This window comes from Scyliorhinus canicula, chromosome 18 (genome assembly GCF_902713615.1).
Source record: "Scyliorhinus canicula chromosome 18, sScyCan1.1, whole genome shotgun sequence".
In the NCBI taxonomy this organism is placed as follows: Eukaryota; Metazoa; Chordata; class Chondrichthyes; order Carcharhiniformes; family Scyliorhinidae; genus Scyliorhinus; species Scyliorhinus canicula.
Genome location: NC_052163.1, coordinates 58,217,848 through 58,289,936, shown reverse-complemented (window position 1 = coordinate 58,289,936; position 72,089 = coordinate 58,217,848).

Below are 72,089 nucleotides of genomic sequence, written 5' to 3'. Positions count from 1 at the left end.
TAAGTCCCAAGAACCGCCCAGTGATCGAGGTACTGCCCCGTTATTGGGGAATTGAAACCAATCGATTGGGAAGAGACCCAATCGATTGTGAGTGTACAGAGAGTCCGCCCAGGTGGGCGCGAGACCCTGAGAGAGGTATAAGACAGAGACCGCGACCCCAGCTCTCTCTCTCTGCCAGCCTCTCCTTGACCAACCAGCCCTCCCAGCAGAACACCGTTGCAGCAGAAGAACCTTGAGGAGGAGAGGTCTGGACAGTAGCCGCCAGCAAGTAAGTGTCACAACGCACACTACGAGAGTAGACACTCCTGACCCCCTTTAGTCTATAACTACTGGAAGCCTGCAGACCCAGGACAAAGCTAGAGGCCGTTGTTCCCTGATCCGGCAGTCCCCTTATCCAGATAAGTATTTGGCCTATTAGTGGTAGGATTAGCCTAGTCTTATAGTTTTATATGTATGATTAGTAGATTATTGTAATATAATAAACGTGTCTTGTTTGAACTTACTAACTGGTGTATGGATTTATTGCTTTGAACTTGAACTTGAAACTTTTGGGGGTACCTTAACGATACCTGACGACTCCAAAGCTAAGGAACGAAACAGAGCCAAATTGAATGTTAAGCACACTCACCCAGAACGAGCAACATGTGGCAGCAGCTGGTAGGGATGGATTGAGAGGCAAGTCCATTTTTATAGGAACTTTAAGGACAGACAAAGGTATTTAGTTTGGTAGAGGCTTCTGCTCCCGAACAGTTATGATCTTCACATCCTGTGCCGAGCAGTGATCTTCAACCACTTTGCGCCACTGTTTGCTTTTCCATCCAAGTTCGTTCGATCAGAAGTGAATGAGGTAACTAACCCAGAGTATCAGTCTCACATTGTGTGCCTTTTTATTGGTTGGAAAGTGCACATTGAGTCTGTGGGACGATGGACGAAACCAGTGGGAATATTTCAAGCTGCCAGATTGGGTGGGTGTCAATCATAGAATCATAGAATTTACAGTGCAGAGGAGGCCATTCGGCCCATTGAGTCTGCATCGGCCCTTGGAAAGAGCACCCTACCTAAGCCCATACGCCCACCCTATCCCCGTAAACCCATCTAACCTTTTTGGGCACTAAGGGCAATTTAGCATGGCCAATCCACCTAACCTGCACATCTTTGAACTGTGGGAGGAAACCGGAACACCCGGAGGAAACCCACGCAAACACAGGGAAAACGTGCAGACTCCACAAAGACAGTGACCCAAGCTGGGAAACGAACCTGGAACCGTGAAGCAACTCTGCTAACCACTATGCTACCGTGCTGCCGTCAATGCATGAGGTTAAAAGAAAGTAACAGTTTACTAAATGTGTTAAAGCTATCTCCAAGTCTGAACCTTCCTTTGTCAGAGTTCACATCAAGGAAGCAGCTTATGCTACGTCAAGAGCATAACAAAACATGGTACCCACGGAGTGACCTGTTAAATCCATATAGTTACAACTCAGTAAACAGTGACAACCAGCAACAGCACCCAGGCAAGGTGATGTTCGGGATTCCAGTTCCACAGAAGCTCAGGTACCGAGGCAATTTCAGTGAAATCTGGCGTTGGTTCAGGCAGAGATTCGAGATCTACCTGGTACCGTCCGACTTAGATGGCGTGGCGGATGCAGAGAAAATAAAGCTTCACTTACCATCGCGGGTCCAGAAGCAGCTGAAATCTTCCAGACTTTCAAATACTCAAAGGGACAAAACAAGAGCGACTTCCAGGCAGTCCTGGACAAATTCCAAGAATTCTGCGAGGAACATACAGAAGAAAACAGTAAAAGAGGCACCAAAACTCACCACGAGGTAGGCTTGCAGCAGAAATCTGCAGTTTTGAATTGCAGCCATCTTGGTAAAGGTGCTGCACATGCGGAGTTGAGAAAAAGCCCCAAGTAAAGGAACAGCGATATGCGCAGGCGCAATTGCTTCCTACGACCTACGTTACACGCTTCGTGACATCAGAAGCCCCGGACCACGCCCACTTAAAGGTGAAATGTCCCAAAACGCGAAAAAAGGTTTTAAAGCCGTAAAACCCGATTCTTTCACCTGGAATGACAGCACAATGCCTGAAATTTGACCAGCAGCTGAAAGTAACCTCTGCAGAACCCTGCAACAAGCAGTTAGCACTGCCCAAAGTGATGATACAGTCCTTGATGACTATGATTCAGAGCTTGGATTCTTCTTTGGACATAGCGAGCCCAATGCCAGCTCCGACACAAAACGTGATGATATGGTCCTAGAAGACAACGACTCAGACGAAGATTTCACCTTGGGAGGTGGCTACCCCAGTACAAAATCCAAACCGCAACTAGACGTGTTGTACATTGAAGACCCCGACGACGAGTTCTTCGGATTGGGGAATCTTCAGCCCAGCATATATGACATCCCGACTCAGGAGTGCAGGATTATGCTGCGGCCTGTTGCCAAGAGACACAGAGCAGTACAAGCCCACAGAGAGCGGCCTGCTGCCACACAGAGAGTGGTCCACACACCGCGAAGAGTCCCCGACTCCACACAGAGAGTGGTCTACACACCACAAAGGTCCCAGCCTCCACAGAGAAAGCGATGAAAGTCTCCACAGCGAGACCAATGCACGATTCCACACAGGGAACTCTGCAAGACTCCACAGAGGGAGTGACACAGGCCTCCACAGCGAGCTCGTGGACAGCCTCCACAATAGAAGCAACGCAAGACTCCAAAGCGCAGTCCTTGCATGAACAAGACCATGAGGGTCTAGCAACCTCCTCTGTGCAACCAGCAGCAGAATATGCAAGTCTACCTCGCTGCAGTGAATAACAAAACAACTATGACAGTCCACCCAGATTGTTTGAGCCACCAGAAGAAGACTCTGACAGTCTACCCAGCTCAAGTGAACGACAAGAACACACTGAAGCTCTACCCACTGTATGTGTGACAAGTGACGACGGCATCCCACTTGCCATACCAGAGGTGCAACGTGACAGACCTCAGCTAGAATGTACAGAGGTACTCGAAAATCACAGTGAGACGACTGGTGACTCCAGTGACACCACGTTACTTCAAACCTCATTTGCTCGAACCTCTCCACAAGCAAATGCATTCCTGAATGTTTTGACTCCAGACGTGGAGCATCAAGAAATCTCAGCCGCCTCCAATGAACCTGAAATGACTCCAGACTGGGAGCATCGACAAACCAACACTGACTCAGGTGAAACAGACCAGACTCCAGACGGGGAGCACCGACAAGCCAAAGCTAATTCATGTAAGCCGGACATGACTCCAGACGGGGAGTGCCGCAAACTCAGTGACGACACGCTCAAGGAAACAGCAGATGCCACAAAGCATGCTGACACGAGTAACTGTGTGAAGGACTCGTATTATCCACAGAGTGTAGTCCTTGAGTGCAGCAAACATGGTAACAAAACCAACCAACACAACTACAACATCAAAGACAACAACAAGAAGCAAAGTACCAAAGGCAACATCGTCGACAGCAAGCACGACAAAGGCTACACCAATGGAACTACGACTGGTACGACATGGTACAACTCTGCCCATGAGGGACACTGTTACTGCTCAGCTCAGTACAATGACATACCATGGCAGGACGATGCATCTTCCCAATTCACGTTAGCTGTAGTACCAACAGGCAACCTGGCTTTCAGGACAGATGCCATCCAACATCGCTCCCAATCGCTATCACAAGCATCGAAAAAATAAAGACTCCAAATCAGACAATGAAGTGATTTGACCACTTCTTAGTTCCTTACGCACAGGGACATTGATGGCGTTCACAAGGACATGCCACCATCAAAATTACCAACTCACCAACCAAACAAGAAAGACACTCGACCATAATAATTAATGGATTTTGGACTCATGCATATGATTTAGACTTATTGTTTAATGATCACTGTTATCATGATTTGTACATATCGTCACTTATCTACCTAGTTTGTTCAGTTTTCTTTAACACTGTACAGAAAATATGTAACACGGAAAAAGGGGGGATGTGGTGATATGCATCACTGTAAATACACAAGGAGTTAATGTAAATATACATAGACTGGATCGACACTAGAGGGAGCACCAGAGACATGACACAGACATTCAACCAATAGGCCAGTAAGATAGGACACGACCAATGGGCATTCACGATACACACAGAGGTGACACTACCACAGGGGAGCATTACACCAACCCATATAAAAGGACACAGCACACATGATCTTCCTCTTTCCAGTGGAGACACTCAGTGTGTACACAGGGTTGATTTGCAGCACATCATACCCACCACTTGGATTGTAGCATACTAGTTCGTCAGTCTGAGTAGCTATAGCAGGATTAACAGGAGAGTCGAATCCAAGTAGGAGAATTGTTAACAGTTTAATAAATGTGTTAAAGCTATCTCCAAGTCTGAACCATCCTTTGTCAGAGTTCACATCAAGGAAGCAACTTATGCTACGTCAAGAGCATAACAAAACAGCCCCTACTCACTGCCCTGCACATCCCCACCCTTCAACCCCCCCACCCACCCTCCTTTCATGGGTATGGCCCCTCTCGGGCCCTGACCCTTGATAGTGCCACCCTGGCAACCCAACCGGGCACCCTTGCACAGTGCTCCAGTCAGCTTGGCAATGCCATATGGGCATCTTGGCAGTGCCAAGGTGGCAGTGCCAAGGTGTCCAGATTCCAGTGGGAGGGCCAGGGAGCCATTCTGCACTGACCCTGACCACCCAGGAGTCTAAGTCAGTTTAATACCTACTTTCGGGAGCGCTGTTTGGTCACGCCCTTTTTGGGCAGAGTTCCGACTCCGATGGCTCACAGGACATGGGTGAATCCTGCGAGGCGCAGAGGCTGCTGGCTCTCCAGGGATTCTCGGGCTGCAACGCAATGTGGCCAGAGAAGCGTGCCCTCTGAGGGGGTTTGATAGGGTGGATGCTGAGAGGATTTAGAGAGGAACTGTACGGCACAGTTTAAAAACAAGGGGCAGGATCCACCGTTCCGGCAGCCAGAAATGGGTTTCCCATTATTGCCATCCCACGGCGTCGGGAAACCCGCGGGTGTGGGTGTGCAGCCAGCGAAGTGGAGGATCCCGCAGATGGAGTATCCCATTTGAGACTTAGCTATGGAGGAATTCTGTCTCTCAGACGATGATTAGTCTTTAGGATTCTTCTCCCTAACGAGCAGTGGAGTCTGGGTCACTGAATGGATTCAAGGCTGTTAGATTTTTCATCTATAAGAGAGTCATGCCTTATGGAGGCAAGTCGGAAAGTAGAGTTGAGGCTATAATTGGATCAGTTATTATCCTTTTCTTTACAAATTTAGAGTACCCAATTATTTTTTCACCGATTAAGAGGCAATTTAGCGTAGCCAATCCACCTACCCTGCACATCTTTGGGTTGTGGGGGTGAAACCCACGCAGACACGGGGAGAATGTGCAAACCACACACGGACAGTGACCCAGGGCTGGGATTCGAACCTGGGTCCTCAGCGCCGTGCTACCAGTGCTAATCACTGCGCCACATGCCGCCCTGGATCAGTCATTATCCGAATGAATGGTGGAGTAGATTTGATTAAGCCAATGGCCTACCCCTGGTCTTAGTTCTTATGAGCATTAAATACCGAGCTATGACGCTCCTTCATTCTGATGAAAGGTCGTCAAGCTGAAACTTGGGACTGGATTCTCCGGTCGCCGACGCCAAAATCGCGTTCGTCGACCGACCGGAGAATCCAATTTTCCGACCAAATCGGGGGCGGCGCTGCAATCACAATACTCCGTCCACTCCAAAAGGGCATTGCCTGAGGCCCGCCCCCCCCCCCCCCGATGCTCCGCCCCCGACTGGCCAAGTTCCCGACTGCATGGGACACTTGTGGTCTCACCCATCGGGAACTCGGCGCGGCGGTTGCAGACTTAGTCCAGCGCTGCCACTGTCAGGGGAGGATCGATCCTTGGGCAGGGAACATTATTCAGGGCTGGGGGCATTGTGGCGGTTGGTCCGGTGCGCATGAGCCAGCCGAACAGGGGGACTATTTAGTGGGCCAGGTCCACGAGCGACCGCTGCCATGAAGCATGGTGCGGCCGCTGCAGGCCGCTGCTGTGCGTATGTATGGCCATGGACCCGGCAGTTCTCCGGGGCATACCGGCAGCTAGAGTCGGGTGCTCTATGCTGCTGGCGTACTAGCCCCCAGCGAAAAGAGGAATCGGTGTCAGTTTCGCGGCAGTTTTTCTGGCGTAAAATGCCACCATTTCCACCCTGGCGTGGGCACATAGCCCCAGAATCGGAGAATCTGACCCATGAACTCTGTTTCTCTCTCCTGCCTGACTAGGTAAATATTTCCAACATTTATTTCAGAAGTCCAGCATCTGCAATGTTTTGCCTTTGTGTTCCAACAGCTAAGTGCCTTTCCAGTACTACTGGTGGACAAGAGAGTTTTCCCCTCAGCTCCCGAGCCTGCTCATCTCCTTACCTCTCTGATCACCGCTCTTCTGTCCCTAACCCTCTCCAAGTCTACCTCATAGATGATTTTACCTGGACTGCCCCCTCTCAATGTCAGCTCCTCACCAGCAGCCATCCAAACCCAACCTTTCCAACCCTCCTCTGCTCTTCAACATTCTGTCCTGGTATCCACGTTCTACCCGTTGGAAATCCAGCCAGCCTCTCATTCTGGCTGGCACTGGCTGACAGATAGATGAAAAAAGATGTTAATTAGGTCCCACTGTTTTGGTAGGGCCCGAACACCCCAGCCTTGCCTGGATTCCCCTGTACTATCACCTTCTCCCAATTATCGCTCTCTCTCCAGCCGCAATTGCCTCCCTCGCTCCCGCCACAATGACCTCCCTCTCCCCATCTCCCTCCCAAATGACGTCTCTCTCTCTCTCTCTTTCTCTCTCTCTCCAAATCCAGTAGACTTCTCTCTACAGCCCCAATGACCTCTCTCCAGCCCACTTGACCTTACTTTCGCCAGCCATAATGACCTCTCTCTCTCTCTCTCTCCAGCCCAATCATCCCTCTCTTCAGCCCCAGTGATCTTGCTCCCTCCAGATCCAATGATCACTCTCTCTCTTTCCAGCCACAATAACCTCTCTCTCTATCTCAAGCTCCAATGACCTTTCTCTCTTTCCTTCTAGCTTGATTGACCTCGCTCTCTTCAGCCCCAATGACCTCTCTCTTCCTCTCTCCCGGCCTACTAACCTACCCCTCTCTCTCTCTAATCCCAATGATCTCTCTCACTCCAACCTCAATGATCTCTCTCTTTCCAGCCCCAGTGACGTCTTTCCCTCTCTCCAACCCGAATGATCTTTCTCCTGCTCCACCTACCTCTCTATCTCTCTCTCTTTCTCTCACCTACCCCAACGGCATCTCTCCAGCCTCAATGTCTGCTACCTCGCTCTCGCCAGGCCCACCTACCTCTCTATCTCTCTCTCTGTCTCTCACCAACACCAACGGCATCTCTCCAGCCTCAATGACTGCTACCTCTCTCTCGCCAGGCCCACCTACCTCTCTATCTATCTCTCTGTCTCTCACCAACACCAACGGCATCTCGCCTGCCCCAATGTCTGCTACCTCGCTCTCGCCAGGCCCAACTACCTCTCTATCTCTCTCTCTCTCTCTGTCTCTCACCAACCCCAACGGCATCTCTCCAGCCTCAATGACTGCTACCTCGCTCTCGCCAGGCCCAACTACCTCTCTATCTCTCTCTCTCTGTCTCTCACCAACCCCAATGGCATCTCTCCAGCCCCAATGACTACTACCTCGCTCTTGCCAGGCCCAACTACCTCTCTATCTCTCTCTCTCTCGCTCCCTCTCACCAACCCCAATGGCATCTCTCCAGCCCCAATGACTGCTACCTCTCCCTCGCCAGGCCCAATTACCTCTCTCTCTTTCCAACCCCAATGACCACTCTCTACATCCTCAATGACCATTCTCACTTTCTCAAGTCCTGATGGCCCTTCACTCCCTTTAACCCCAAAGGCTGCTCTCTCCATCTCCACCCAATAACTTCTCTCTAACTCCGAGCCCTCAACAGCTAACCCCCTTCCACAAGTTGACACTTACCTCTCCTGATACCCAGAGGGTCTCCAGGTGTGATCACTTGGTTTCCCTCCTGATTCTTCGGTGGGAAACAGATCAAAAAATTGATATGAGTTTGTACCATTAATTTGGCAGGTTCTTCGCTTTTATGGATTTGACAGGCTCCGCACACTTCATCTCAATGTAAATATCAGGGCCATTGGATTTCCTAGTCTGTGGTGCAGGGCATTAACACCTTGCATGACAACGTGCCAATTCAATGCTAAAATTTATCAGCTGGAGATGTGACATCGAGGAATTAGCATCATGTCCGTGTCAGACATTAAAAGTTCAAACTACTTTCTTGTGGTATAGAAACAGAGCGTAAAGATACAACTGCACCACATAGATACAAAGCAACAAAACAACTTGTGTGGCTTTTATTGCAGTAAAATATTTCAGTGTGCATCACTGAATTGATAATCAGTCGATAACGTCTATCAAGACAGGCAATTAAAGATTTGTCCAAAATGGTGGATTCTAAGGAGCATCTTCAAGAGGGAACAACAGGTGAGACTCAACTGTGCCTCTGTTGACCTGACAAAGGCTTTTGTTACTGAGGTCTTGTGTAGGAAGTCGGAATCAACAATGGGTGTGCAGGTAAAACTGTAAATCTGATACAGCAGTTTCACGATGGATTGGCGCTCAGAGTCGCTGACTGTGATAATAAACTGACCCCTTTGACATAAGTCGTGTGAAGCAGAGGTATGTCATGGTCCCTATGCTCTTCAGTACATTCTTTGCTGTGGTGCTCTCTGAGGCATTTGATGGAAATGTGGATGGAATACACATGCAATTCAGAATAGATGGCAATCTTCTCAATCTGAGATGACCAAATCCTCAACAGAAGATACAGAGCTGATGATACTGGAATTGCTGTTTGTCGATGTCTGTGTTCTCGTGCCACACAGTCAGCACGCCTTCAAAGGATCATGGACTGCTTTTCAAAAGTGACTAATGATGATGGACTAACCATCCGTTTAAGGAAGGCAGAGCTACACCACCAAATTCTGATGACAACCCACCTCTTATAGCTAACTATCAATGAAGGCTGTAGATAACGTCACCAATCTCAGAAGCCCAATCTCCAGAAATGTCATTATTGACAGTGAGGTGGCGAACAGAAGTGCCAGAGCAAGCTCGGTATTTGCCCATTTGTGTAAGAGACTGTGGAGGAATCGAAGTATTCAGCTTACAGCAACATTTGTTGTCTACAAGCTGTGTTAATGTGTACCCTCTTGTGAGACATGGATTATCTACTCCAGGCATATGAAGCAGTTGGACAGGTTTTTCATGAGATGCATTGGGAACATCATGGGCGACAAATGGGAGGACCAACACTGGGCTACTTCAAAGAGCAGAAATATCAGGAATTAAAACACTCATCAGAACGCAGATTAGGTGGCGCGGAGCGTGTATGACAGACAATGAAATCCCAAAGGCATTGTGCATTCACAACTTAAACTCGGGCACAATCTGCGGAATAGGCCAAGGATAAGCTTCAAAGACTCCTTGAAGGCAGACCTAAGGACATACCTAAAGCGGACATGCCCAACACAGATTGGGAGAAAAATGCAAAAGAGAGAACAAGTTCGGGAGCAGTCTTAGGTTCTGGTGTTTCCTTCAAACAGCAAAGAATACAGGCAGCAATGGAAACAAGGCAAGCTAGGAAGTATGGGCAGTCCTGACAAAATCAGACAATTCATTCGTGCCCATACTATGGAAAGTCATGCAGGTCTGAAATTGGGCTTCATCGCCACATTAGAACATACAACAGATAATTCTGTGCACACAAGAAAACGGCCATCTTCGATAATGAAAGACAACTGATACGGTATTCAGGAATACACAAGAGGCCAGTGTTGGAGAAATGCAGAGGACAAGTTTATGGAGTAATTTGAAAAATGAAATGAAATGAAAATCGCTTATTGTCACGAGCAGGCTTCAATGAAGTTACTGTGAAAAGCCCCTAGTCGCCACATTCCGGCGCCTGTCCGGGGAGGCTGGTACGGGAATGCTAGATTGAGAATTTTAAAGTGGAAACTGAAAGACTATGTCAGCTATTGGCACAGATATGATGAGGGAATTGGATTTGATTCGAGTTAGGAAATGGGCAAAACAATTTTGGTTGGGCTGAAGTTTGTGGAGGGTAAAAACTATCTGACTCCAGATGAGCTTTGGAATGTTGAATCTGGAGCTAACCAAACCATGGATGAGGGAGCCCAGCAGTAGATGGACTGAAAGCTGTAGGGCAAATGTTATTAAAGAGTTGGTGATGGAGCGAATGTGGGCTTGGAAGCACAGTTCAGGGTCCAATAGGCATCAGGGTTGTGAAGAGTCTGGTTCAGATTCAACCAGTGGCCCTGGGAAGAGGGTTTGTCATGGGGATGGACAAAAATGGCTTCAGTCCTCCCAGCTTTTAACTAGGACAACATTCCTCTGCATCAGGACCGGATGTCGATAGAGCAGTTTGACAACGCGGGGCAGTGGGAGGGTTGAGAGAGATATAGAGCTGGGTGTTGTCAGTGTACATGTGGAACGCAATGTTGTGTTTTTGAATGATTTTGCTGCGCTGTACCGGTCAGTGTACATAGTGCATTGTAAATAAAACTACTTTTCTACACGCTGTGGACTCCTTATCAAACTGGTGACGAGGAGTAAACGGGTTTGTTGTCGACGCTGCAACCAACTCGACTGAGCCACCTCCCGATTTTCTGGACCCAAGTTTGGATTTACTTAATTAACCATGCCTCTGTTTGGGCAGTCAGATGCATTTGATGCTGATGTTGAAGACTGGAACCAGTACACAAAGAGGATGCGTTACTTCTTTCAGGCCAACAGCATCATGGAGAATGAATGCCAACGGTTATACTGTGCTGGCCTGCGGAGCGCGCACGTTCAGGGTGATCTGGAGTCTCATTTACCCAGCGACGCCTGAGATTTAATCGTTCGACCAGCTCGTGACATTTGTGGCGCAACACTTTAATGTGACCTCATTGGTAATCGTTCAATGGTATTGGTTTAATACAGTGGAGAGGACCCACATTGAGTCTGTCACCGAGTTCATATCGAGGCTACGCAAGATAACCAAGTTTTGTGAGTGTGGAACGGCTTTATCCGAAATGCTCCACAACTGTTTGGTCTGCAGTATAAATAATACGGAAACAGAGAAGAAGCTTTTGGCTGAAATATCCCTGACTTTCCAGCCAGCACTGCAGATCTCCTAGTCCCGGGAAAGCACAGAACACAGCTTCCAAGAGATGCAAGGGATGGAAGAGAACGTTTTGGGGCATCGCCTCTAATGTGGTGCCCCTGCGGTCCAGACCGAACGCTGCTGCGACTTCAGCCTCTGTGTGAAGAGCTGGCCGCCGAGATGTGCAATGTCACCAGACTTGGTCTGTGTGGAACATGTGGGCGCCGGTCTAGGTGTACTCGCAGGCAACAGGAAAACCAGCGCTCCAGATGTCCCGGTCGCGGTAGGTGTCAGCCCCGGGGCCCAATTTTGCACCTGGATAACCAGAGAGGCCGAGGATGAGGCTGAGATGCAGCTGAACTATTTGGCATCGTCTTGTATGGCCCCTATTCATGTTATGATACAGGTGAATGACCATATGCTTCAAATAGGGTCTGCCATTTCTGTGGTAGCACAGAACACCTTTGATCTTATAAAATAAGGTGTGTATACTTTATCTTTGGCTGACATGGTGGATCAGTTAGCCACTTAGATTAGCCAATTATTTTTTCCAATTAAGGGGCAATTTAGCGTGGCCAATCCACCTACTCTGCACATTTTTGGGTTGTGGGGGCGAAACCCACGCAGACACGGGGAGAACGTGCAAACTCCACACGGACAGTGACCCAGAGCCGGGATCGAACCTGGGACCTCAGCGCCGTGAGGCGGTTGTGCTAACCACTAGGCCACCGTGCTGCCCTTAGTTAGCCACTTATACAGGGAGCGGCTGAATATTGTGGGGTCCACTCTTACTCTGATAGTTTATGGGCGCCAATCAGTTCATCTTCCACTCATTGTTGTGCAAGGAAGCGGCCCTAACCTGTTGGGTCATGATTAGCTACACTAGCTGCAGTTGGATTGGTGGCCTTGACATTGATCATTATTAAGTGCTTTCAGAGGTTGGTCATGAGACACATCAACTCCATACTCCCAAAATGCTGAGATCCACTGCAATTCACTTACCGCCACAACCAGTACACAGCAGACGCCATCTCCCTGGAGCATCTTGGCAACAAGGGCTCCCACGTCAGATACCTATTCATTGCTCCTCTTTCAACACCCTAATCCCAGCCAAACTCATATCAAAACTCCAAAATCTAGGATTTGGCTCCCCCCCTTTCAACTGGATCCTCGACTTCCAGACCCATAGACCATAATTAGTAAGGATAAACAATAGCACCTCCTCCATGATAGTCCTCAGCACCGGGCCTCGAGAGTCTGTGTACGTAGCTCTCTACTATACTCCCTGTACATACACGAATGTGTGGCAAAATCTGGCTCCAACTCCATCTGCAAGTTTGCTGATGACACCACTGTAGTGGGTCGGATCTCAAACAACAATGAGTCAGAGTACAGGAGGGAGATAGAGAACCTAGTGGCATGGTGTAACGACAACAATCTCTCCCTCAACATCAGCAAAACTAAAGAGCTGGTTATTGAATTCAGGAAGCAAAGTATCGTACACACCTGTCAGCATCAATGGTGCCGAGTTGGAGGTTCAAAATCCTAGGTGTCCACATCACCAACAATCTTTCCTGGTGCACCCTCGTCGACGCTACAACCAAGAAAGCACAACAGGTCTATACTTCCTCAGGAAACTTCCTAAGGCAATTCGGCATGTCCACATTGACTCTGACCAATTTTTACAATGGCACTATAGAAAGCATCCTAACTGTCTGCATTAACAGCCTGGTATGGCAACTGCTCAATCCAAGACTGAAAGAGACTATAGAGTCATGAACACAGCGCAGTCTATCACACGAGTCTGCCTCCAATCCATTGACTCTGTCTGCACCTCCCGCTGTCTTGGGAAAGTGGGCAGCATAATCAAAGACCCCGCCCACCTGGGTTATTCTCTCTTCCAACCTCTCCCATCGGGCAGGAGATGCAAAAGTCTGAAAACACGCACTAATAGGTTCAAAAACAGCTTCTTACCCGCTGTTACCAGACTCCCGAATGACCCTCTAATAGAAGAACTGATCTCTCAATGCATCTTCTCTACTGAGCAGTACTACATTCCGTATGCTTCACTCGATGCCTGTATCTATGTATGTACATTGTGTCTTTATATTATGCCCTATGTTTTTTCATGTATGGAACGATCTGTATTGTCTGTACGCAGAACAATACTTTTCACTGTACCTCAATACATGTGACAATAAATCAAATCCAAATCCAACATATCGTCTAAGTGGGATCTGTGCTCTGTGTGTGGTGTCGAACAAGTTCCCTGATGTTTTCCAATCCGGATTGGGTACAGTTAATAGAACATAGAACATAGAACAGTACAGCACAGAACAGGCCCTTCAGCCCTCGATGTTGTGCCGAGCCATGATCACCCTACTCAAACCCACGTATCCACCCCATACCCGTAACCCAACAACCCCCCCCTTAAACTTACTTTTTTAGGACACTACGGGCAATTTAGCATGGCCAATCCACCTAACCCGCACATCTTTGGACTGTGGGAGGAAACCGGAGCACCCGGAGGAAACCCACGCACACACGGGGAGGACGTGCAGACTCCACACAGACAGTGACCCAGCCGTGAATCGAACCTGGGACCCTGGAGCTGTGAAGCATTTATGCTAACTACCATGCTACCGTGCTGCCCCCATTAAAGAGTTAAAGAGGCCATGGCCAAGATCCAGGTGGACCTAGAGGCCCAGTCCCGATATTTTTGTGCCTGCCCGGTTCCCTGTGCTTTGTAGGAGAAAGTCTATACCAAACTTCATTGTTTGGAGAATTTGTGAGACCATTCGCCATGTGCGCTTTGCTGATTGGTGCCGGTAGTCCCCATAATGAAGCCAAGAAGACAGTCCGCCTCTGCGGCGAGTATAAAGTGACGGTGATCATGGCTTCACGGTTGGACTATTATCCTTTACCGCACATTGAGGATCTGTATGCAACATTGGCCTGTGGCTGTACATTTACGAAATTGGACATGCGCAATGCTTATCTACAGCTGGAGCTTGATAAATCGTCACGGAAATACGTCACGATCAAGACACACAAGGAACTCTATGTGTACACCCGGCTCCCATTTGGAGTATCCAAGTTGTGCGCATCAATGGAGAACATCCTGAGAGGATTACAGGGTGTTACGGTTTACTTAGATGACATGCTAGTCACAGGGGCCACGGACCAAGAACATTTTCAGAACCTCAAGTGGTGTTGAAACTTTTTCAGAGTATGGGGTCCGCCTACAGCGTGTGATGTGCATCTTACATGCAAAAGAAGTGCTATATTTGGACTGAGACGGCCTGCACCTGGTCGACGAGAAAGTGAAGGCCATCAAAATGGCCCCCGCCCCGCGAGACACCACTGAGCTTCGTGCCTTTCTAGGACTGATGAATTACCATGGGTGAGTTATTCCAAATCTGGCCACCATCTTGGCCTCCCTTTACTTGCTCCACAAAAGCACCAGCCTTGGGAATGCAGCAAGGCCCAGGCTGACGCATTTAAGAAGGCAAAACAGCAGTTGTCCTCTACAGGGGTGTTGATGGATGTCAACCCTTCAGAACCATTGCACGTCACATGCGATGCTTTGTCATATGGAATTAAGATGGTCCTGTCTCATTGGATGAGTGATGGTCGTGAACGGCCAATCACATTTTCCTCCTGGACGCTGGCTGCGGCTCAAATGAAATATTCCCAAATAGAAAAAGAAGGTCTGGCAATTGTATACATGTAAAGTGGCTTCATCAGTATATCTATGGCCGCCATTCCTATGTCGTCACGGATTCAAGCCATTGCTGGCTCTCTTCTGTGAAGACAAGGCAATCCCGCCAATTGCTTCTGCACGGATTCAGTGCTGGGCCTTATTATTGTATGCTTACAAATACTCTTTCAGGCACCGCCCAGGGACCCAGATTACGCATGCTGTCGTGTTGACCCACCTTCCTCTGCAGTGTTGATCCAACCACTGTATATATGTGTGCTTGCAGTAGGGAGATGTATGGCCGTACCTGTATTACAGGTTTCTCCTGTAAGCCCCTGCCTGCTAGATCCGCCCACAGGGAGCTGTATAAATATTCGTAAGTTTCACTGAGATGCCATTCTACAGCTGCCGCCGGAGGAATAGCATCTCACTGTAATAAAGCCTCTCTTGTACTTCACTCAAGTCTTTGTGTACAATTGTTAGCGCCACAATTTATTACAGTGAGATTTTCCTTACACCATGGACATCAGGATCAAACCTGACCGCCTGCAGCTGGATCCGCAGTCGCCACATGCCAGGAAAGACTTTGTTCACTGGCTTGCAGTTTTCGAGGCCTACATCTCTTCAGCGGACCCTCCACCTTTGGAGGCTCAAAAACGACATCTTCTTTACTCAAGACTCAGCTCCAGCGTCTTTCCGCTAATTTGAGATGCGCCTGACTACGCCCAGGCCATGGAACTGCTCAAAGAGAACTACGCACAATTGACGAACACCCTGTTTGCGAGACATCTACTCTCTACTCGCGTCCAACAGCCGGGTGAGTCGATTGAGGACTTTTGGAGGGCCATTATACCTTTAGTATGAGACTGCGACTGCATTCCGACTTACTCATGCGGGATGCCTTTGTTACGGGTATTGCACGGACCCCTTCAGGCAACGACTGCTGGAAGGGGCCGCTCTCGATCTCGCGGCTACAAAGACTCTGGCGCTATCAATGACGGCCACCTCCCGTGGTGCGCGATCCTACCCCGCCAGCCACTCGGCCCACCCGTCCTACCCCTCATGGACCCTGCAACCGGCCCCCCCCGGCCCACCCATTCTACCCTCGTGGACTCCGCAACCCCGCTGCTACTTCTGTGGTCAGCAGAAGCATCCCCGCCAGCGCTGCCCAGCCCGCACCGCGACCTGCAAAGATTGTGGCAAGAAAGGCCACTTTGCAGCGGTGTGCCAGTCCTGGATGGTTGCCGCTATCGTGCCCGAATCCCCCCCCCTCGCCTCAGCTGATCGCGCAATGGGCCCTGCCGTCCGCTTCCCCCGATCCCACGTGCGATCAGTGTGCGACGCCAATTTTCGCCGCCCCCGCCATGTGCGCACCATGGGCGCCGCCATCTTCACCCTCCACCTCCATGTGCGTTCTATGGGTGCCGCCATCTTGCCCGCTGCCATCTTGTCCCGCCCCCACAACGTGCCCTCCATGGGCGCCGCCACCTTGTCCGACGCCATCTTCTTCCTCACAGGTACTCCAGACGCCGCCATTTTGACCTCCCCTCGGGACAGAACCACAGGACCCGGGTCGCTGCCGCTGCTCGTCGGACTCGTCAGGCTCGTCGGCCGATCGCCCGCTACTCGCCTCCGTGACGCTTGACCAGTCCCGTCCTCGCAACCTGGCACCCTCTTCCACGACGGTGCTCGTCGACGGCCACATGAACTCCTGCCGGAGCAAATCGGGTGGAAAACGAGAGCTTTATTCACCCGGACACGGTAAGGCGCTACTCCCTTGCGGTCCATCCCACCAACCGGCAGATCTCCCTACCCTCCGGTTCCCACGCTGTCCCGATCCGGGGCTTCTGCCTGGTTAAACTCACTGTACAGGGCGTGGAATCCGACCGTTTCCACCTGTACATTCTCCCCAACCTCTGCGCGTCACTCTAGGCCTGGATTTTCAATGCAACCTCCAGAGCCTCACCCTCAAATTCGGCGGACTCCTACCTCCCCTCACCGTTTGCGGCCTCGCAACCCTCAATGTTTGGCCTCCCTCCCTCTTTGCCAATCTGACCGCAGTTTGCAAGCCCGTCGCTACCAGGAGCAGACAGTACAGCACCCAGGACGAGGCCTACATCAGGTCCGAAGTCCAGCGGCTGCTTCGGGAGGGTATTATCGAGGCCAGCAACAGTCCCTGGCGAGCCCAGGTGGTAGTGGTTAAAACTGGGGAGAAACACAGGATGGTCGTGGACCACAGTCAGAACATCAATCGGCACACGCAGCTCGACGCGTACCCCTTCCCTCGCATTTCTGATATGGTCAATCAGATTGCACAGTACCGAGTCTTCTCGACAATTGACCTGAAATCCGCTTACCACCAGCTCCCCATTCGTAAATCTGACCGTCCCTACACTGCCTTCGAGGCGGACGGTCGCCTGTATCAATTTCTTAGGGTTCCCTTCGGCGTCACTAACGGGGTCTCGGTATTTCAACGAGAAATAGACCGAATGGTTGACCGGTACGAACTGCGGGCCACGTTTCCGTACTTAGACAATGTCACTATCTGCGGCCATGACCAGCAGGACCATGACGCCAACCTTGCTAAGTTTCGCCACACCGCATCTCTCCTTAACCTCACGTATAACAACGAGAAGTGCGTGTTCCGCACAGGCCGTTTGGCCATCCTCGGCTACGTTGTACAAAACGGACTACTGGGGCCCGATCCCGACCGCATGCCCCCCCTCATGGAGCTTCCCCTCCCCCACTGCCCCAAGGCTCTCAAACGATGCCTGGAGTTCTTTTCTTACTACGACCAGTGGGTCCCACAATAGCGCGGACAAGGCCCGCCCACTAATCCAGTCCACACAATTTCCCCTTACGGCCGAGGCACAACAGGCCTTCGCCCGTATTCACTCAGACATAGCCAAGGCCAGAATGCACGCAGTAGATGAGACACTGCCCTTCCAAGTAGAGAACGACGCTTCAGATGTCGCCCTCGCCGCCACGCTGAACAAGGCAGGCAGACCCGTGGCATTCTTTTCCCGCACCCTCCATGCCTCCGAAATTCGACATTCGTCTGTTGAAAAGGAGGCCCAGGCAATCGTTGAAGTGGTGCGGCACTGGAGGCATTACCTGGCCGGCAGGAGATTCACTCTCCTCACTGACCAATGGTCAGTAGCCTTCATGTTCAACAACAAGCAGCGGGGCAACATCAAAAATGATACAATCATGCGGTGGAGGATCGAGCTCCCCACCTATAATTACGAGATCTTGTATCGCCCCGGCAAGCTCAACGAGCCCCCAGATGCCCTCTCCCGAGGTACATGTGCCAGCGCACGAGAGCCTTTGCCATTCAGGGGTCACTCGTTTGTACCACCTAATCAAAGCCCGCAATCTGCCCTACTCCGTCGAGGAAGTACAGACAGTCACCAGAGACTGCCAGGTCTGTGCGGAGTGCAAGCCGCACTTCTACCGGCCAGACCGCGTGCGCCTGGTGAAAGCGTCCCACCCCTTTGAACGCCTCAGCGTAGATTTAAAAGGGCTCCTCCCCTCCACCGACCGCAACACCTACATCCTTAGTGTGGTCGATGAATTCTCTTGGTTCCCCTTCGCCATCCCATGCCCAGATATGATGTCTGCCACCGTCATCAAGGCCCTTGATTCCATATTCGCTCTGTTCGGTTTCTCCGACTATATCCACAGTGACAGGGGATCCTCATTAATGAGCGATGAGCTGCGTCATTTCCTGCTCAGCAGGGGTATCGCCTCCAGCAGGACGACCAGCTACAACCCCCGGGGAAATGGGCAGGAAGAAAGGGAGAATGGGACGGTATGGAGGGCCGTCAAGTTGGCCCTACGGTCCAGGAACCTCCCAGCTGCTCGCTGGCAGCAGGTCCTCCCTGACGCGCTCCATTCCATTTGGTCACTGCTGTGCACCGCAACTAACCACACACCCCATGAACGTGTTTTTGCCTTCCCTAGGAAGTCTACATCCGGGGTGTCGCTCCCGACGTGGCTCACGACTCCGGGCCCAGTCCTTCTTCGTAGGCATGTCCGGCACCATAAGGCGGAACCCCTGGTGGACAAAGTACGCCTGCTCCACACGAACCCCCAGTATGCCTACGTGGAGTTCCCCGACGGCTGCCAGGACACAGTCTCGCTCCGGGAACTGGCTCCCTCAGGTGCTGATCCCATGCCCACGCCCCTCCCCCCCCCCGCGCCACCCTCCTTTTTCCTGGCGCACGTATTCGTCCCCACCAGGTCCATCCCTCGTTCCCCTGCCCACGCTGGACATGGAAGATTTTGGTTCGCTCCCGGAGTCATCCCGCCACTGGCCAGCACCAACACCGCCAGCACCTGCACCGTCGTCACCAAAGCCGCCTGTGCCGACGTCGCCACCACAGCTACATAACCACCACATAGGCCGCCAGGTCCGACCCCTCCAGCCCCTCCGTGAGGCCCAGGATCCGCAAATTCTTCCTCCTCGACCGGTTGTCCAGCTCCTCGAACCGCTCCTGCCATCTTTTGTGGAGCGCCTCGTGCATCTCCACCTTCCCCGCGACGGCCACGGCCTCATCCTCCCTTTCGGAGGCCTGCTTCTGCAGCTCCCGGATTGCAGCCCCATGGGCTGTCTGGGTCTCCATCAGCTCCCTGGTGGTTACCTTCAACGACTCCAGCAGCTCCAACTTAAGCTCCTGGAAGCAGCGCAGCAGAGTCGCCTGCTGCTCCTGAGCCCACTGCCTCCAGTCCTCCGTGTCTCCGCCGGCCGCCATTTTGTCTTCCTTCCCCCGCTTTTTCAGGGGTGCTTTCTCCGTTTTTCTCCTTACCCCACTCCTGGTCCGAACCATAGGACCGTAGGGGTTGACTCCTGTCCTCTTCCCACGTCGGGATTTGCCGATACAGCTCCGTTGGCGGCCCTGAAAAGAGCCCCAAAGTCCGTTTTCAGCGGAAGCTGTCGAATGTGCGGCTTAGCTCCGCATTGCCGCCACCAGAAGCCGCCACCACAGCTACGTCGCTCGCAACGGAATGTTCGACCGCCGATCCGGCTCAACCTGTGACCGGATTGCCTGATGGACACTTGGTTTTCTTTTGTTTTGCCCTTTTGTAAATAGATCACTTTATGTATTATAGTTCCACGTCACCCCCGCCGGACTTATTTTTTACAGGGGGTGAATGTGGTGATCCAACCACTGTATATATGTGTGCTTGCAGTAGGGGGATGTATGGCCGTACCTGTATTACAGGTTTCACCGGTAAGCCCCTGCCTGCTAGCTCCGCCCACAGGGAGCTGTATAAATATTCGTAAGTTTCACTGAGATGCCATTCTACAGCTGCCGCCGGAGGAATAGCATCTTACTGTAATAAAGCCTCTCTTGTACTTCACTCGAGTCTTTGTGTACAATTGTTAGCGCCACATGAAGTCGTCACTGTCCTGAATTTTATGGACTCCTTGCCCTTCACTGCATCATGTGCTCGTGACTGGACGCAAACCGACCCTGTCCTTGCCAAGGTGTGGCATCTGGTGCAGCTACCTGGGGAAATTAAGGCTTTCTCCTCTAAGTTCTCGAAACTGACTTTGGAAGATGTATCCTCCTGTTGGACACTAGAGTACTTATTCCAATGAAGGGCAAGGCAAACGTGTTGAAGTACCTTCGCAAAATGAAGGTGATGGTAAGAAACTCCATCTGGTAGCCAGTTTTTGACACAGGCATCGAGACGTTGGCCCAGCAGTTCACCATCTGTCAAGAGCACCAGAAGCTCCCCAAGGTGGCATCCCTACATGCTTAGGAGTGGCCGGGATGCCCTTGGGCTCACATACACGCCGATTACGCAAGCACATTCCTGCGTTCCGATGTCTCTAATCCTGGTGGATACCCACTCAAAGTGGCTGGAGGTCCACAAGATGGCGATAATCACCTCCCGGGCGACCGTAGAGTGATTGTGCATTTTGTTTTCCACCTTTGGAATCCCTGAGGTGGTCATGAAGGCAACATGGCCTTTTTCACCAGTGAAGGGCTCGCCGCCTTTGTAAAGAGCAATAGGATTCGCCATGTCCGCACTGCCCCATACCATGTGACATCGAATGGCTTGGCAGAGAGTGCCATGCAGACGGGTTTAACGGGGGGCTAAAGCTCCATGGACATCAGGCTGGCAGGGTTTTTATTCTCGTACAGGATCACTCTATACTGGGGTGGCCCCCGCTGAAATGCTAAATGGTCATAGGCTTCGTACATGACTGAGTTTGATTATTCTGAACATCAGTGATGTGTTGGGTACTCTGGATCCGTGGAGACTGCGTTTACCTCAGCAGTAACACACACAGGCTACCAACACTTGAAATAGTACAACACTATTTTATTAAACTAGGAACTGTTGAACATACTTTCACCGTGGGTCGACACTATGTTAGGTTAAACTAAAGACCTATGCCTATCCTAACCAGTCTATACTATCAGCACATGGTGAAGATCTGTGCTGCAACCTGTGAGCTCTGTCCTTCTGAGAGGCTGCATCCCGAATGAGCGGGAAAACTGATGCCCTCTTTCTTTATAGTGAGCGTGCTCTAACTGGTAATTGGCTGCAGTGTTGTGTGTGTTGATTGGTCTTGCTGTGTGTCAATCAGTGTGTGTATCTGCACCATGATATACTAGTGTATATTATGACAATCGGCACAAAGGTGTGCTGTAACCAAGATTTGCAAGAGGGTTGCCCAGTTCAACCTCGACCTCTTCGACACTTCGTACCTGACAACGCGGTGTTCATTCATAACTGTACGGCGGTGCTCTCTGGGATCATCGTCTGCCAGACAGGACTGGGGCAACTGATGCGATGGCAGTTGGACCACCTTCACTCATGGAGGATCCACCCAGGTGAGGTTACTTGAAAGAAAGTAGTGCTGGGTCCTCTGGCTCCATTGCCGAACCATACTGCTGCAACACCTCCAGTCCCTCTAGACGCTGATATGCTCAACATCGTATCGTCAGTCTCTGAAATGGAGACGCGGATCTCTGAGGTTTCGGATGCCGATCAGCTGGCTCCTGCCAATGGTCCCCCACGTTGTTTCTGCCGCAGGCGCCGTGCTCCAGAATGGTAAATGCTGAACAATCTGGTGCATCCGGCTGCATGGTGAAATGCCCAGGCCAAAAAGAGTTCGAAGTCCACCGCCTGCTCCTCCTTCTCCACCTCAACAGTCCTCAAAGGGGTCTTTGGATATTGGAGGGGGAGGGGGGGGGGGGGGGGTAGGAATGTAATAGGCCGCATGAGACCTACTGGGTGTGAATGATTGTCTTCCCCATCGGAGTACGAGCTCCCCCGCTAGGAACTGGAGTTCTCTATTAACCTCTGTATAAAAGGCCAGCCAGTGAGACACCGACCAGAGCACGATACCGCTAGAGAGCTACTGAGTAATGTACTGTGTGTAATACCATGTGTAAATAAAACTATGTTTCTTTATTTTACTTGGGGTGGACTCCTGTGTTCTTACTGAAATAACCTTTGAAGGACTCCAGAGCAAGTTTGTTGAGGCGGAAAGAGAGGCCATTTCATGAGATGTAATAAATACTTCCTTCTGTTCCCAAGTTCAGATGTGGGAGACCCCCTTCCCCAAGCTGCCTTCACAGTCCATTTGCGTTTTCCCTGCAACTACATGTTTGAATGACTCCAATCAGATTTCTGCCTCTTAACGTTGTATTGACGCTAATCAAAGTAGCAAATGATATCTTCTGTAATGGTAACTGGAGTGTATTAAAGAGACAGTAACGGATAGACACAACACAGGATAAGTCATTCAAAGGGAGGGGAGACACAATTTGAAAGAAAATTAGGCTCCACCTCCCATTTACTTATGAAGGAGACGTGAAAATTGATTCCGGTAAATTTATTTGAAGTACAACCATATTACTGGTATCATGCACAATTAGCTGACCCCTGAAATTAAATAACTGGACATGAGCAACAATGTTGCTTAATATTCAATCCGTGTTTTCATGCCCTTTTAAATCCCTCATTTCTTTTGTAGATCGGGAATCACCTGTAGGTAAGGATGGCAGATTTTGTTACCTGAAGGACAATTGTGAACCTGATGGGAGTTTACGACAATCGACAATGCTTTCATGGTCATCATTAAATTTGAATTCAAATTTCACCATCTGCCAAGGTGGGATTTAAACCCAGGTCTCCAGATCTTCCCAGGGTCTCTGGGTTACCATTGCGCCCTTTCGAAAAGGTGGGGAGGTGGGGGAGTGGTATTGTCACCAGAATTTTAAATCTGAATGAAAGGTAGTGGGCTGAATTCTCTGCCGTTGGGATTCTCCATTTTGCCAGCAGCCCGGGGGTTTCCTGCCGGCGTGGGGCTGCCCCACCATGGGAATCCACATTGACCAGCCGGCGAAATGGAGAATCTCAACTGTGGGACGGAGAAACCCGCCCAGTGTTCCCATTCCAATGCAATTGAATCATTCCTTTATTTCAAAGAATTGTACAGGTCCATAGATCTTTCCAAACTCATAAATTCATCCAGTCCCGGTTTGTACCTTGACTGATGAATCCCCACAGACTAAAACCTCTCCTGGAGAGGAAATGGTCACGGTTTCTGGTTAGGATGAAGAAAGAGATTGTGAAAAACTCTGAGGAAGCAGAGAGCACTGATTCAGAAAGCTCAGTGTCCCAGGAGTACACAGCACTGTCAAAGACATGTTAGGAAGGATAGTGTCTCCAGGGGCAACCATCGCATGCATGGCTATCACCCGCCTATAAACATCCTGGGATGAATTACTGCCAACAGAAATAAATCAGTCCAGAGAATATTGTTGGAAAAAGACAAATTGAATAACCGGCATCATCAAAGTATGATTTAGTAGGAATGTGAAGCATTTGCATTAAGCTATATTTTCACTGTGTAAAAATGCAGTATTTTACCCTCTTTTATTTTAGACTTGTTAAACATTGATTTTCATCACTATTGTATCCTGTTAATTTGAGCCAGTCTTCAGTAATAATTGATTAAAGTGCAGTAAAAGTCAAGACACATAAATACCCTCGTCCCAGGGTTGGGTACTTTTGAGTTCTTGAACTGTTTGCGCCCCCCTGTAATTGCCTTTCATTGCTGCATTGCCCTAGTTTAGCATGTGGTTAGCACAGTTGCTTCACAGCTCCAGGGTCCCAGGTTCAATTCCTGGCTTGGGTCACTGTCTGTGCGGAGTCTGCACGTTCTCCATGTGTCTGCGTGGGTTTCCCCCGGGTGCTCCAGTTTCCTCCAACAGTCCAAAGATGTGCAGGTTAGGTGGATTGGCCATGCTAAATTGCCCTTCCAGCACAAAAAGGTTAGTTGGGGTTACTGGGTTGCGGGCATAGGGTGGAGTTGTGGGCTTTGGTAGGGTGCTCTTTCCAAGGGCCAGTGCGGACTCGATGGGCTGAATGGCCTCCTTCTGCACTGTAAATTCTATGATTCTATGTGTCGAAGGTAGGTCTTGCCGATTCTGTTATTCATGTTCGAGATAGAACACATAAAATGATTAACACAGGTTTGAGATCAAGTGATTCAGCCTGGATTGAAATTGTCACATCAGCTCCTTGGACAATGATCCAATCAGTTCCTGATTCTGTGAAATGCCCTGCTGCTGGATGAACTATTGTCTATTTGGGGATTCAGTAGTCCAGTAGACAATGGGAGCTGGTTTAGCTCAGTTAGCTGGACGGCTGGTTTATGATGCGAAGCAAGGCCAGCATCGTGGGTTCAATTCTCGCACTGGCTGAGGTGATCCATGAAGGTCCTACCTTAGCAACCGTACCCTTGTCTGAGATGTGGTGACCCTAGTCATCTGGGTCTATGGTGACTTTACATTATCCACAGTGAATTCCAGGGCTGTTGAAGAGTTGCAATAATACATGATAATTGTGACAAATCTCAAGTTAAACTACAATAATGCCTATACATTTGATGCCACTTAAGGCATATAACATTGTCTACTAGGACATCTCCCGTGGTATTGCTCCTGATGCATACACACTAAAGTGCGATATTGATGGGAAGTAGATATGATGCTTACAGGAAGAGAACAATATATGATACAGCAACACTATTCACTATAAATGTGATTACAGGTAACTTGCTCTCCCCATGATTCAGCGGATATACATTGCTGTCTGGTAAATGACACTTCAAAGTCATTATTCCTGTGCAAATATGCTTTGATCGCAAAGCAATTAGAAAACACTTAACACTGGCTTTACCTTGGCATCAATCAAATGAAGGCGCTTGGTAACCTTTGCCAAGTGAGCTGGGGGTCTTTCATCTGGGAGGTTCTCTGGAGATAATTGTATTCAACTGTAGCAGACACTTTTTATGTTTCAGTTTCAATGTTGAAGGGTGTACGAGGCCGTGTGTTCCCTTTAGTCACTCTTGTGTTAATTGCAATAAGAGACAAATACCTCAAATGGGGCGAACCATGTGCATTGATTTACTGTGCTTTAATCCTGTTTTAGAAATAGCACTGCCTAGTCTCGCAGGACATTGTGTCCCTTGTTAATTTTTTGATCATGAATCTTTAAGGTAGATATCCTGTAACAACTTCTGTGTTCACTTTATGCTGTTATTTCGCTTTCACCTTTTAATAAACCTGATTCTCTCAGGACAGGTGGGCATCACTGGCTGGGCCAACATTTGTTGCTCATCCCTAATCGCCCTTGAGCTGGCTGGTTTGTTTGGCCATTTCAGAGGGCATTTAAGAGTCAACGACTTTGATGTCGGTCTGGAATCACATGTAGACCAGACTGGATAAGAAAAGCAGATTTCCTTGCCTAAAGAGCATTTGTGAACCAGATGGGTTTTTACAACAATCAATTATTATCTTTTTATGGTCACCATTACTGAGGACAGCTTTGTATTTTTAGCTAGCTTTATGTTAGAAATCTGATTAGTGGGGCTTCCGGTGTGCACCATGGAGTGAGTGGTCACACACAAGGCAGCTCCTGCCTAAGGTTACAGAAAAGAGCTCTTTTTTAATCAATACGGGATGGAATTTTGATGAAAAGGCGTAGGTGAATGTTGGAGGAGAACTTTCCCCCAGGAATGGTATGTTTCTTGGTTACCAGACCCGCAGAAACAGTGAAAGATTTGGCTGAAGCTGCAGCAAAGATAAAAGCCTCTGCAAGCATGCAGGCGGGGGAAGGGTGGGCTTAGAGGCTTCAAGCTGACTTGAGGGCCTTTATCAAAGCTGAATTCTAGCAGCAGAGGGAACAACTGTGAAAATATCTCAACAAGGCCATTGAAGAAGCGGGGACGGGACTTCCAGTTGCGGCGATGCGGAGCTAAGCCGCACGTTCGGTAGCTCCCGCTATTTTTGGACTTTCGGGCTCTTTTAAGGGCCCGCAACGGCGCTGATTCGGCTTTTCCCCAGGTGGGAACGCAGCCACTGTGCTCAGCAGCTGGTGGATGGGCTGGACTAGAAGTGGAGCAGTCAAAAAGTAGACTTTGCAACAGAAGAAGGTGCGAGGCAGAAAAAATAAGATGGCAACGGGCGGGGATCCGGCAGCATGGCAGCAGTGGGCGCGGGAGCAGCAGGAGCTGCTTCAGCGCTCCTTCAGGGAGCTAAAAGCTGAGATCCTGGAGCCATGTAAGGCCTCGCTGGATAAGCTCATGGCGACTCAGACGGCTCAGGCCGCGGAGATTCGAAAGCTGCAGCAAAAGGCTTCGGAGAACGAGGACGAGCTCCTGGGCCTGGCAGTGAAGGTGGAGTTGCACGAGGCACTTCACAAGAAATGGTTGGCATGGATGGAGGAGATGGAGAACTGCTCCCGCCGGAAGAACCTGCGGATTTTGTGCCTCCCGGAGGGGCTGGAAGGTTCGGATTTGGGGGCCTACGTGGTCCTGATGCTGAACTCGTTGATGGGTGTGGGGTCGTTCCGGGGACCCCTGGAGCTGGAGGGTGCCCATCGAGTGCTGCTGCGGAAGCCCAGTCCGAACGATCCGCCCAGGGCGGTGCTGGTCCGCTTTCACCGCTTGGTCGACCGTGAGTGCGTATTGAGATGGGCGAAGAAGGAAAGGAGCAGCAGGTGGGAGAATGTGGACATTAGGATTTATCAGGACTGGAGCGCGGAAGTGGCGAAGAGAAGGGCTGGCTTCAATCGAGCGAAAGGAGTGCTTCATAAGAAGTGGGTGAAGTTTGGCCTGTTACAACCGACTCGCCTCTGGGTCACTTACAAGGACCGCCAGCTCTACTTTGACTCTCCAGAGGAGGCTGGGCTTTTTTCCAGGCAGAGAAATTGGACTCGAACTGAGGACTGGGGGGCTGGGGAAAGATGTACATTGTTTGGAGGCTCTGTCCTCCTTGGTATCCTTTTGCTTATATTGGCTGTGTTTAATGTTGCCTTTTCGTTGCTCTGAGTTTTCGTCTTTTGGGGCTGTTATTTATTTACCGTGGTGCTTTTTTTTTTCCACTGATGGAGGGTTGGGGAGCAGTTTGAGGTCTCGCTGGGTCATGTGCCCGTCTTTTTCCCGCGTGTTGGGTTGGGGGCAGGGATGGAAGCACTGGCTTTCTTCCTGCGCCAGAGGAGTTGGGGCGGGGCCGGCACTGGGAGGGGGGATTGGTGGTTGTGTTGCATTGGGGGTGGGGGGGTCATTGGTACGGCGGGAGTAGCCGGGGTCAGCAGGAGTCGGCTGACTTACGGAAGTACAATGTTAGGGGTAACGCAGCTAGGGGGGGCCCTAGCTTGGGGGGGGGCTCGGGGGGGGAGGAAGAAGAGGGGGGTACCGGGTTGCTGCTGTTGGGGCTGTAAGGATACGGCTGGTGAAGGGGGGGGATTGGGAGGGGGGTCTGCCACCGTGGGGTACGGGCTTGGGGGGTTCCCTCGGCACCTGGTGGGTTGAGGGAGAGCAATGGCTGATCGGCGCGGAGGGAGGGGGAGGACTCCCCAGATTCGGCTGGTCACATGGAACATGAGGGGGCTGACTGGTCCGGTGAAGCGGTCCCGGGTCTTGGCAAACGTGAGGGGGCTGGGAGCGGATGTGGCTATGTTCCAGGAGACACACCTCAAGGTTACGGATCAGGTGAGGCGAAGAAAAGGCTGGGTGGGACAGGTGTTTCACTCGGGGCTCGATGCGAAGAACTGAGGGGTGGCAATCTTGGTAGGTAAGAGCTTGTCGTTCGTTGCGTCCAATGTGGTGGTGGACAGTGCAGGTAGATATGTAATGGTGAGTGGTAGACTTCAGGGGGAGCGGGTGGTCCTGGTCAATGTGCACGCCCCCAACTGGGACGATGGGGGCTTCATGCGGCGAATGCTGGGCCTGATCCCGGATCTGGAGACGGGGGGTTTGATCCTGGGTGGGGACTTTAATACGGTGCTGGATCCGGCTCTGGATCGCTCGAAGTCCAGGACGGGCAAGAAGCCGCCGGTGGCCTCGGTGCTGAGGGGGTTCATGGATCAGATGGGAGGGGTAGACCCTTGGAGTTTCTTGAAGCCGGGGAGTAGGGAGTTCTCCTTTTTCTCCCAGAAATCTGATTAGTAACTCAGGATCAAAGTCAAAACATGATTTTAGTCATCTCCCCTCTCCACCACGCCCAAATCTTCTGAATATTGGGAGAGGGATTAAAATACGAGGCAGGATTAAGAGACTGTGATGGACCCAGTGCAGATCAGGTTTGCGCATGGTGAATAGTGGGAGAGGGCATAATCGAGATACACGCTGGGCACGAACCCCGGCCGGCTCCCGATGGCAAGTTCCGCATCACGCCCAAAAATTGTGAGAATATCATTAAACCTTGTTTGCATTCATTTCAATCTCATTGACGAGATAGAAGTCGAATGCAACAGCCTCCCAGGAATTACCCATCTCCCTTGCGGGAAGTCATGGGGGGTGTCGTTAAGTACTCCTTTTCAAAAACCGTAACCTGGCGCAATGGCTACTGAGGGAAGTGAAGAGGTGAGTATCCATTTCTATTTTCCAGCATACAGCTCAAGGACACCGGAGCTGCTGCCCCAGTGCGTGGGGGTGCAGGGGGACCCCTCATGGAAGTTAAACATGGTCAGGAAGCTGAGACGTTCCAGACTGATAGCACTCATGTTGCCCTGTGAGCATCAGGGAATCAGGTAGTGCCCTATATTAACAGGAAAGGATTTCACTCCCTGAATTTTCAGATCGTGTGTGACAACTTCCTCAAGATCATCCACGTGTGTGCACACTACCCAGGGAGCGTGCATGACAGCTACATCCTCGGACATTCAGAGACCCTGGTGTCTACGAGGACCACCTTGGATGATAGGTTGGTTTGTGGGGGTCAATGGATACCCACTGAGGTCATGGCTAATAACCCTGGTGCGGGGGCCTGGTACAGAGGCAGAGGCCCAATGCAATGAGGCCCACATTGCCACCCGTGCTGTTGTTGAGCAGTGCATCAGGTTGCTCAAGATGCAGTTTCGATTCCTGGACCACTCTGGCGGTGTGTTGCAGAACCTCCCGCCCCCAGACGGTCACCCGCTTTGTAGTTATCTGAAGGTGGAGGAGCAGGAGGAGGTGGAGGGACATGCCTCATCTGAGGATGAGGATCAGGATGTCCAGGTGTGGGGCTGGAGGACAAGCTTGAAGAGAAACAGGAGGATATAGGACACACAGCTGCAAGGATCCAACCTGCCAGGAGTACCAGGGAGGCCCTCATTGTCTCCAGATTCTCCCAGGATGAGGCTGTATCTGTTAGCTCATCACCTCACCCCCCCATTTCCCTCCGTCGCCTCCAAACACCCTCCCCCGATTTCCATTCCTCCATCCATTTCCCTCCATCTCCCCATACCCCCTCCCCCTATTTCCGTCCCTCACCCCACCCCTATTTGTCTCCCTCACTGCTCTTTCCCCTCCCCCATCATTTTCATCCCCATTCCCCTACCCCTCCCAATCCTGTCTTCCTCCAATTCCCCTCTCCCCTTCCCCAAGCCCCTCCATCACACCACCCCCTCCCTGACCTCCCCATTCCCCCCTCCAAGGGTCAGTGTAACATCCCTCCAGGGCGATGGGCCTATGTTTTGTACTGTCGGCTGATCACCATACAAGGCAGGACAGCGATGATAACTCTGTGAAGAAAGCTCTGGTGCTTCCCAAGACCTGATAGAGTCTGACTCCTGTATTTCTGCTGGCAGCATGCTTACATCCATCCTCTGAATAGGTTCTGCATTCGGGGGCCTTTGATTTTGAACCAGTATGCACAGAGGGTGGAATGAAACAGGGGGTTTGGGTGCGGGCACACCCACTGTGAAGATTAACGTGACAGAGGCACATGTATGAGGTGTGACATGTTTTAAGAGTGAACATTTAACTGTGACTGATTTCCATTCCCCCTAGTGACAGATAGCGACCCCCTAGTGCTCACTCACTCTTCTTGATCTTTTGAGGTCTGGCACTACATCTAGGTGTGTCTTCAGGATGTACATCAGAGGTGGAGGCAGCCTGCTGCTTTCTATGGCCTTTGATGCCCTTGGGAGATATCCTCTGGAGGGCCTGGAGGCAGTGGGCTCCCGCCGACTTACGGTTGTAGCTGGCGTCATGCCACCCTGTTCTGAACGCTGCCCTTGAGATGCACCGGTGTCAGGAGGGGAGATTCGTAAGAAATGGAGACTGGTTTAGCACAAGGCTAAAGAGTTGGCTTTTAAAGCACCCAGGGCAGGCCAGCAGCACGGTTCAGTTCCCGTACCAGCATCCCCGAACAGGCGCCAAAATGTGACAACTAGGGGCTTTTCACAGTAACTTCATTTGAAGCCTACTTGTGACAATCAGCGACTTTTATTTCATTTCATTTTTTCATTCCTTGGTGGCAGGTCCTGGGTTGGCCTCCAAACGGTGCCCGTGGGGCCTTGGGGCCTCCATGGGACAGAGAGGCAGCTGCAGTGAGCTCCAGAGGCCTCTGAGTCATTTGGCTGTGTCAGTCCTGGAGGCTCCCCATTGTCTGCCCCAGAGTGTCGACACCCTCAGTGATGGTCCTTAGCGACTAGGCCATGCTCATGCCTCGGCAATGTCCACCTGCATCTGGGACATACCTTCAGTGACTGGGATGTGATTTCAAAGCCCTCAGCCATGGTCATCGCAGACTGAGCCATGCCTTGGGCACCATCATTCACGGCAGCACGGTAGCATAGTGGTTAGCACAATTGCTTCACAGTTCCAAGGTCCCAGGTTCGATTCCCGGCTTGGGTCACTGTCTGTGCGGAGTCTGTACATCCTCCCCGTGTGTGCGTTGGGTTCCTCCGGGTGCTCCAGTTTCCTCCCACAGTCCTAAGATGTGCAGGTTAGGTGGATTGGCCAGGCTAAATTGCCCTTAGTGTCCAAAATTGCCTTTAGTGTTGGGTGGGGTTACTGGGTTATTGGGATAGAGGGAGGTGTTGACCTTGGGTAAGGTGCTCTTTCCAAGAGCCGGTGCAGACTCGATGGGCCAAATGGCCTCCTTCTGCACTGTAAATTCTATGATCTAAGACGCGGTCACTACCCAACAGTGTTAGTCTCAGTGCTACGCATTGTCGGCACCATCTCCTGTGTCTGCAGCCTTTGAGACTCCTCCAGTCAGCCTTTTAGTTCCTGGAATGTCACTGACACCCCCTCCTGAATATCACAGTTGTGTCCCATCATCCATATCAGACCTGGGACCCAGCTGGTCCTGGTATCCAGCAGATCTCTGACTACTGTCTATGCTGGATGTTCCTGCCTCTACCTGATGTGCAGCAGCAACTGTGTGGTGCTCAACAGATTGTGCCCAAGAAGTCTGTCCACTAATGACATCCACTGATGTGTGTGCCTCTGCGCTGAAGGAAGGTGCGGGTGACAGCTGGAACATCTCGCCAGTGGTCTACTCCGAGTTGTTTCTTGGGAGCAGGGCGAGTACGACTCCAGGTGGCCCTGTCTCATCAGATGGTGATCCTGCGAGACAATTCACATGTGGTCGGTGAGAGGGAAGTATCATTTTGTCCGACATGAACAACTCACTTGAGACAGGTCATCTGGATGAAGGGCATTGGATCCTCACCACTCTGGCGCAGCCCAACCTCGCTGTCGGTGACTGCTCTTTCGTCGGGCAACCCCGCGATTTCCAGCGCCCATTCTTCATAGTCAGTGAGGACTCTAATCTCTGGGATTCCTCCCCCCTGCTTGGTCCTTTCCCGTTTATTATGGGCTATCTTCAACCTGCAGGGAAGGAGAGAGGGCATTGTGAGCCTAACGCTTGATATGTCATAAGGGTCTATAGCTGGTGGCATGTATGTGCATCACATCTGGACATGAAAGGATTATGCTAGTAATATAAAGGAAGATATAAGGAGTTTTTTTCAATATATTAAAGGTAAGAGAGGCAAAAATAGACATTGGACCACTGGAAAATGTGGCTGTAGAAGTAATAATAGGAAACAAAGAAATGCAGACGAACTGAAGAGTTACTTTGCATCAGTCTTCATGGTGGAAGACACCAGTGGGATGCCAGAGCTCCAGGAGAACCAGGGGGCAGAGGTGAGTGCAGTGACCATTACTAAGGAGAAGGTTCTGGGGAAACTGATAGGTCTGAAGGTGGATAAGTCACCAGGACCGGATGGACTACACCCCAGGTTCCAAAAAGAGATAGCTGAGGAAATTGTGGAGGCATTAGTGATGATCTTTCAGGAATCACTGGAGGCAGGAAGGGTCCCAGAGGACTGTAAAGTGGCCAATGTAACACCAAGTTTAAGAAGGGAGGAAGGCAGAAGATGGGAAATTATAGGACAGTTAGCCTGACTTTGGTCATTGAACAAACAAAGAACAAAGAAAGTACAGCACGGGATCAGGCCCTTCAGCCTCCCAAGCCTGTGCCGACCATGCTGTCCGTCTAAACTAAAATCTTCTGCACTTCCGGGGTCCATATCCCTCTATCCCATCCCATTCATGTATTTGTCAAGATGCCTCTTAAACGTCACTATTGTCCCTGCTTCCACCACCTCATCCGGCAGCGAGTTCCAGGCGCCCACTACCCTTTGTGTAAAAAACTTGCCTCATACATCTCCTCTAAAACTTGCCCCTCGCACTTTAAACCTATGCCCCATAGTAATTGACCCCTCTACCCTAGGAAAAAAAGCCTCTGACTATCCACTCTGTTTATGCCCCTCATAATTCTGTACACCTCATAACTAGTGAGAAAAAACTGAGTTCTCCTCATAACTAATGCCCTCCATACTAGGCAACATCCTGGTAAATCTCTTCTGCACCCTCTCTAAAGTCTCCACATCCTTCTGGTAGTGTGGCGACCAGAATTGAACACAATACTCCAAGTGTGGCCTAACTAAGATTCTATACAGCTGCAACATGACTTGCCAATTTTTATACTCAATGCCCCGGCCAATGAAGGCAAGCATGCGGTATGCCTTCTTGACTACTTTCTTCACCTGTGTTGCCGTTTTCACCATTCACTGTATATTCCCTACCTGTATTAGACCTTCCAAAATGCATTACCTCACATTTGTCTGGATTAAACTCCATCTACCATCTCTCCGTCCAAGTCTCCAAACAATCTAAATCCTGCTGTATCCTCTGACAGTCGCATTGCTATCCATAATTCCACCAAACGTTGTGTCGTCTGCAAACCTACTAATCAGGCCAGTTACATTTTCGTCCAAATCATTTATATATATTACCAACAGCAAAGGTCGCAGCACCGATCCCTGCGGAACACCACTAGTCACAGCCCTCCAATCAGAAAAGCACCCTTCCATTGCTAATCTCTACCTTCTATGACCTAGCCAGTTCTGTATCCATCTTGCCAGCTCACCCCTGATCCCATGTGACTTCACTTTTTGTACCAGTCTGCCATGAGGGATCTAGTCAAAGGCCTTACTGAAGTCCATATAGACAACATTCACTGCCATACCTGCATCAATCATCTTTGTGACCTCCTCGAAAAACTCTGTCAAGTGAGACACGACCTCCCCTTCACAAAACCATGCTGCCTCTCGCTAATATGTCCATATGGGAGTAGATCCTGTCTCGAAGAATTCTCACCAGCAATTTCCCTACCACTGACGTAAGGCTCGCCGGCCTGTAGTTCCCTGGATTATCCTTGCTACCCTTCTTAAACAAAGGAGCAACATTGGCTATTCTCCAGTCCTCCGGGACATCACCTGGAGAAAGTGAGGATCCAAAGATTTCTGTCAAGGCCTCAGCAATTTCCTCTCTAGCCTCCTTCACTATTCTGGGGTAGATCCCATCAGGCCCTGGGGACTTATCTACCTTAATATTTTTCAAGACACCCACACCTCGTCTTTTTGGATCTCAATGTGACCCAGGCTATCTACACACCCTTCTCCAGACTCAACATCCACTAATTCCTTCTCTTTGGTGAATACTGATGCAAAGTGTTCATTTAGTACCTCACCCATTTCCTCTGGCTCCACACATAGATTCTCTTGCCTGTCCTTCAGTGGGCCCACCCTTTCCCTGGCTACCCTCTTGCTTTTTATGTACGTGTAAAAAGTCTTGGGATTTTCCTTAACCCTATTTGCCAATGACCTTTCATGACCCCTTTTAGCCCTCCTGACTCCTCGCTTAAGTTCCTTCCTACTTTCCTTATATTCCACATAGGCTTTGTCTGTTCCCAGCCTTCTAGCCCTGACAAATGCCTCCTTTTTCCTTTTGACGAGACCTACAATATCTCTTGTCATCCAAGGTTCCCGAAATTTGTTGTATTTATCCTTCTTCCGCACAGGAACATGCCGGCCCTTAATTCCTTTCAACTAACATTTGAAAGCGTTCCATATGTCAGATGTTGATATACCCTCAAACATCCACCCCCAATCTAGGTTCTTCAGTTCCTGCCTAATATTGTTATAATTAGCCTTCCCCCAATTTAGCACATTCACCCTAGGACCACTCTTATCCTTGCCCAGCAGCACTTTAAAACTTAATGAATTGTGGTCACTGTTCTCGAAATGCTCCCCTACTGGAACTTCTTCCACCTGGGCGGGCCCATTCCCCAATACCAGGTCTAGTGCAGCCCCTTCCCTAGTTGGTAAGATTTTAGACTCTGTTATTAAAGATTAGATCGCAAAGTACTTGGAAGTGCATGGTAAAATAGGACTGAGTCAGCACGGCTTTCTCAAAGGGCGGTTGTGTCTGACAAATCTGTTAGAGTTCTTTGAGGAGGTAACAAGGAAGTTAGACAAAGGAGAACCAGTGGACGTGATTTATTTAGATTTCCAGAAGGCCTTTGACAAGGTGCCGCATAGGAGACTGTTCAGTAAGTTAAAAGCCCATGATGTTAAGGGTAAGATCCTGGCGTGGATAGAGGATTGGCTGACTGACAGAAGGCAGAGAGCGGGTATAAAGGGGTCTTTTTCAGGATGGCAGCCAGTGACTAGTGGTGTGCCTCAGGAGTCTGTGCTGGGACCACAACTTTTCACAGCATACATTAATGATCTGGAGAAGGAACTGAAGGCACTGTTGCTAAGTTTGCAGATGATACAAAGATCTGTAGTGGGACAGATAGTATTGAGGCAGCAAGGGCGCTGCAGAAGGACTTGGACAAGCTAGGAGAGTGGGCAATGAAATGGCAAATGAAATACAATGTGGAAAAGGGTGAGGTTATGCACTTTGGAAGGAGGAATGTAGGCATAGACTATTTTCTAAATGGGGAAATGCTTCAGAAAGCAGAAGCAGAAAGAGACTTGGGAGTCCTTGTTCATGATTCTCTTAAGGTTAATGTGCAGGTTCAGTCGGCAGTTAAGAAGGCAAATGCAATAGCAAGAGGGCTGGTATATAAGACCAGGGATATACTTCTGAGCCTGTATAAGGCTCTGGTCAGACCTCATTTGGAGTAGTTTTGGTCCCTGTATCTAAGGAAGGATGTGCTAGCCTTGGAAAGGGTCCAGAAGGTGTTCAAAAGAATGATCCCTGGAATGAAGAACTTGTCGTATGAGGAACGTTTGAGGACTCTGGGTCTGTACACATTGGAGTTTAGAAGGATGAGTGGGGATCTTATTGAACTTACAGGATACTGTGAGGCCTGGATAGAGTTGAAGTGGAGAGAATGTTTCCACTTGTCGGAGAAACTGGAACCAGAAGACGCCATCTCAGACTAAAGGGATGATACTTTAAAACAGAGATGAGGAGGAATTTCTTCAGCCAGAGGGTGGTGAATCTGTGAAACTCTTTGCCGCAGAAGGTTGTGGAGGCCAAATCACTGTGTCTTTAAGACAGAGATAGATAGGTTCATGATTAATAAGGGGATCAGGAGATACGGGAAGAAGGCAGAAGAATGGGAATGAGAAAATATCAGCCATGATTTTAATGTTGGAGCAGGCTCGATGGGCCGAGTGGCCTAATTCTGCTCCTATATCTTATGGATGCCAGGGGGTTCTGAGGAACACGCACAAAGATTGGATGTGGGGAAGATGCAAGGTGTCAGCCAGTTGATTGGGGGTAGGAGGTGTTTTTAGGAATTTGAGGGGTGGCAGGTGGAACTGATGCCAGGAGAGATGTGGTAACTTACTGCAGCTCTTTGGAGGTTGTGGTCTACTTACTACATTGTACGGAGGTTCTTCTGGTCATGCTGCCTGAACCGACAGCCTCTGCCACTGCCTCCCAAGTGGCATTACTGACCCTGCTGCTGATCCTCCTACACCCTTGGGGGAAACAGGGTGCTCCACTTCTTACCCAGAGTGCCAAGAGCCTAGCCAGTTCGGAATTGCTGAAACAAGGAACAGATCTGTGCACTGTCATGCTTATGTGTTGACTGTGAGTGAGTGGTGAGGGAGCGCTTAAAAGCAGCTGCCCCTTGCTAGCAATGAGACCCTGAGGTACTTGTAATGATATGTATATAGTCAGGTTCATGAAGGGTTACTATTACATCTCTGTGTAATTCAACCACTGGAGGACACCACCACTTCTCTGTATATAACTCCGATCTGAGGGAATTCTGGGTAGTGTTGTGTAGGAAAAAGCATGAGAACAGAATTAGGAGAAGATGAGAAAAGGAAAGAGTTAAGACAAGGTTAGATCATATAGTTAGTGACTATTTAGATAATTGAGTATTGCGAAACAGATTCAATACTCCTTTACTATTAACTGTAGCTCAGTAGAGTGTGCCAACATCATTTAATTCATAGTTTTACAATAAATTATTTTTGTTTCAATCTTATGATTGGTGTTTTCTTTGGCAATAACACATTGTCAGAACACAACATATTACCATGAAGGGTGCTAGTCAGGTGAATCAGACACAGAGGGAGCCAGTAATGTCGACAATCTCGTGGGAGCTCATTTTTGGCACTAAGTGCTGTTGAATATGATCTCACCAAGTGAAACTCCCCGCCAAACGTGCCCAAAACTGGACATTAACTTGAGTCCTCTGAATCGCGCCCACAGTCTGAGGATTGGGTAAAAACTGACTCTAATTTGACCCCATTCCTCCCCCTTTAGCTTTTAACATGCTGAAGTTAGGAAGCTCAAAGGAAAACAGGTGGGAAAAGGCTGAATGAACTACCCTTGGACTGAGCACAAACTTGGCTCAGAATTCTGATCTGCTTTGTCTGGTCTTCGATCTGCTCCGCACTATGATTTATTCCTAAAAATGTAAATAAAATAGCCAGAAACAGGGACAACCAGGGTGGGAAAAAGGGCCAGTAACGAATTGAGGGCAGTATTGCAGTCTCGCGATTCAGATGGCAAATGCAAACTGTGTTCAATGGCGATTAATATTTCTGAATGTTCAGCTATTGATCTTTACATAGGAAACTTGCAGTAACCAATATTGTGTGAATTCTGAAAGGTTCTTTTCCCTAGTGTTGAGTTGGGCATGATTTTTTCACCGTGTTGTGCCCGATGCCGATCTTGTTGCATCGGGTGCATCGCAAGAGAGGCCCAAATTAGGCCTCGTGCCAGGCACAAAACCATGCATGAGTTACCCGACCCATGGCGCCTGGGAGAATCTGGATCATTCCTTCGCTGGGCGTAATTATATTTAAGTAAGCCATTAGGCCAGGTTGAGGCCGCATTTGCATGGCTCCTAGGAGTCCCTGGCTGCATTACCCTGCTCCAGGAAGTCATCAGCCGCACCAGCAAGGCCTTACCCAGACACCGATTGCCACTTCAGGAATCTGAGGCTATTGGAGCCCCCTGGGTAGTTGGGGACAGGGAAGGGCGGTAAGCTGGCTCTCCCTTTGGCACTGTCAGGGTGGCAGTGGGATCCTGAAAAGGGAGTGCCTGAAAGGGGAGGGCCCTCAGCAACCCTAAAGGGGAGTGTTCTCTCTTGGTGAAGGGGGGGGGGGTGAGTGGGCAATGTCTGTGAGGGATGGCATTGACCATGGTTACTGGTGTGGGGGAGTGGGGGATCCTCAAGCTCACTTAGAAGTCAGGACACCCTTACAAAATGTTGGCCCAATCTCTGAGGAGCCGGTCTCACTAGCGAGTTCCCCACTGTTGAAAGCTTTTCAAACTGTGGACTAGGCCGGGGTAGGGTGGGGGTAGAACTCTCCAAGGCACAAAAGAAATGAACAAGTGAAGGCAAATACACCCAAAAATCCGACGGGAATCATCCCGCCAAACTTACCCAAAATGCCACTTATGGTACGATTCAACTTCTTCGTTGTGCCCAACCTGGAGTTGGGGATCGACGGTTTAATCCCGGGAGAGGCCAAAATCGACGTTCAGACCTGGCAGAAATCCTTGCGAGAGTTACCGGATGTCATAATATACATCCACGTATTTGATGGAGCGCAGAGAGGCAGTGATTGACACACAGGATGACCAATGAACACACAGAACACAGCAGCCAATCACCAGACATGACACGACCACTATAAAGCCAGAGGGCACCAGTTTTCCCGTTCTCTAGGGATCCAGCTTCTGAGACAGTCAGAGCTCGTGAGCAGCAACTAGAACATACACCATGTGGTAGTAAGATAGTCTGGTCAGGTTAGCCCCAGGTCTCCAGTCAAGTCAGCATAGTTAACACACAGTCAACACACAGTTAAAGCATGTATTATAGTTGAGTGTTCAATAAAATCGAATTGCATTTCTTCAAGTGTTGGAAGCCTGTCTCTCTCACCACTGCAGTAAACACAGTCCTCGCAGACCCAGCATATCCAACACATCACCGGACTCATGAGACCCAGCGCGATCTGGATCTCTCCCTCGCCGGGAGATGCTCATCTAAATATGTGTTCGCTGGATTGACTGCCCAGGGTTCAAAGGTCGCACCTGCGAGGCCTCAACAGGGCACCATTCACGACTGGTTCATACAAACGTGAACCAGGCATGATGACACCTGGCACTGACAGGGTGCCCATGTGGCACTGCAAGGCTGGCAGCGCCAATGTGTGTGTGCCAGGTTGGCAGGGCCAGAGCCCGAGGGACCTAACTTATAAGAGCATGGGTGAAGGGGGGTTTTGGGGCCCCAGAAAGGCTTGTTCGGGGGGGGGGGGGGGGGGGGGGGAGTGGTGTGAAGGGGTGGTTCCTGAAATGAGAGGGTAGGTTGAAAGGGGGGGGGGGGGAGAGGCTTGGAGATTGGGGCAGCCTTCCAAATTTGCGATCTATGAGGAGCCAGTCCTACTGTAGGATGGCTGTCTAAGTGTGACCTCGATGGGGAGAAACTCCAAGGCCAAAGTAAAATGGCAAAGTGCCGTTGAACAGCAGGGTTATTCCCAGCACTGTAGCTGCCGAGACACAACCTGCCTAAAACAACACGATTTAACATTTTTTGTTGAATCGCGCCATTAATCATTTGTTGGGTGAATTGCTCCTAGAGAGTGAAATGGACAATCTTTTCTCTCAGAGGGTGTAATTCTCTTCCCAAAGGTGAGTGAAAGCTGGAATATTGAACATATTCAAGGCTGAGTTGGATAGATTGTCGATCGACAAGGGAGTCAAGGGTTGTGGGGGCCGGACACGGAATAAGGAGATGAGGTCACAATCAGATCAGCCATGATATGATGAAATAGTGGAGGTGATCCGGGGAGCCAAATGGCCTACTCCTGCTCCTAATTCTTGTGTTAACTCCTCAAGGTGTTGTGCCAGCAGACAACAGCAATATGGCGAGTATTTTGGTGCCAAACATGTGCCAAAACAGGCATCGCCCCAGGACAGAATTAGAAACAACCCTTGGATTCAAAGGCACATTAAAAATGAGGTAGAGACCCTGGAGAGATGTGAAAACTGTAATCTCAGCTCATGGGTCAAACAGTGGCTCTTAACCCACTTCAGCTTTTTCTCGGTTATCTTTTCTAAATTTGATGGGATTACTTGTCTTGTAAATGTACTCTCAGCTCTCCATGAGGGAAATAATTGACACAAGTCAGTAGATAATGGAGCTTTAGTTATTGAGTTAACTTGGTCATCAGCATTCTTTGACTTAAGTATGATGATGGACATGGAACAAATCCACTGGGATGGTGCACCTATGAATGAAGTTAAACTACTGAAAATGTACAAACAGAATCAAATAAAGGACCACCAAATTTCCAAGTCCTTTCACTAATTGTGGGACAATATTTTCAGGTCACGTTTACATCGTCCACGGGTATGATTTATTGGAGACTGTTTTCCTTATTTTAAAAGAATAACTTAGGCGCCATTTAACCACCGTGCTGTGCCTGGCGCAGATCAGGGCATGCCAGGTGAATAACGGGAAAGGTCAAAATTGAGATTCCTGCCGGACGCGAACCAGTTTGCAATTCGCCCATCCTGCTCCCTATGTTTTTTCCGGATCTCGTCCAAAATGCCGAGAATATCATTAACCCTCATTTGCATTCATTTCAGTCTCATTAGCAAGAATGAAGTTGAATGCTGCGGCCTCCTGGGAATTAGGTGACTCCCCCGGGTAACATCATGCGGGTGTCATTTAGTACTCCTTTGTAAAAATGGGAAGCTTTCATGATGGCTTCTGAGGGGAAGTGAGGAGGTGTGTTGCCATTTACATTTTCTGACAGGCAGCTCAAGGGCACCGGAGCTGCTGCCCCTGTGCTCGTGGAGGGGGAGAGGTTGATATCAGGCAGATTGAATTGAATTGGCTGAAAACTGGCATCTATGATGGCAGGGCCCTAAAGAGGAGGTTCAGATAGATCATCCACTCGGCGCTTCTGACTTAAGGCTGTTGCAAATGCTTCAGCCTTGTCTCTTGCAATCTTCTCCTGGGATCTACTGTCATTGAGGATGGGGTGGACCATGGAATCTTCTCCTATTACTTGTTTAATTGTTCACTGCCATTCACATCTGGATGTGACAGGATTGCTGAGCTTTAATCTGATCTGGTTGTGGGGTCGCTTTTACACTGTCTATCGTACGTTTGCTCCCACTGTTTCGTATGCATGTAGTCCTGTGTATGGCTTTTCCAGGCTAACTATTGCTGATACAATGTTATGTTAAGAAAATCTCAATAAGAACAAGGACATAATTGTTTTAACAGTTATTTATTCTCCATATTACAGGTAGAAATAGAGGAGGAAGCCACATTACTTATCTGGGTCAACGAATGCCTCATTATGAAAGGGATCCCTCCCACTCGCATATGACAGGCAGAAATAGCCTAAGACTGATGACCCCTGCTTCATATCCAGTCCCCAGAGGTGTTACCTCATTGTTCCCAGTCAGGGGCTGATCAACTCATGGCTAGTCAGCTGAATCAATACCGCTCTCATTTCTTTTTCGTGGCTCATTATAATGAGGAGTGTTAAGGGGATTTGCTACAGCCTTAACCATCACATTTGCACAACAATATTCTGGGATATTCCAGATATAATATTCTACGATATAAACTTTTTGAGCAACTTAATTTTAGTCTTCCTTTATTTAACCAATCTTTTTCTCCTGCAAGGTGAGACGGGTTATGCAGTCGCTTTTTGTTTCCTGTGGCATAATTTATTTTAAGGATTAGGGGTTATCCCCCAATCGGGAAAGGAATATCAACCACAAGCTTCCTACATAGTGCCCAATATAATAGCTACACCTCACAGGGAGTTCACATTGAAGATTAAATCCTATATTCATGGGCCCTGATGGTACGGTATGGGACAAGAATGTACAAAGACTCAATATTTGGCTTTACTCATTCTCTCCTTTACTTGGTGGAGGGAGGAATCACTATAAAGATCTTGTCTGTTTGTTTACTCATCGCTTTCAGGTATGGTTGTCAATTCTAGTTTAACTTATTCCTGCAGGTTTCATCGTTTGATCTTGCGTCTCTGAATGACAAGAAAAATCAGATTTAAATGATATTGGTTGAGGGATGAATATTGACCAAGATACCGAAGAGAACCTCCCTGCCCTTCACTGATTTGTGCCAAAGGACCTTTTACATCTGTTCTAGAGGGTGGAAGGGGTCTGGGTTTTAAGTGCGCTGATCCCTTGCACAGGATTCAAAATGTCCCATAGTGCAGCATTCCCTTGGTACTGCGCTGGAGAATCAGCCTAAATTTGTTGTGCTCAAATTGCCGGGGGACACTCCAAGCTTTTTTTGTTGTTAATTTTAAGAATGTGTTCAATGTTCACTGGTAATTTTAATTTACGCCCCACTCCCAGCTCGCCACTGTCAGTTCTGACAAGCAGGCTCTTCATTTCCATTTCACTGCATCACTCATGGACTGGTATCTGAAAATGAGCCAAATGTTTGCTGTATGCCAGAATAACCTGGATTCCCTCAGCACATCATCTACATTTTAAAGCTCTGCATTATTTATGCTTTTTTTTTTGTAAATGCATGAGTTACTATAAATGTTTTTTAGGGCAGAGGCTGGTGAATTTTTTATGGAGTGCGGAATTAGTGCACAGTGCTTGGTCCATAATTCCAGCTGACACCAGACAACAGAGTCTTATAGCAACACTGTAAGGCTGGATGCTTCCTGCCCTCACCCCCCACCCCCACCAACCCAATAAACCCTGTGTATTTTAAAAATACGCAAATTCCAAACAATATCATCCCCAGCTTGGCACTGGATATAAAACATCAATGTGACGTAGGAGCATCGGGTCTGTTCTGCCATTCAATGAGATCATGACTGATTTGATATAATCTTCAATTCCACTTTCCAGCTTTATCCTTATTGATTCCCTTACTGATTAAAAATCTGTCTATCTCAGCATTGAACATACAGCCTCTACGGCCATCTGTGGCAAAGAATTCCACAGATTCACCACGCTCCGAGAGAATAAATTCCTCCCCATCTGTGTCTTAAATGGGCGACCCCTCTAGCTTGTGCTCTTTGATCCTAGACTCTCCCATAAAGGGAAACAATGGAGCATAGCAGCATGAAGAGATTGCCAGAAATCTCGTACATCACCTTTTTTAACTCATCATCTTAAACAGGTTGACGCCTCCTCGGAGGTCCTCATAATGTCAGCTGATTACCAGCAGCTCACTGCATAATATCTGAGCCAGTAACTTTCAAATAAATAAGTTAGACTTCAAACAAGAGATGTAGACACTAGGAAATAAAAATGATTAGCATCTGAATTGGAATCAAGAAAGTGTGGCCAAGAATCAACCAATTAGCCCCTGGAGTCCACTTCATCATTCAATGCAGATGCCAGCGGGGCAGTGATCTTTCAGTCACCTCTGCTCTTTGTACAGCAAAGGTAGCATAAGATAAGGATATAAAAACATTTAAAAAGAGAGAAGGAGTAATCATATGGCTCATTCAATGGGGTCACGGCTGGACCTTTACATTGACTCCGCTTTCTAATCTTACCCCCATTCCGCTTTCTTATCTTACTCCCATAACCCTTGAAACTCTTTATTGTACTCAAGTGACTGAACATCCATAGCGTGCAATGGCTGACCTCTTATTCTGAGTCGATGATGCCTGGTTCTTGACTCCTCAACCAGGGGAAACAGCCTTCACCTTTTCCAGCACCCCTTAGAATGTTGTACATGTCAATGAGATCATGTCTTACTCTCCTAAACTCCAGAGGTTTTGATGACATTTGACTCAATGTCTCCTCATTGGACTGTCTTCTCATCCAGGAATCCAATCAATGAACTTACATTGCACCTTCTTCTGAGATAAGTCTATCCGTCCTCAGGCAAGGAATCCAAAACTGCAAACAGAAGTCCTGTCTGGTTTCGCTTAAGCAGCAAAACCTCCTTACCCTTGTACTCCATACCTCTTGCAATACATGCTAAAGTGCAAGTTATCTTCTTAATTGCTTGCTATATTTTGTAAGGGCAACAACAGGTCTACACCTGAGTTTTGTTGAAACAAAAACTTAAAACTATTATGTAGATCCCCACTGGGTCTTCTGTAGTCGATGTCTTACTGGCCAACTCTATTTGTACAAAGCCAAGTATTGTTCAGGGTTCCCAAGCCCCTTATGTGGGGAGCTCACACTCTGCAAGAACCAAGGGGTAGTTAGCTAATTATCCCCATCCCATACGACCCATGTGGGTTACAACACTGCACATGCATGTTAACCTTCTGTGACTCATCTACATCCCTCCCTGTCCCTCCAATTACCACATTCTCACTCTTCAATAAATATTCTTAATTTCCTTTCATCCTTCCAAAGTGGATAATTTCACACTTCTCCATTTTATCTTCATCTGCCACCCTCTCAACGTTGGTGTTGCTGACCAGGCCTAGCATTTATTGCTCATCCCTAATTGCCCTTCAGAAGGTGGTGGTGAGCCAACTTCTTGAGCAATTGCAGTCCATAGGTGCACCAACAGTGCTGTGGTCTCAGTGTTAGAAAGGGAGCACCGATCGCTTTACGCAGTGTGGCTGTGCATGCGGTTACTGCCCACCTGTGCATGATGCTGTCGCATTATGTTACTGCCTTTTGGTTCAAAAAAATTAAAGGGTATTTAAATAAATTGGCTTGGAGTAAAATAATGTTTTTCCAGTGAGTGTAAGCATCTGACGCAGTGATAATGATCGGGGAATTAATCATTTCCAAGTCAGGATGGTGTGTAGCTTGGAAGGGAACTTGTCAGTGGCGGTGTTTCCATGCATTCTCTATGGGTGGTAGAGGCCGTGGGTTTGGAATGTGCTGCTGAAGATGGCTTGGTGAGATGCTGCTGTGTATCATGTAGATGGTACATACGACTGCTACTGTGTGTCGTTGGTGGAGCGAGAAATGTTTCAGGGTGCTGATCAAATGGGCTCCTTTGCTTTGGATAGTGTCAATATTCTTGTCTGTGTGGAGTTTGCACATTCTCGCCATGCATGTGAGTGTTTCCTCCGAATGTTCCAATTTCTTCTCATGGTCCAAAGACGTACAGGTTAGGTGGATTGGCCATGCCAATTGTCCCTTGGTATACAGGGATGTGCAAGTTAGGTTACGGGTATAAGGCAGGATGGGCATGGGAGTAGACCGAGGTAGAGTGCTCTTTCAGAGGGTCGGTGCAGCCTTGATGGGCCGAATGGCACTGTAGAGATTCTATGATTCTTGAATGATGTCAAAGTTGTACTCATCCAGGTGAGAGGAAACTTTTCCATAATTTTTCAAAGGCTTTCTGCACAGTAAAGGGTTGTAGCACGGTGGTTAGCATTGTTGCTTCTCAGAGCCGGGGTCTCAGGTTCGATTCCGGCTTGGGTCACCATATGTGCAGAGTCTACACGTTCTTCCCGTGTCTGCGTCAGTTTCTTCCGTATGTTCCAGTTTCTTCCCATAAGCCCCGAATGATGTGCTGTTAGGTAACTTTGACATTCTGAATTCTGAATTTTGCCTCTGTGTACCCGGACAGGTGCTGGAATGTGGCAACTAGGGGCTTTTCACAGTAACTTCATTGCAATGTTAATGTAAGCCTACTTGTGACAGTAAAGATTATTATTATCATTACAACAGGATCACCCAATACTGACGAACAATGATGCAATGTCATGTGATTAAGTAACTATGATCTGGTGGGAAGCAGAAGGACAACCTCGTGTAGAGCAACAAGGGGCAGAACGGTAGCGCAGTGGTTAGCACAGTTGCTTCACAGTTCCAGGGTCCCAGGTTCAATTCACGGCTTGGGTCACTGTCTGTGCGGAGTCTGCACGTTCTCCCTGTGTCTGCGTGGGTTTCCTCCGGGTGCTCCAGTTTCCTCCCACAGTCCAAAGATGTGCAGGTTAGGTGGATTGGCCACGCTAAATTGCCCTTAGTCCCCAAAAAGGGTTATGTGGGATCTCTGGGTTATGGGGATAGGTTGGAGATATGGGGTGTTCTTTCCAAGGGTTGGTGCAGATTCGATGGGCTGAATTGCCTCCTTCTGCACTGTAAATTCTATGCCAAAGGTTAGGTGGGATTGCTGGGTTATGGAGATAGGGTGGAGATGTGGGGTGTTCTTTCCAAGGGCGGGAAAGACTCGATGGACCGAATGGCCTCCTTCTGCACTGTAAATTCTATGCCTAGGGTGGTCGGGGGGAAACTGTACAGGGTATAGAACTAGAATCAATCCTAGAGATCCATGAGTCCCCAGAAATTAAAAAGGAAAACAACAGTCACCAGGACAACAAGGCCAAGAAGAACGACACTCTCCAGTCCAAGCACATCATCCAGAAGAACAGTCAATGTTAACGGGTTAATGGGTTCCATTAAAAGACTTGCACGATTTGAAGACTGTGTTCAATTCATGTGCAGAGACTGACTAGGAGACCAAAATAGTTATCATTGCATGAGAACAGTGGGTATATGGCGGGTAACTCGGGCTACTCACAGGGGATGTTTGTATGTTTTTATATGAAAAAGGGAATGTTTGTATCTTGTTTTAGATGAAAGAGGGGATGTTTGGGTTTTGGAAATGCAATAATGTGCTAAATAACTGGCTTGCCACATTCATGTGACTCTATCTTGACGACCCTGCCTCTGGAGGCATATCAGTTCAATAAAAGCCTCTCAGAGAAACTGTAGTAAGTTCAGAGGCAGAAGTCCCTTCACCAGAATTCTTTTATTTACAAAACTAACAGCCGAACAACCAAGTGCATTCAGCTTGCTGTCTACACTGGGGGTGCAGAGGATCTGACACTCCCTGTTATATACAGAGAAAGGGGTTCCGTATGAACTTTCCATAGTATGTCACCAGTCCGAAAAAAAGATCTTGGGCGGGATTCTCCGACCCCCCCGTCGGGTCGGAGTATCGCTGGGGGGCGGCGTGAATCCCGCTCCCGCCGGCCGCCAAATTCTCCGACACCGGAGATTCGGCGGGGGCGGGAATCGTGCCACGCCGGTCGGTGGCCACTCGCATCGGCCCCCCCGGCGATTCTCCGACCTGCGATGGGCCGAAGTCCCGCTGGTTCTATGCCAGTCCCGCCAGCGTAGATTAAACTAGGTCCCTTCCTGGCGGCGCGGGCGGGCTCCGCGGTCCTGGCGGGGCTCGGGGCGATCTGGTGGCCTGGCCCGCGATCGGGGCCCACCGATCCCCGGGTGGGCCTGTGCCGTGGGGGCACTCTTTTCCTACGCGTCGGCCGTGTCAGCCTCCACGATGGCCTCCGCATAGGTGAACCCCCCCCCTGCGCATGCACAGGGATGACATCAGCAGCCGCCGAGGCCCCCGCACATTCGCAGACTTGCGCCGGCTGGCGGAGTCCCTTCGGCCCCGGCTGGCGTGGCGCCAAAGGCCTTCCACGCCAGACGGGGGGGCGCAAACCACTCTGGCGCCAGCCTAGCCCCTGAAGGTGTCGAGGATTCCGCACCTTTGGGGCGGGCCTACGCCGGAGTGGTTCACGCCACTCTGTCCTGCCGGGACCCCCCGCCATACTGGGTACGGGAGAATCCCGCCCCTTAACTCCTGGGTTGTGGTGGGGGCCGGGGCATCTTTAAATCGCCCACACCCGATCCGCCAAAGGGTGTAGCCCTGAATTGTCAACCTTGCACCCCAGATAAAAGTTACTTGAGGTGCTCAAATAAAAACATTTCTCCCTCTTTAGGCACACACCGCTGCTGAAAACCTCTTTAAGGACATCATCCAGGTTTTACAAGTGTTCTGCCCTTGTTTTTCCTGTAACGAGGACGTCGTGCAGGTAAATGGTGTAGCCATCTAAAGTGGCCACCTGGAAAGGACCATGGGAATTGTGGTCAACTTGGACACAGACAAGTACACAGTCTCTGTGTATTGCGCAAAGAAGCAAGACCTGACCAAAACTTACACCCATTAAAAGTCAATCACCATTTCCCCCAGTACAATAGAACTTGAATCAAGGAACAGCAACGGAGCAGACTAACCGGCGCCACTTCCCCTTATTTAGAAAGGCCTATGTGCCTGGGACAATGATTGCTAGGACCCGCAGCCACCGAGGTATCTGCCCCTAATTGGCCAGGATCAATGAGGGTGATCTGAGTTAGGACCACCCAAAAGGGCGCAAAAGAGAAGAAGGGATGGGCCTCTTTTGGACCGGACTGTGAACGACCAATTGCAGCATATCAACCAGCCAGGTTCAAGCACCCGTGATCGCTACCTGAAGGACAAGCCCAGCCAAGAGGAACCTGAAGACTTCCAACCGATCCACGTGGACACAGATAAAAGGCTTTACCTCCCGCACAGAGCCGGTCACCCCGAAGTTAATTAAAGGTCATCTTAGTTATTAGGTCTAGTTTAGTGCGTAGCCGCGTGAATCATTGCACATAGAAACAAGTGTGTTTGTTAATAAACTTGTCTTTTGAACTAATAAACTGGTTGGGTGGTCATTCGGTCAACATAAGGAACACATAGAAATAAAGAAGTCAACAATGGCGACAAGTGGCAACCCTTGTAATATATTCTCCATTGTCCTCTAGAATATCGCACAGGCTGACGATACCCCAATGGGTAATCTTGTGTACTGAAAAAGGCCTTTCGGGATGTTTATCGTTGAGAATTTTTACGACTCTTCATCCAGCTTCAGCTGTAGGTATGAGTGGCTCATATCCAGCTTTGAGAATAAGAGTCCACCAACCAGCTTTGCATACAAATCCTCAATTGGGTATTTGTCCAGTTGTGAATAGTGATTAATCGTTTGTTTGAAATCGCCACAAAGGCGTCCGGATTAAGGATAGGCACCACAGGTGACATCCAATCTGCAAACTGGACCGGTTTAATTACTCCTTCCTGTTCCAATCTTTTGATTTCTGCATCAACTTTCTGCATTAACGCAAAGGGTACTGATCGGGCCTTGTAGAATTTTGGGACTGCCTCTGGATCTACGTATAATGTCACCTTTATTGTTCCGAGACCTTCTCGGAAAACCTCTGTATCTGCACAGGAGTTCACTCAGGCAACCATTTTCAAGCTGGAAAATGTTTACCCAATCCAGCTGGATCTCTTTTAGCCAGTTTTGTCCCAATAAGCTTGGCCCCACACCTTTCACTACCATTAAAATCAGCCTAACCAGTTGCTTTCCATAAGCCACAGGTACATGTGTTGTGCCCAACAATCTCAGTGGTTCCCTTGTGTATGTCCTCAGTTTTGTCGAGGTCCTGGTTAGGGATAGAGTCCAGTGCGAATTTCATTAAATACTGTTTCCCCTTCACTGATAGCTGCTCCCGTGTCCACTTCCATTAATGTGGGACGTCCATTCAAGCTTATGGCTAATTTAATGGGTTTTGATTTAACCATCGCTGCACAATTTGGTTGTTCCTCATCGGAGATTGGATGGGCTTCTAGGGTATGCAGTCTCCTGTACTATCCTGTCTGCCTACGTGTCCTTCTCCAAGATGATGGTTTTGGGCTTCTATTTCTCCTCTCTGGCAACAACTACAATATCTTGCAAGGCGAAAAGCTGCAGGGGCTACCGTCCGTCTAGTCCTAATTTTCCCTTGCTTTGGTTGGCTTCTGCGAGTGGGCCTTGGTTCCTTATTATCCGAGTCATTCCTGATGGTGGCCATGCAGTTGCCTATCCCCCAGCGGTTGTCCCTTAACTTAGTTACACTGGTGTGGGCATCTACCTCCATCGGAGTACCCTGTAACTCATGTGCTCCACTTGCTGCTTTTTCTAAGGGCAAAACCAGCTGCAATGCTTGTTTGCAATCCAGATCGGCCTCTGCTCACCGTTTCTGTATTGCTAAATCATTTATTCCGCACAACAACCAGTCTCAGAGCATCTCATTTAGTGTCAGGCCAAATTCGCAAGCCTCTGCTAATCGCCTTAATCTTGTGAAAAAGTTTGTAACTGACTCCCCAGTGTCTCGGAATGCTGAGTAAAACCGGTAACTTCGCAGGGTCAGAGGTGCCTTCGAGTCATAGTGCTCTTTTACTAAATCCGTCAATTCCTGGAAAGTTTGTGTGTCCGGTGCCTCCAGAAAAGTGAGACTGCGCATAATGGCAAAAGCTGCCGGCCCACACACAGTCAGCAGAATGACCCAGTGCTTTTCATCTGGAATTATATTGTTTGCTCTACAAAATGGGCCCAGTCTTCCACTGCAGGGTCAAAAGAATCCAACTTCCCAAATACAGGCATTTTGCCTGTCAGTGGCTTACCCTCAATATGCAGTGGCTGTAATGAACAGGTTTCTCGGGTCATTCCGTTTTCCTCGTCGCCACTGTAATATGTTCACAGAGGCAGAAGTCCCTTCACCAGAAATCCTTTTATTTACAAACTCAACAGCCGAACAACCAGGTGCATTCAGCTTGCTGTGTACACTGGGAGTGCAGAGGATCTGACACTCCCTGTTATATACACAGAAAGGGGTTCCCTGATTGGGCACTAATCAGGGAAGTCGTATTCTAATTGGCCAATCTCAAAGGCCTGGCCTAAGTCATTACAGAAGCACACTGAAGAAGTACAGCTTGCTCGCATCAGCCCAAGTCTGAACGTTAGCACATGCACATGGACTGCTTCAGCAGTCACTTGAACTTCAACTCTGAAATGCAATTCCTTTGTCTATGTTTGGACGAAGTCTGTAATGAATTCTGGATCTGAGGGACCCTGGCAGAATCCAAACTCAGAATCAGTGCACAGTAAGTCACAGCAAATCACCAAGGCTCCTTTGACAACACCTTCCAAACCTGCAACCTTCACAAAAGGGCAGCAGGTGCATGGGAACATCACAGTTGCAAGTTTCCCTCCAAGTCACACACCATCTTGACTTGGAACTATGTCACTCTTCCTTCATTGTTGCTGGGTTAAAATCCTGGAAATCACTTCCCTACAGCATTGTATGTGTACCCATATCCCCTCACCACCTTCTTGAGAGCAATAAATGTTGGCCTAGCCAGTGGCACCCACAAAAAAAAAGTGTTGCTTGATGGCATCATTGATGGCACATTCTATCACTTTGCTGCTGATGGAGGAGTAAATGTTTGCCGTTGGTTATCTACCATCATTTTAAAATCAGTACTCCAATGTAGCTCTGTATTCTAACTCATGAGAATTATTAAAAAAACAATCACTGATCCACTGATCTCCCAATGTGGCTCATTGAATATCAGCTACCCAGGTGGGGGGCAGAGACCAACCACCTGGGTCTCGTCAAACCAGAGGATAAAAGCGGGTCACAATCAGGGCCTGGCCAAACCTATCCTCCCAGTAGGATCTACACTGGGAGTGAGATACTATGTAAAATTTAACTTGAATATATTTAACTAAACCCACCTACGTTTATGACAGTTTGCTTAAGAGTCAGTATACTCAGCCAACCCGCCTCTCTCACATTGATAATTGGTGATGGCTGGGTTCCCAACTTCAAACCAGTGACTGAACATGGGATCTCCTTGTAACAATGCTGTAAGACTCATGGCAACCAATTAGGTCAATGAGTAAGTGGTTTATTAAGGTAACTATTTCCAGAGAGTGAGATAAAGGATAACGTACTTCATTACTCCAGAGTCCAAAACTGGCAAGGAAAACCTGTGCTCAGCCCAGGATTTGCAGCCCAATTGGCCGAACGGGTCACATGACCCTCCAAGAACTCACCCCTTAAAGGGGCACACCCCTGGTCTCCACAATTCAGTGACTCACTGAATAATTTCACTGAGCCATTGGAGGAGCTATAAATGCTTTAAATTTTATTCAGCAGCTAGAAGTTTGTTTCGGCTGGGTTCCGTATGTCTCTCCTCCCCGCAAGGGAGCAGTTGCATCCGAGCGTGGTTTCATAAACAGTGGCAACCTCCACAATCTTCCCCATGCATGAATGTGCTAATTGAATGTGAGAGATATCAGAGCTGAGCTTGAATTTGTCTTTACCTACTATGTCCACAGAGCCACACTCACAGACGGCTGAACAGCAGGAACATCAGGCAAGTTTTTCTTCTCTTCTAGAAAACTGAAATGCCAAACTTAATGAGAATGGCCAACTTGACACAGATCCAAAGGAAAGTATTGCAGATGCTGGAAATCCGGAAAAAAAGAAAACTGAAAATACTGGAAATACTCAACAAGTCAGGCAGCATCTGTGGGGGGAAAACAGGAATAACAATTGGGATGTTGAACTGGCCATGGAGGCTAGATCAAGAGCAAGTCAATTTTTTTTAAACAATGCTCCCAGATGTCCCAATGCCTCTGGGATGCACTTAAAACGTTCAAAGTGAGGGCATTGTGGTGTTCTTTGTGATTCTTGTTCTCAGGATGGACGTTGTAGTGTTCACAAAGACCACAGAAGCTAAGTTCATTGACAAAGCTACCATTTGTTTACATTACTTATTAAAACTCGACCACTTACTTCTATAGGAAACAATAATCAACAATCTGCACTCAACTAATACTGGTCTCTAGACGCTACCTATAACTGCACTCTGATTTCTCTCACTCCTCCTCTGCTCTTCTCTCCAGTTTTCTCTCCCAGAAACCTGTGAGTCACTGCTTTATATAGTTTTGCATCCTGCTCCATCTAGCGGTTAGTTATGATATGACATTAACCTTTTGAATTCTGAACATTCCCAAAATGTCACGGGCATGGGAGACGGGAGCCGACCTGCCTCCAATTAATAGCCTGTTAAACTCCTTCAGAAACTTGTTACTGGGCCTGGGAGGGCAGGAAGGCAATTTTAAATGTGTTAACCACCGAATATTAACAGTCACATGCACAGGTTGAAGGTAAAGTATTTCAGAGGCTGTAAAGTTTTGAGACCATGGTGATCTTGCACCAGATTATGTGTGTTACCTTCCAGGTGACTGTTTTGGCCACTTTTGCGTGTGTTGAGACTCATGGCTCTCTGAGGCACTACTTTCTCTCTTCTGTAGGGCTGTGGCAGGCCCCATCATGGTGGCCATCTGCCTTTGCCACTCATGCTCTGCAGACAACTCCCACCTCCTGGTGAAGCTCGGTGCCACTACTTGAACACTCAGTGCACCGTCAGCCCAATTTGGGCGTTTATGTTTGAAGGACGTATCCTGGGAGCAATGTAGACACAGGATGAGTTCGAGATGCAAAACTTATCCAAGCATCGGTTCCCAGCCCGAATTCAAAATCAAGCAGAACATATCAGAACTGGGAAAAGTTAGAAAGTAATTGGTTTTTAGCAGGTGAAATGGGAAAGGGTGGAAAAAGAACAGGAGGGGAAGGATGTGATAGGGCAGAAAACCAGAGACATTAAAAGACACAAGTGTTGGTCCGACTAAAGGGAGTGGTAATGGGACAAGTAAAGAAACAGAATATGTATCCAGCGGAGGTGTGAATAGCAGAATGAGGAACAGCTGTTATCCAAGAACAAAAATAAGATTAAGACCAAAACATGCAAAGAAAAAGAAAAAAATGGAGGCAGAGATAAGTTTGAGTCCAGTAGACTTTGAAGTACCTAATGCAAATATGAGATGCTGTTCCTTGAGCTTGCGGTGAACATAATTCTACAGTGCAGGAGACAGAGAGGTCAGAGTGGGAGCAAAGTATTTGAAAGAGTTAGGGCGGGACACCCGGATCATGCACCCTGCAGGGACAGATAATTGGGCATCGGGGCAAAACTGGAATTGACTCTGGGTGCCAACCCGAATGCGATGTGCCGATCCCCCGGAGGTCCAAGCTATCCGTCAGTGGGAGCATATAAATGAATGCAAATGAATCATAATGTCCTATTTGTATCTATTCAGCAGGCCCAGCACCCTATGCTCCAGCCCTTTGTGATTGTCCAATCCCCACAGCTGGGTGTTACATGGGCTTGGATCACTTGTGGTCTCTACAGAGTGGCTCTGATGTGATGGACCTTGCAGTGGGTTGAGGGGATAACCCCCTCAATGGCCCACCGCGAGGTCCACCACACCAGGGCCAGACTGGTAGAGACCAGCCGAACCCAACCAAGGGCCACACCCTCCACCACAATGCACTGCCTGCTTACACCCCCTCTACCAGAGCCCCCTACACACCTCCGGAACCCCTGTAATAAGGAGATGCCCCCAGGGCCCCTGTAATAGGGAGACCCCCCTCCCCAGGGACGACTGTAATAGGGGGACCGCCAGGGACCCTGTGACAGGGCGACCAAACCCCCACAGGGACAGCCTGTCTAAAGGGGCCTCGCCCACAGAGAGCCCCCCCCCCCACCCCCAGAAAAGAGACCCTTGTTTGGAAGCTACAGAGCAGTCCAGATAGGGGCAGTGAGAAGAATTACAGCTGTAACACTTACCTTGAAGCTGCACCTGTCCATTCCTCGAAGGAGAAATCTGGTTTCCACAATCCATTAGCTGCAAGCCATTTAAAGCTTTCTATTAATGGTCTGTTATTGACAACTTTTTCCATCCATCTATAACGCTGTTTTATTTATCTCCCTTCAGGGTTCAGTTGCCTAAGTGTTGAAACACCAATGTTTACAAACATTGACCACATCAAAGAGGGGTAAGTGCAGTGAAACCACACGCTTGAGTGATTGGAATGCACTTAGTGCTTGGAATGCACTTACCTCTCATTTCTCGGGGGGGGGGGTGTCTGTGTGGGGATGCCCCTTTCAGCAGGGTGTCCCTGTGGGGGTCCCCTATTATAGAGGTCCCTAGATATGTCTCCCTCTTACAGGGGTCCTGGGGAGGTGGGTCAGCTCACCATCATACTTGGGGTGGGGTGGCACCCATGCAATTCAGGGGGCTGTTGTGCAGTGCAGGGGAGGAGCGGCCGACTACAGGACCTCGCTTTATGGCCACTCGATAAAAATAGCAGCCCAATATCAGGATTCCCTCTGGAATCCCTCATATTCCATGCCATGCATAAATTTGCATGGCAAGGAATACAGAATTGATTACTGGTTTGTACTCCCAAGGGCATCCTAAACAGTTTACAATTCACCTCTGGCGAGAGAACAGAGGGCTGGTTTCGCCATTTCAGTGGTTAAGTGCCGGCGCCAATGCCAGTGTGTGGTCTTTTACGACCAGAAAATCAGCATCAAACCCTCACCGATTCCGGGACCGGTGAGGGGCTAGCACCGGCAGCGGGTGAAACGCCCAACTCCCGCGCCGAAAACTGCCGGAGAATGGCCGGGTCCCAGGCCCCGCTTGCACACAATTGACGACCTGCAGAGGTAACACCGTACAACATAGTGCAGACAGTGCGCGGACCTGACATGCCATCCACGACCCCACAGCACACCGCCTGGCCACCTGCAGAAGCCCCACCCGGTCAACGCCACGGATCCCAGCCGTGTTTGGCGGTGCTGGACATAGTCCGCAGCCATCACGCTGGGTTCCTGCATGGCTGAGACCACACGTGTCCCGCGCCATCGAGAACTCGGCCCATCGGGGGAGGAGCATCATCGGCCAATGACACGCCAATGCCGTTACAAAGGTGCGCAATGTGATGATACCATTTTGGAGGGGGCGAAGCATGGCTGACCGGTGTCAAACTGGCACCAACTCCGATTTGGGCTTCGGAGACCATTCTCAGCCCAATCGACGATTTTTGCATCGGGCAATGAAGAATCCTGCCCGTAGTCTCCTAAATGAAGAATCCAGCCCTTAATGTTCTCCCATGTTGGCGTCAGAATTGGAACTTTAATTACTTAATCGACCACAATGATGCACATCTATACAGCGGGATTCTCCTGAATCCCCATGATGGCCTGATGCCTGCGTAAAAAACGGTGGGAACCACCCCGGCGTCGGGTCGACTGTAAGTTGTGGAATCCTCCGCACCTCCGGGGGCTAGGCCGGTGGCAGAAGGATTGGCACCTCGCCAACTGCCAGCGAAGGGCCAGCGCGAGTTAGGGCATGCGCAGTACAGCCACAGTGGTTCCGCGCATGTGCAGCCCGGCCGGCGTATTCTAACGCATGCACATTGGGGTGTCTTCTCTGCGCTGGCCATGGCGGAACCCTACAGAGGCCGGCACAGAAGGAAGGAGTGCCCCCACGGCACAGGCCCATCCGCAAATCAGTGGACCCCGATCGCAGGTCAGGCCACCGTGGGGGCCCCCCCAGGACCGGATCCCACCGCGTCCCCCCAAGGACCACAACAGCCGGACTACCAGCTAGGTCCCGCCGTGTGGTACCATGTCCAATCCACGCCGGCGGAACTAACCAGAAACGGGCGACCGCTCGGTTCATCGGGGCCCGGAGAATTGCCAAGGGGGTCGCTGGCAACGGCCCCCAACCGGCGCGGCGTAATCCCTGCCCCGCCTGAAAACCAGCCCCGGAGACTACGGCGTCCAAGTGGCGGGTCGGGATTCATGCCGCTCCCCGGGGATTCTCCAACCCGGCGGGGGGTCGGAGAATCCCGCCTAGCAAGTGGTTACAATTGGCATTATGGTGTAGAATAAGAAGGATTACAGAATACAATAAAATCAAAGAAATCAAGACTTGCTTCAAATTTTTATTACTGAGATGCCATCAGAACTAAACACAAGGTGACAAATTAGAATGATAGATCACTGGAAGCTCAGGGGCATGTTTGAAGACTACATAGAGGTGTTCCTCAAAGGGGTCACCCAGTCTGCGTTTAATGTCCACGTTATAGCAATAGTCATTTTCGGGCAAGAGAGTACAGGGCCTGCGAGGGACACTCTTCTGGGAGCAAAGCATAAAGGGAGCACGAGGCTTGGAGTCCTCACTTACCTTCAGGCAGAGCAGAACTGGACCTATGACGGACACTCTTTTGGGAGTGCTGGATAAAGGAAGCACGAGACTCTGGGCTTTCGCTCACCTACGGGCAGCAGTAAGCACTAGACATAGGAGGGACATTCTGCTGGGAGCATAGGATAAAGTCAACCGAGACTCTGGGCCCTCACTCACCTTTCTGTAGTGCAGAGTGCCGGACGTGTGGCCACTGTTCTGCCAGCACTCTGAGTTTGAAAAATCTAAGTGACACAGGAAAGCAGTAAGCTGATTGCTTGGTGAGTACCTGCTATTAAGGACCATCTTTAAAGATACTTAAATAATTAAATAAGATAACAGTTAGGGAACAAAGCAAAGAAGATTAAGGGGTAAAGAAAAGTGAATATTAGAGCAGAACCAAGTGGTTAAAAGACTGCAAGGAAAAGCGGAGTGCAAGTTTACATCTCCTAAAGAAATGTAAACAGCTGTTTGGGTGAGTACATTTGGGTGGGTACTTACTGCTACTATTGGTTATGGTTGTTAAGATATCATACTGTGATTGTAAGAAAAATTCTGTAATAACAAAGAACAGAGAAGGTGGACCACAGTTGATACTGTAATTGATAAGGTTTGACATTTAAAAGATTAATTTAACTTAAAGGTGTAAGACATGAGTTTGAAAAATCTAAGTGACACAGGAAAGCAGTAAGCTGATTGCTTGGTGAGTACCTGCTATTAAGGACCATCTTTAAAGATACTTAAATAATTAAATAAGATAACAGTTAGGGAACAAAGCAAAGAAGATTAAGGGGTAAAGAAAAGTGAATATTAGAGCAGAACCAAGTGGTTAAAAGACTGCAAGGAGCTCCAAGCCATGGTCTGTTCTTCCTGCTGCATGTGGGAGACCAGGAACTTTTCCAGTTCCCAGGACCAGCGTGTGTGCAGGAAGTGTCACCAGCTGCAGTCAGCGCCGGCCCTAGGGTTGCTGGCGCCCCGGGCAAGCTGAACTTCGGCGCCCTTCGGGGGGGGGGGGGGGTGGGGGGGCGGGGCCAGGGGGGGGGCCGGGGGGGGGCGGGGTGGGGGCGGGGCCGGGGTGGGCGGGGGCCGAGGGGGGGGCGGGGGGCGGGGGCCGAGGGGGGGGCGGGGGCCGAGGCCGAGGGGGGCGGGGCCGAGGCCGAGGGGGCGGGGCCGAGGGGGCGGGACCGAGGCGGGGGGGCGGGGCCGAGGTGGGGGGGCGGGGCGGAGCAGAGGCGAGGGGGGGGCGGCGCCGAGGCAAGGGGGGGGCCAAGGGGCGGGGGCGGGGCCGAGGGGCGGGGGCGGACGGAGGGCAGACAGGGGGGGGGGCGGACAGGGGGGGGGGGCGGCCGGAGGGGGGCGGGAGGGGGCCGCACTGGCGGAGGGCGGCCACCGCGCATGCGCTGGTTGGCACCGGCCCAACTGCGCATGCGCGGGAACCGAATCTCTGGCGCCCCCTAGCACATGGCGCCCCGGGCGACTGCCCGAGTTGCCGGTGCCTTGGGCCGGCCCTGGCTGCAGTTCCTGGAAGCCGGCATTTTGGAGCTGGAGTGCGGTCTGGGACACTGTGAAGCATCCACGAGGCGTGGAGTATTGTGGATAGCACATATAAAGAGGTGGTCACACTGCAGGCTCAAACTCCACAGGCAGGAGGGGAATGGGTGACCACGGGGCAGAGAAAGAGGATTAGGCAGGCAGTGCAGGAATTGCCTGTGGCTATTCCCCTGCAAAACAGCTTCACCGTTTTGGATACTGTTGAGGGGAATGGCCTCTTGGGATAACAGCAACAGTCAAGTTCACTGCACCATGATTGGCTCTGCTGCACGGGGGAGGAGGAATAGGCTTAGAAATGCAACAGTGATAGGGGATTCGATTGTGAGGTGAATAGGTGGATGTTTCTGTGGCCGCAAAAGAGACTCCAGATGGTATGTTGCCTGCCTGGTGCTCGGGTCAAGGGCGTCTCAGAGTAATTGCAGGACATTCTGAAAGGGTTGGGTGAACAGCCAGTGGCCGTGGTACACATTGGTACATTCGTCAGAGGTAAAAAAAAAGTGATGAGATCCTGAAAGCAGAATATAGGGAGCTAGGAAGCAAGTTAGTATGATAGATCTGGGATTACAGAGACATGGCTCCAAGGTGACCAAGGATAAGAACTAAACCATTAAGGGCTATCCAGTGTTTTGGAAGGACAGACAGAAAGAAAAAGGTTGTGAAGTTGCATTGTTGTATAAAGAAGATATTGATACAATATTGACAAAAGATATTCGCACAAACAATATGGAATCTGTATGGGTCAAGTTAAGAAACACCGGGCAGCATGGTGGTGCAGTGGTTAGCACTGCTGCCTAAATAGATGGATTGGCCAAGCTAAATTGTTCTTTAATTGTAAAAAATGAATTGGGTGCTCTAAATTTGTAAAAAAAAAAAAGGTTAAGAAACACCAAGAAGTGGGCGGCATGCTGGTGCAGTGGTTAGCACTGCTGCCTCATACCGCTGAGGAACCAGGTTTGATCCCGGCCCCGGGTCACTGTCCGTGTGGAGTTTGCACATTCTCCCCATGTCTGCGTGGGTCTCACCACCACACCCAAAGATGTGCAGAGTAGGTCGATTGGCCACACTAAATTGCCCCTTAATTGGAAAGAAAATTGGGTACTCTAAATTTATTTTTAAAAAAGAACATAGAACATAGAACGATACAGCGCAGTACAGGCCCTTCGGCCCTCGATGTTGCACCGACATGGAAAAAAAAAACTAAAGGCCATCTAACCTACACTATGCCCTTATCATCCATATGCTTATCCAACAAATTTTTTAATGCCCTCAATGTTGGCGAGTTCACTACTGTTGCAGGTAGGGCATTCCACGGCCTCACCACTCTTTGCGTAAAAAACCCACCTCTGACCTCTGTCCTATATCTATTACCCCTCAATTTAAGGATACGTCCCCTCGTGCTAGCCACCTCCATCCGCGGGAGAAGGCTCTCGCTGTCCACCCTATCTAACCCTCTGATCATTTTGTATGCCTCCAAGAGACAACCAAGAGACAAAATACATTTGTGGGGTGGTGTACAGACCATCAAACTGTAGTGGTAATGTTGGGACTAGCATTACACAGGAAATCAGAGGTACAAGTGATAAAGGAACATCTGTGATTATGGATAACTTCAGTCTGCATATAGATTGGGTGAATCAAATTAGTTACAGTGCAATAGCGGAGGAATTTCTGGAGTGTATACAGAACAGTTTTCTGCACCAGTACGTTGAGGAACGAACAAGTGAACAGGCCATCTTGGACTGGGTATTGTGCAATGAGAGAGGATTAGTTGACAATCTAATTGTGAGAGAACCTTGGGGATGAATGACCACAATTCTTTATCAAGGTGGATGGTGAGGTAGTTGATTCTCAGACCAGGGTCCTGAATCTCAATAAAAGTAACCATGATGGTATAAGTTGGCTATGATGGACTGGGAAACATTACTGAAATTAAGGGATGGCAGGCATTCAAGGAATGAATAGGTGAACACCAAAATGGTTTATTCTTATTTGGCGCAAGAGTAGAAAGGGAACTGTGGTGAAGCCATACTAGAGAAATTAGAGATAGTATTAGATTCAAAGAAGCGGCATAAATAATTAGCAAGAAAATTGAATAGACCTGAAAATTGGGGGCAGTTTAAAATTCAGCAAAGGCAGTCAAGGGATTGATTAAGAAGGGGAGAATAGAGCATGAAAGTAAGCTAGTGGGAAACATAGAAACTGACTGTAAACGTTTCTATAGGTTTTGTAAGATCTATCTTGTATATTCCCTTGTTTCCCCCTTTCTTTTATTTTTGTCATCACATTTTTGATCCTTGGATGATTTATGGGCATGTATCTTTAAGGCAGCCTGCCATTTTAATTCGAGCAGAAGGAAACAGTGAGCTATGCCAGTGTTCTTCAAAGTCGGGGGCGTGACCCGCGGGTTGGTCGCGGGTGGGTGTCGGGAGGGTCGCGGAGCCGTTGTCCGCAGCGCTCCCGATCGCGCAAATCCCCTGAGCAGCAGCCGGCTTTTCATAACGCCAGCTGCAAGCGGCCGCGAACATGTTAAAAAAAATAATTGCCCGCATTGCGCATATGCGCATGATGATTGGCGCCGATACTCGGGCACATATGCGCAGTGCGTCCGCTATTTTTTTAAACGGTTGCAGCTTTTTGTTTTACAAGTTCTGTCGTGTTTTTTATTCATTTATTCATTTATTTTATTCATTTAATTTTTAATGTTTTCATTTATTTTATTCATTTCATTTTCTTTACAAGTTCAAGGGGGGTTTTATTCATTTTTTTCATTTATTTTATTCATTTTTTTTACAAGTTCGGGGGAGGTTTATTTGATAAAATTTTACAGGAAAAAAATTCTGAACTTTGGACAGATGGAGACTCCATACTTTCCGACACGGAAAGGCTACACCTTCATCCCACAGGTTCCATTGGAGGAGCGTGTATGAGGGCCAAAGGGACCCAAAACCATTTCCACCATTTTTGTCAGCAGCAAACAAGGTAAGAGAAAATGGTGGGTCGCGCAGGTCGGCCAGTGTGGGTCGCGAAGGTCGGCCGGTGTGGGTCACGAAGGTCGGCCGGCGTGGGTCGCGAAGGTCGGCCAGGTTGGGTCCCGAAGGTTGGCAGGTTGGTAAAAATGGGTCCCCGGAAAAAAAGTTTGAAGACACTGACCTATGCCATTAATTCAGACAGAAGACTGTGCTCTTTTGGACTGGTGACTGCCAACTGGCTGGCATCAGGGATGACTCGGTTTGCTTGATTTGGCTGAAGGCTCTGGTCTGCCTGGTAACGGGTGGTGATTGGATATTAGCATACTGGAATGTTTAGCAGAGCCACAACAGTCCATTTAGCTTTCACTTTTGATTTCAGGAGCACAGAGGTAAAAGATTCAGCTAAATCCTCTCCAGAAAACCATTGCTAAATCTCTTCAACAAATATCCAGCTAACACTCTTTCGCCAATAAGCCTGTGGGTGTTGGATTCCTGAAAACGGGGCCTGCACTGTAAATTCTATGAAGGCAGGCCACGGACTTAAAGCAAAGTCTGATAAAACAAGGACTCCGTCTCTCCAGGAAAATTGTGAGTACAGGCTGAAAAACAAGGGCTGTGATTATGGTGAACAAAGCCTGCAAGGAATCATCAACTGAAGCAAAGACTTGTTTTTTTTGTCTTCCATTTATGGTCCCCCCCCCTCCCCCCGCTGTGTTTGTCTGTAACATGTGTGTGCTTGTGTAGAGGTTGGGGAGGTAAGTTAAAGTAGGAGTTCGGCACTTATTAATATTTAACCACCTGTATCTGCTGTGTATTTCACAATTATTCTTGTTTTAAGTAAACAGTAGTTGTCTTTCAACTTACAACCCTGGTGACTGTAATTGTTGGGCAGCCAAGAGTCACAGATTCCGGGAATTTCCACAAGAATTATTGGTTAATTCGCTTGTATTGTGACTCCGGGATAAGTAGGGGGTGAAGTGACCTCCCATTTGCCTTGCATCTCGTAATAGTATGCAAAGAGAAAAAGATTGACAAGAACGATTGTAGGTCCCTTACACTCAGAAACAGGGGAATTCATAACGGGGAACAAAGGACTGGCTGTGGAGCCAAATTCATACTTTGCTTCTGTTTTCATAAAGGAAGATATGAATAATGTACTGGAAGTTCTGAGAAATACAGATTTTAGTGAGGAGTTGAAGGAAATCAGCATTAGTCGAGGAATGGATTTGGGGAAATGAATGGGATTGAAGGTGGATAAATCTCCACAACCTGCTAATCTTCATCCCTGAGGATTTAAGGAAGTGACCCTAGAAATAGTAGTTTCATTGGCAGTTATTTTCCAAAATATCTTTGGACTCTGAAATGGTTCCTACACATTGGAGGGTAACTAATGTCAGCCTGCCATTCAAAAAGTGAGATAAAGAGAAAACGGGGAACTATAGACCAGTGAGCCTAACGTCGGTAGTAGAGAAGTTGCTTGAGTCCATTATCAAGGATTTCATAGCACAGAATTTGGAAAGCAGTGGTATAATCAGACAAAGTCAGCATGGATTAATCAAATGGAAATCATGCTTGACAAATATACTGCAAATCTTTGAAGATGTAACTCACAGAGTTGACCAAGGAAAACTGGTGGATGTGGTTTATTTAGACATTCATAAGGCTTTTAACAAGCTCCCACATAGCAGATTACTATGTAAAGTTAAAACAAGTGGAATTACAGGTCATATCTTGAGATGGATAGAAAGCTGGTTAGGAAGCAAAACATTGGAACAAATGGGTCTTTTTCTGATTGTCAGGCAATGACTAGTGGGGTACCGCAGAGATCTGTGCTAGGACCCCAACCTTTCATTATGTATTAATGATTTGGATGAGGTAACTAAATGTATTATCTCCAAATTTGCAGCTGGTACAAAGTTGGGTGAGAGGGTGAGCTGTGAGGAGGTTGCAGAGATGCTTCAGTGGGATTTGGACAGGCTGAGTGAGTGGGCACATGCATGACAGATGCAGTATAATGTGGATAAATGTGAAGTTATCCATTTTGTAGCAAAAATACAAAGGCTGATTATTATTTGAATGGATGTAAACAGAGGTGGATAGTCAATGAGACCTCCGTGTCTTGTGTATCAGTTGCTGAAAGTCAGCAAGCAGTAAAGAAGGTAAATGTTATGTTCACCTTCACTGCAAGGGCATTTGAGTATAGGAATAGGGATATTTTTACTGCAATTGTATCGGGAATTGGTGAGGCGACACCTGGAGTATTGTGTGCAGTTTTGGTGTCCTTATCTGAAGAAGGATGTTCTTGCTATGGAGGGATTGCAGCAAACGTTTATCAGGCTGATTCCTGGAGTACTGGGACTAAGTCAGTTAGGATTATATTCATTGGAGTTTAGAAGAGTGAGAGGGGATCTCGTAGAAACGAATAAAATTCTAACAGGATTAGACAAGGTAGATTCAGATGGTGATGCTCCTGATGGTGGGGGAGTCCAGAACCAGGGGTCATAGTCTGATCTCCACAGTCTAACAATTTTGAAAGAGTGAGGTAAAATGGAAGATATGGCGGCCCCTTCACTTGCCGGAGTGAACTATGAGGGAACGGTCCTTTCGGGATGCTGAAGGGGAGGGGAAAGGAGCGGTTGATCACCAAACGGCAGCAAACATTTGAATATGGAGGCTAGTGGGTGGAAAGTGATGCAAAGGGGAACTGAGATTAAGTGGAAAGAGCGAGAGCAGAAGTGTGGGAAATGAGTCAGACATGGTCTAGGGCCCTGCCAACCACAACACGGGGAGAGTCCTTGGTTGATGGAAAAGGAAGTTGGATCAGAATTGTTGTGTGTAACGTTGGCATCATTAGAACAGACGTGATGGAGGTGGAGAAATTGGGAGAATGGAATGGAGTCCTTACATGAAGCAGGGTGTTAGGAAGTGCAGTCAAAGCAAAAATAGGAGTGAGTGGGTTTATAATGAATCTTTGTTGGTTGGCTATCCTCAGAAATAGAGACAAAGGAGGGCAGGGAAGAGTCAGCAATGAACAATGTGAAGGTGAAAAAAGCAGGGGAAAAGTTGACATTTCTCCAATTCAAGGCAAGGGCAAGAAGCCACACCAATGCAGAAATCAATGTCCTGGAAAAAAGATTTGAGGGAGATGAGGGGGGATGCCCGAGTAGGATTGGAACAAGGAATGGTCCACTATCTCACAAAAAGACAGGCATAGTATGGAACCTTGCAGGCACCCATAGCAACACCTTTAATTTGGAGAACATGAGATGAGTTAAAGGAAAAATAAAAACAGATTCAGGGAGGTAGAGGATGGTGGCACTGGATGAGGACTGATTGAACATTCGTTCAAGCAAGAGACGGTGAGCTCTAAGAGAAGCCTTGTGGGAGATGGAAGTATAAAGAGATTGGTCCTTCATGATGAGAAAGGGATTGTAGGGGAAAGGAAATTGGAAACTGTTGAAATGACAGGAGGCATCATGTTTAGAAAAGGCAAGCTTGACCCTACATTTGCTTCTCTAGCTTCATATATGACCTGATGTTAAGGCCTGTGAAGGTTTACTCGTGATATTTCCAGATGGGCAGTAAAATCTTTTTCAGTGACGGTCTCCCAGCATTGAAGGAAATCTATCAAAATTGCACATCTTATGATTGTAACGGTGACTTTCAATTGTTCGAAAAATGCTGAGATAAAAGTAAGCGGGAGCAAGAGGAAACCCTGGCACAAAGTCACAGCCAGTCAGATGGTGAAAGGAAAAATAAAGTTGAGATGGAAAGAATTGCCAATAAAATGCCATCCAGGCATGTAAGAAACTCTGAAGAGGATGACATTTTTTAAAACGTCCATAAGTCCACAGAGTTGAATTGGTTGGATTAACTGGTTGTTGGAGTCATGTGTCGTCTTTGTAAGAGAGCAAAGAAAGGTATGGAGAGGAGAGCATTGTTTCATCTGAGTGAAACTCTCCAGGCAGTGTATTCTCAATCGCCGCATTGTGATGGCTCTAGGTGACAATCTTAGGCGAAAGTCGGTATCACAGGTCTGAGGAATGGAATGCAACTTAAACCATTTCCAAACAGCCGTTTGCATTCGATCCATCAGTCAGACCAGAGGATTGGCAGAGACTGGGGAGAGAGCCACATTTTAAAAAATTCTTCCATGGCATGTGAGCATCTCAGAAAAGTTCCATGTGCGTTGCCCATCCCCCATTGCCCCTGGCAAGGTGGTGGTGTGCTGTCTTTGTGAGTTACTGCAGCCTGCCTGGTGAAGGTGCATTTGCAGTGTGGTTAGGAAGGGTGTTTCAGAATTTTACCAGTGGCAGTCAAAGTGAATGACAATATATTTCCAAGTCAGGGTGCTGTGTGACTGGAAAGGAACTTAAAGGTGGTGGTGGTGGTCCCATGAGTCTGCTGCCCTTGTCCTTTTAGGTGGTAGAGATGGTGGGTACGGAAGATACTTTCTAAGGAACCTGTGTTGTTGCAGTGCATCTTGCATATGGCACACTCAACTGCCACTGTGCATTAGTGGTAGAGAGAATGCATGTTCCACATTATGGAAGGGGTAGCAATCAAGTGGGCTGCTTTGACCTGGATGGTGCTGAGCTTTGTGAGTGTTGTTGGGGTTGCACTCATCCACATTCGGCGCCGATTCGGGTACACGGAGGGAGAACTCAGAATGTCCAAATTACCTGACAAGCACGTTTTTTGGGACTTGTCGGAGGAAACCGGAATTCCCAGAGGAAACGCACGCAGACACGAGGAGAATGTGCAGACTTTGCAGACACTGATCCAAGCCGGGAATCGAAGCTGGGACCCTAGCGCTGGGAAGCAACAGTGCTAACCACTGTGCTACCGTCAATGAGGGATCATGTAACAAAGTTACTTCCTACCCACTCAAAAAATATTCTCCATCAAATGTGAGGAATGTAAGAATTTCAGAGATATTTTGTTATATGTATTTGGTGCCGTAAGGGTTAAAAGCCTGGATTAGTGTGTGTATGACCTCTGCAATAGTGTTTTCCAAAACCTGGTTTACAAGACAACTAGGCTTTTTGGAGCCAGAAGTGCAGTTAAGCATCGTAAAAGTTTGGGCTGACAGACTTTTATATAGATTAAAAGGGTTCCCTGTGGGATAGTTAATTAGTGACATTGGACTGGACTCTGCTTTTGGGACTTTGTCCCCACGCCGTCGTGAAAACTGTGGTCTTTTATGCCAGGCAAACTGGAGTCAAAAGGCCACAGATTCACTGTTTTTCAGGGGGTTAGCAGGCAACTTTCATGGAGCTCACAGCTCCAGCTGCCGATATGCCGCCGCACATCCGGGTCACAGGCCGCGCATGGGCACGGCGGCATCCTCCTGTGGCTGTGCTGTGCTCCATGGCAGACTCAGCACGCGGACGTGGACCCCCAAAATAGTGTCCCCGATCGGCTGCTCGCCTGACCCGAACCGCCCGCACACATAGCCCCCAGTCCCGAATGAGGTCCTCCTTGCCCTCTGATCGGGCCTCCCTGACTGTGGCAGCCCCGTACTGAGCCCGCAACTGCCACGCAGGTATCACGGACGGTGGGACCATGAGTGGTCCACGCCGTTGGGAATTCAGTCAGTTGGGGACAGAGAATAGTGGGATGGGCCTCAGGCAATGGCCTGAAGCAGTGGATAATCGTTGCGGAGTATGCCGCTTTTCGGGAGGTGGAGAATCATGGAACCGGCGGCAGTCTCGATTTTGTGTGGGAAGCTGGATTCACTGTTGTCATGCGCGGCCCGTTGCCAAACACGATTTTGGTGTTGGGGTGCGGAGAATCCAGCACATTGTGTTTTGTTTCGTGAGATGATGTAGTTAATGGGAGGAGCCAAGGGCTGAAGCAGTCAGGTGTTGAGTTTAGAGTTAGTCTGTGGGTAGAGAGCAAGCTGAGGAGTAGTTTCTGAGGAACTACAACAAATTATGCATAATTCTGACAGGGTTCAGGTTTATCTTTTCAAACAGTCTCAAAAGACATCTCTTCACAGCAACTATTCCTGAGTCTGCTAACTGTATTTGAAAGTGAATTGTAACCGGAGATGGTTATGTTGTTTATGTGGAAGTAAAGATAGCAGTTAAGGGTTATTGTGTAACTGTACTGATTAGCATTGTTTAAGGGGTAATTGTAAGTTATTTTTTTATGTGATGTTAAAGATATTGTAATATTGTGTTTTAATATACCAAATTTCCATTTTGCATTAAATCACTCCTGGATTGAGGTATCCTTGCCTCACAGTCTTACAAAATTAAAATAAAATATTGGGTTTTCTGTCCAGCATCCTATCAACTGTAGTGGTCAGGTCCAGGTTTGTAAAGCAGATAAATCGGACACAATCTAAGTAATGCAGCTTTGATAACCCTCTTTTGTGAACCAACACCAGAACAAAATACTGTGGATGCTGGAAATCTGAAATAAAAACAGAAAATATCAAAAATACTAAGCAGATCAGGCGGCATCTGTGGAGAGAGAAACAGTTAACATTTCAGGTCAATGACCCTTCGTCAGTATTGGGAAAAGTTAGAGCTATAACAGTTTTGATGAAGTCTTGTTGTTCTGAAACATGGGACTGAATTTTATGTACTGTGACAGCGGACGTGAGTCAGACCTGGAACTGCACGGAACGCTGACTCATGCCCCCAACATGGAAAGATACAGGATAACATGGGCAGCGACCAATTAATGGCCGCCCAATGGGAAACTGGCCAAAGACATGCATGAAGGGTGGGCAGCATGCTGTAATGCCAAACATTAGGTGGGAAGTGCAGGGAAGAGGTCGCAGGTCATGAACCACTCATTTAAAAGGTGTTGTTTGGATGCCCGAGTATTTCTATGTGGAGCAAAATAAATTCCAGTGAACTATGCAGCTGCTAAGAGTTTGGTTTTAAATGTGGATGACTATTCAGCTAGTTTCTGGACCTTTTCCAGGGAAGAAAGAACATTTGAACTCAGCTGACCCATTCCACTGACTCACGCAAATGTTTAGGGAGCAATTTAAAATCAACCCCCAACTCTCTTTGTCACTCCGCAGATGGCCACGAGAATGAAGCCAGGGGTTAGGGACGGCCCAGGACCAAGGACAACTCCAACGTTTGGTAACGACTCCCTGAAAATCCTCCAGGGTATAAGTGATATGCAGGAGGTCCTCATGCCTGATGACTGGAAGAGGTGGCCACCCAGAAGCCCGGACGGAGGTTGCAGCAGATGACAGCTCTTAGGGTTATCCAGCAAATCTGACTTCAGTGCCAGAAAAGGCTCAATCACCTTCTCAGATCTGCAAGGGTCTGGAGATGGATAAATATGGAATAATGTGTTGTGGGTTGCATAGCTGAAGGAATCGTTGCCAAAGTTGCTGATGACACAAAGATAAGTAGGAAAGTAATTTGTCAGGAGGACATAAGGAGGTTGAAAAAAATATATAGATATGTTAAGTAAGTGCGAATAGATCTGGCAAATGAAATATAATGTGGGAAAATGTGAAATTATCCATTTTTGCACGAATAAAAAAAAAGAAGCATATTATCGAAATGGTGAGATTACAGAGCTCTGAGATACAGAGGAATCTAGGTGTCCCAGTGCATGAATCACAAAAGGTTTGTATGCAGGGAAAAAAAAGTTAATAGAATGTTATCATTTGTTGTGAGGGAAATTAAATACAAAAGTTGGGAGGTTATGCTCCAGATTTACACAGCACTAGAGAGAGACCACATTTGGAGTACTGTACAGTATTGGCCATCTTCTTTACGGAAGGATGTAAATGCTTTTGAAGCTGTTAAGAGAAGGTTTACCAGATTAATAGTGGGTGGTCTGATGAAATAAGGTTTGAAGGTAAGAGGAGGAACACAGAACAGTTCGTCAGTAGCACCTAGAGAAGGCTATGAGGGAGGACCTCGAGACAGGCAGTCAGTGTGGTGATATGCCTATGGGCTATATCATTGGTGGATGGTGTGTGACCTCCAACCAGCAGGTGGCGGCGCAGACACACCATGCGGTCTAAAGACCAAGGGCATGTGACCAGTTGCTCCCTTAGAAGGGTAAACACACCGGCCATCTTTAGAAGAAGATTGAGAGGGTAATAAGATATACAAGTGAATGGTTGTGGTAGATTCCAGAGGAGTAATAAGCAGACTCCATGATAACGTGCTCTGTAACACGAGTCTTAATAAAGATTCTGGTTTGGATAAGTCAAGGTGTTGGTGGATTTGTTCGTAAAGTATACAAGTCCAAATACAACAGCCAGTAGCACATAGGAGGAATTGTAAGAGGATGACCCTGGTGCAGATAGTCACAGAGGTCTACAGCACAGACCATCTGCGCCAGTCAAAAAGAACCATCTAAGTATTCTAATTCCATTTTCCAGTACTTGGGCCATAGCTTTGTATGCCTTGGCATCGCAAGTGCACATCTAAATACTTCTTAAATGTTATGAGGGTCTCTGCCGCCACCATCCTTTCAGGCAGTGAGTTCCAGACTCCCACCACCCTTTGGGTGAAAAGGTTTTTTCGCACATCCCTCTTGAACCTCCTGCTCCTTACCTTAAATCTCTGCCCAGATAGTCATTAGCATCTAAAGGAGAGTATGAGAGGAGAACCTTGAGACAGATAGTCAGCAGCATCTAGCATCGAACATCGCAAGAGAAACATAAGTTCATCAATTGATGAGAAACTGCAGTTAGAAAATAACTGAGAATTAGAACGTCACATTATAGAACATAGAAGATACAGTGTAAAACGAGGCCATTCAGCCCATCGAGTCTGCACCGACCCACTTAAACCCTCACTTCCACCCTGTCCCCATAACTCAATAACCCCTCCTAACCTTTTTGGACACTAAGGGCAATTTAGCATGGCCAATCCACCTAAACTGCACGTCTTTGGACTGTGGGAGGAAACCGGATCACTCGCAGGAAACTCACGTAGACACGTGGAGAACATGCAGACTCCACACCGGCAGTGACACAGCAGGGGATCGAACCCGAGACCCTGGCACTGCGAAGCCACAGTGCTAATCACTTGTGCTCTCATGCTGCTCAAAGACATTACTTTTAAAATAAATGGCTATTTACATTTAAGTAAAAAACACAAGCAATAGGGAAATAAAGATAAGTTGTGGCCAATTAAAATAAGTTGCATATAGGGCAGCACGGTGGCGCAGTGGGTTCACCTTGTTGCCTCATGGCGCCGAGGTCCCAGGTTCGATCCTGGCTCTGGGTCACTGTCCGTGTGGAGTTTGCACATTCTCCCTGTGTTTGCGTGTGTTTCGTCCCCACAACCCAAAAGATTTGCAAGGTAGGTGGATTGAACACTCTAAATTGCCCCTTAATTGGAAAAAAATGAATTGGGTACACTAAATTTAAAAAAAATAAGTTGCATATGTAGACAAAAGTAAAATAAAGTTAGCGTAATTGAAGTCATAAAAGGACAGGTCGGTCATTTGGAATGTGTGTCTTGTAATATGTGGGAAATTGTAGATGCTCCTAGTGTCCTGCATGACTACTTGTGCGGGGAATGTCACCAGCTGCAGAGCCTTGAGTCCAGGTTTCAGAGCACGAGCGACAGTTGGAGTCACTGTTGGGCATTCACAACGTTGAGAGCTACATAGATAGGTGGTCACACCACAGCTTAGGAGCCTGGCAGTAGAATGGGTGACTTGTGTAGGAAGAAAGGCATCAGAATTCTGTGGCATTGGGACCAGTTCTGGGGAAGGTGGGACCTGTACCAGCTTGTAAAGCAGAACAGGACAGGGATGAATATGCTCAAAGTAAGTTTGCTACTGCTGTTGGGGGGGGGGGGGGGGGGGGGGGGGGTGGTGGGGGGGGGGGGGGGTGTTAAACTAGATTGGCAGGAGTATGGGAACCTGAGGGAAAATTCAGAGCAGTGAACAGGAGATGGAGAATTAGTGAGTGACTCTGAAAGACAGAAGTGACACAGGTTTAAAAATATGCAGCTCATGGATTTGGCAGCGATAACAGGTATTTATGTAAATTCAAGGAGTGTAGTAAATCAAGTTGATGAACTGAGGGCACCGATGGACACATGGCAGCATGATATCATCGCTAAATCAGAAATGTCAGCTTAAAGAGTGGCAAAAATGGACGCTCAACATCTCTGGAAGTAATGTTTTCAACACGATAGGGAGGGTGATAAAAAAGGTGGTATGCAGCATTATTGATTAAATAATTAATTAGAGCTGTGAGGAGGGATGACATACTAAATCAGGGGTGGGCAAACTTTTCCGTGCAAGGGCCACATTCAGAAATTCACAATTCACAAAGGGCCGCATAGTATATTAGGTAAAATAATTACTTCACCTGGTTATGATTCTGGGCGCCTCATATAGAACATAGAACAGTACAGCACAGAACAGGCCCTTCGGCCCTCGACGTTGTGCCGAGCAATGATCATCCTACTCAAGTCAACGTATCCACCCTATACCAGTAAGTAACCCAACAGCCCCCCCCCCCCCCCATTAACCTTAAAAAAAAAAAAAAAATTTTAAAATTTTTTAAAAATAAAAAAAACATTTTATTTTTTTTTTTTTTAATGACTTGGAGGGCCGCAGAAATACCTTTGGCGGGCCGCATGCGGCCCGCGGGCCGTAGTTTGCCCACCCCTATACTAAATGATGCATTAAATGAGGCTAAATGTGTTGAGACCAGAAATAAAAAAAGGGGCAACCACACCCCCAAATAGTGGGAGGGAGTAAAAAGATCAAATATCGGAGTGCACAAAAATAGGGTCATAATCGTTGGAGACGTCAACTACCCTGATATCAATTGGGAT